Genomic DNA, 72,089 nt, shown 5'->3' on the forward strand with positions numbered 1-72,089 from the left:
CATAACTATTTCTGGTAAATACTTGACTCGACCCGGGATGGTCCATTTGGGTTGCATGGCATCATGCAATTGAATAAACTAAATGAGAGAAATAAAACTTATGGTTATTAATATATTATAAGTTCTAATATATTAATAATATTATTTAATTAGTTTTGATCAAGAATTAATTTAGAATTAATTAAGTGATCAAAAGATAAATAATTAGATATATGGGTGGATTAAGTAAATCTTCCATATCTTATATAGTGGGCTAAGAGGCTCCATGGATTGTCAAGTTGGGTTCCACCCATAGGATGCTCCACGGATGCTCCATGGAGTTAACCCATGGATCAAGAAATGAAGACTCATGGAACATTAGGGTTTACCTAATGCAACACACTATATAAGCAATGTAACTCTCCCTAAAATCGGCTACACTAAGAAAAAAGAGGGCTTGGCCGATTTTGCAAGTGTTAGAGTATTCTCTCAAGTTTATTCTTTGCATTTGGTGTTGTGTGAAGCATTTGAGGCATCACACTTGAGGTGCTAGGCTCACAAGGTTTCACGGAACACTTTCAACATCAAGGTATGTAGTTCTATCTTTTGTACAAAGAAAATTGTACCCCATGTATGCTAGATAGGTTCATAACCTTGGAAAACAACTTTTCATGATTATTAGACAAACATAGATCCAGCGTTAATAGGGTTGCATGTACACTTAGGAAGTGTTAGAATGCTCAAACCCCATCAAGTTCTTGTTAGCTTCTCCATCTTGTTAGTCTCTTTGATTGGTAAGAAATGTGCGGATTAGGTCAATCTATCGACGATGACCCAAATGGTATCAAGTCCACCCATTGTCTTGGGTAACTTGGTTATGAAATCCACAGTAATCTGCTCCCATTTCCACTTTGGTTCCTCCGGTTACTGTAGTAATCCTGAGGTTTTCTGTACTCGACCTTAAACTTTGCGCAAGTAAGATATTTACTCACGAAGGTAGCAATATCTGCTTTCATGTTAGGCGACCAGTATAGTTTCTTAAGATCCAGATACATCTTATCTGAACCTAGGTGGACGGAATATCTAGTGTTGTGCGCTTCAGTCATGACCAGGTCTCTAAAACCATAGTCTTTCGGTGTCCAGATAGGATCCATGAGATATAAGGCTCCGCCACCCTTGATTTCAATGTTTTTATCCATCCCTGTCAGGGATTCAGTCGCCACATTTTCAGGTTTCCAAGATTCTAGTTGAACCTCCTTAATTTGTCTGGAAAGTGCGAATGGATAGTCATAGTCAATGATTTGACTCTCCGACCAGAGTATTCTTTCCGACTTAGGGCGTCAGCTACCACATTGGATTTACCGGGATGATAACGAATTTTGCATTCTTAGTCATTGAATAGATCGATCCACCGATGTTACCTGATATTGAGCTCCTTCAGATCGAATATATGCTGAAGGCTCCTGTCGTCTGTCAAGATAGTTCTCTTTGTACCATACAGATAGTGTCTCCAGATCTTTAGAGAAAATACCACTGCTCCTAAATCAAGATCGTGTATTGCATAGTTGACTTCGTGTGTCTTAAACTGATGGGAGGCATAGGCTGACCTTCCCTCTTTTCATAACAACACAACCAAGCCCTTGGTTAGATGCATCGCAATACACAACAAAATCTTCTATCCCTTATGGGAGGGTTAATATCGGTGCGATGCACAAGGCTTGTTTCAGTGTTTGGAACGCCTTCTGTTGTTTCTCTTCCCGGTCAAAGGCCACGCCTTTCTGGGTTAATGTAGTAAGCGGTTTAGCGATGCTAGAGAATTTCTGTATGAATTTGTGATAGTAGCCTGCGAGACCTATAAATTGACGAATTTTGTAGGTTTCTTCGGCGCTGACCAGTTCTCAATGGCCTTGATTATGGAAGGGTCCAAGAATTCGACTCTTCGAATCCAAAATTTGCACTTAGAGAACTTTGCAAAGAGCTTCTCTGATCATAATGTTTCTAAGACTCATCGTAGGTGTTGACTATGCTCTTCCTTACTTCGAGAGTAGATAAGTATGTCATCAATGAAGACAATGACGAACTGATCCAAGTAAGGACGTCACACCCTATTTATTAGATCCATGAATACAGCTGGTGCGTTGGTTAATCCGAACAACATCACTACAAACTCGTAGTGTCCGGATCTCAGATCTATCTTCGAGAAGTAGTTCTCTCCTTCAAGTTGATCAAGTAAGTCGTCAATGCGGGGTAGAGGACAACGATTCTTGACGCTAAGTTTCTTCAGCTCTCTGTAGTCGATGCACATATGAAACGATCCGTATTTCTTCTTCACGGACAAGAGTGGTGCTCCCCATGGTGAGAAGCTTGGCCTAATGATTCCCTTCCTGAGAAGTTCGTTAAGCTGACTGCAAAGTGGCTGCATCTCTACTGGAGTTAGACGATATGGCGATTTGGCTATTGGGATAGCCCCTGGAACTAAGTCGATTTGGAACTCGACTTGACGATGTGGTGGTAATCCTGGTAGTTCTTCTAGAAAGATGTCAGGAAAGTCGCGTACTTCTGGAATGTTCTAAATGTCTTTCACTTCTTGACTCATATCAACGATGTGTGCAAGGAATGCATGATATTCCTTTCGTAAGCACTTCTAAGCTTGAATACATGAAATTATGTGAAGGTTCGTACTTGATTTGTCGTCGTAGATAAAAAGTGATTTGTTGTTACGGAGGTTAAGATGAACCGCTTTCTCAAAGCAAATGATGTCGGTGTGAAGAAGACTCAACCAATCCATGTCGATTATGACGTCGAAACTTTTAATTGAGACCGGCATGAGGTCGATTTGGAAAGAATGACTATCTACAGTTAAGGTACAACCTATGTATATACAGTTAGTGCTTTGAGTTTTCCCATTTTCCATTTCTACAGTGAATGATTCCTATAGTGCATGTAGTTTTTGTTTAAGTAAGTGAGCAAATTTCTGGTTCACGAAACTCCTCTACAATCCATTATCAAATAGTGTGCAAGCATATGAATTATCGAGGAGAAGCATACCAGTAACTACCGTAGGATCAGCTGCCGCTTCCTTGTCGCCTATCGCCAGGATTCTTCCCACTTTTCCATAATTTGCTGCCTTCGGGCAGTCTCTCTTGAAATGACCAACCTCGCCACAACCGTAGCAAGCCTGACCCACAACAATGCTGGGGACTTGGTTTATTGGCCTCGTCAGAGCCTTGCAGAATTGGGCAGTGTGCCCTTTCCTGTTGCAGTTAGCGCACTACATTTCCCGGCAGGCACCATTATGATGGAAAGTGCATTTGTTGCACTTGGGCAAATTCCCCATATACTACTTCCTTGGTGCAGTAGCAGGAGGTGCAATCGTGGCATGAACAACCACAACTTGCTGCTTCTTGGCAGAGTTCTATGCCAAATTGCCCTTCTTGTTATCCCATAACTTCCGCTTGCTTTCGGCGGATTTGGAGGTTTTGGAGATAGCCAAGGTTGTTGTTGTTGTCGGGGTAGGGATTCCGTGATCGATGAGTCGTTGTGCCAATTGCTTGGCATTATTGAAAGTAGTGGGGTTTGAAGCTAGGACACTCCCCTGAAATGGAGGTACCAGTCCCCAAATGTACCTCTCAATCTTCTTTCCCTCATTGGGATCTATATTGGGACATAGTGCCACCAGATCACTGAATCTGGCAGTGTAAGCCACTATGTTGGAGCCCTTCATGGTCAGACTCCAGAGCTCTTGTTCCAATTTCTGGACCTCGCCCGTCGGGCAATATTCTTTAATCATCAACCTTTTAAGAGCCTCCCAGCCCATAGCATTAGCCACTATTAGAGTTCGTGACTTGAAATGGCTATTCCACCATGTTAGGTTCTATCACCGATGATGAGATTAAACTTACCTTTAATCTATAAAGATCAATTAGATCTTGAACAAGTATATAAACATAAACAATATGAATGCAATAAAAAGAATAAGTCAAGATGGAATCAAACGTGTCGAATGATTAAACAAAATCCTCAGAAGAGCTCGATTATGAACATCAACTGTAGAGGATTGGAAGGTTACAGGAACGATCAAAGAAACCTGTTATCATCTAGATGTATCGCTATTTTCAGATCTCTAAAAACCTTTACCTAATATGCATGCAAGCGGAAACTTATATACAAAACATAAAAGGTTCACGGTTGGACAGGCCCAAACCGGAATACAAAGTAACATAATCTGTCGAGCCCAAAAGACGCAATCTTCAAAATAATTTTCAGCCCAACAATCTCCCCCTTTGCGTCAATTTGGAGCGAGACCTTCATTCTCTTTTCACAGCAGAGGGCTTCTTTACCGTTTCAAAAATCTTCGGTATTAAAGCTAGAATATGATGCCTGAAGGTGATATACCAACGAAGCATGTCAGTGAAGTTCTTCTTGTCTGCTGTTGAGTTCTGTTTGCATCGGTCAATGATATTGATAATATGCTCCAGACAATCTGTAGAAAACAGATGTTTGTCTACCAAAGCAAACAGAAACTTATGCTTGTTGTCTCTGGTGAACATAACCGTCAGATTAGAAGAATCAATTTGCCCTATCTTCATTTTATGAACATCTCCGGTCTTGGAAGTGGGCTTGACGGTCGGTTTCTTGTTCATAACTTTTGCTATTTCCTGATCCATAGTGGCGAGCTCATGGACGTAGGAAGCCAACATTCTTTTAAGATGTTTAAGAATTGGTTCATACTCTCTTTGGTTGGAGAGAAGAATGTTGTATAGCAAAATCCAATCATGCGGATTCAGACTGGGAAGATCTGCCAGAGAAGTAAGATGTTATGTGTTGGCCGTTCCTCTGTTGATTTTGAAATTAACATTCACAAATTTCCCAGCCTGTGTCGGTTTCAGTACCTTGACTTTAATGATTTTCTGAGCACTCCATGTCAAGTACTGCGGTTGACCATATTTCAGATAGAAATCTATTAGCTCTCTGTCAACCTTCAGGTTCGGATGAGGGACATCGACAGTGACATCAAAGCAATGAAATGTGAAAGCTTTGCGCGTGATGGGCATGTTGAACTGCGAGTCTTTTGTATTTTCACACTCAAAGGATGCAGTCGGTTCCAACCAATATATGGAAGGAAACTCAATCGCTTGAGTGATGAGTGTGTCTCTGTCCCAATCTGGGAACAGAGTCTTCTTGGCTTGAATGGCCTCCTCATTCTCCCTGATCTTTCTTTCCCTGGCCTCGGCCTCTCGAGCTATCCTTAGAGTTTCATCAAGCTCTGTCCCTTTTCTTGCGTTGAAGACCTTTAGTGATAGTTTCGTCTGAATCTGATTCACTCTCAACTAGGACTTGTTTCCCAGAACCCGAAGCTACATTAACCTTCGGTTCTGTCTTGGACACACCTTCCTCTCCCCCTTGTCGCGGAAGAACAAGATTCTCCGAGACACCCTTCATTTCACTTAAGATATTAATAGCAAGAAGGAGTTTCTCCTGGAGATGTTGTCTAATAGTGAGAGTTAGGAAGGGATCATGGGTGTCAAGAACATTTGTTAGCATATTCTTGACATCACCAGCGCAACTTTGAAGAACTGCCCGCTGAGTCTGTAGCAAAGTAATTTCCTGTTGTGCCTGGGCCAGTTGGATCTTTTGTAGGTTGATGGTTGCCTGGTGCTTGACAAGATCTTCCTTCAGGGTGCTCTCGGCTGCCAGAGAGGCAAAACGTGAATCCAAAGATTTGAGAAATGAAGTGGATTCAGTTTTGAGGTCAGCGCGCAGAGCCTCAAATTTTGTGGTTTCACCCTGAAGGGTAGCCGAAAAAGAGTCTACGGACGCTTGAAATTTGGATGCACTAGAGTCAGCGTGAGCTTTTAGAGAATCAAGAAAGATCTGAGTTGTATGAACAACCTCGGAAACTTCCTTGGTGGCTTTTGAGCATGAAGCGGCTGAGTTATCTATGGCATCAGTTGAACGATCCAAGGCGTCAGTGTACGTCTTGATCGCAGACTCTATGAAGGCTTTGAGCACAACACCCCCGTAGGCTTTATTGTCAGCCAGCAGACTGTCAAGTTTGGCATGAATTTCCTGAATCTGCAGACTTGAAACAGGGGTATCGGCATCTGTGTCTGTAGGGATCCGGTAGGGGCTATAATAGATAGAGTCGAAGTCTTCATCATCGCCCCCCAAGGTAGCACCGGAGTTGGAGGATGGAGACGGAGATGGGGGAAGGTTGATGACCGGGGTTTCAACCACAGTAGCAGCCCCTGTATCAGATACATTGACCGTTACTGGTGGTTGGGAAGAGGTGATGGTAACAGATTCGGTGATAATGGGCGTGGAGATACAGGATGAAGGTTGAGAAAAAAGATAAGGGAATGTTAGGTTCTGTTGTGGTTAGGGGGATAGATATAGGAACAGAAAGTGTGACCTTCTGTGTGGGTGATTGGGGTGGGGTTGGAATTTTTGGGGAAGTAGGAGGAGTGGGTGATTTGGTAAGTTGGGGAGATGTAGGTGGAGAGGGTGATTTGGGAATCTGAGGAGATACTGGTGAAGATGGTTGTTGAGGAGACTGAACGGGTGTTGGTTCGGTTTGAGGAGCAGCAGCTTCTGTTTCTGATGGTGCATTCGGTTCTGATTCAGAAGAAGGAGACCCTTTGGCTCTTTTAGCCATCTTCTTTACCTTTTTTGATTTTGACTGAGAGGGTGCCTCTACCTCAGATTTGCGTTTGGAGGACCTTCTCTTTCTCTCCTTCTTTGGTGCGGTTTCTATCTTCTCCGCTTTCTCCTTTTTGCTCGCCCTCTTGCCACGGTTGGCAGGTTGATCGAGGGCATCAAGATCAGCACGTTGTTCCTCAGACAGAACCCTAGGAGGCAAGGGTGTTCTGGTGCTGTAGTCAGCCATGATTTTGCTGTGTGGTGTGACGCACCTATACGTGGACTCAGGGATCAGTCCATAGTGAAGAAACTTACTTGGATCGGAGACTATGATCTTCTTGGTGTGGTAAGTGGCAATTGAAGCCGTAAGAGCATCCTTCATTACCGGGATGTCAAGGGAATCCATGGCCCTTCTTGTAATAAGCGTCCAAAACCTACCGCACGATATCTCGGAGTACCTGGCAGTTGTGTTGAGACTCTGAACGACTTGAGCCCAGATTATGGACCCATAATCGAGATTAATGCCGTTGTAAAGACCATACATGATGGTCAGAAACCCTTTGCTTGTGGTGTCAGAACCACCACATCTCTCCGCTAAACCCTTAATTAGAAGGGTAAGCAATCTGTTCCATTGAGACGGAAGACAGGATTTCTTGACTTTGGCAATGGAGGTAAGAACATCCGTATACCCCATCTCATACATCATTGAAAAAAGTTGCACCGTGGAGATGAAGTCCGGTGAGATGACGGAGGAGTCGACGGCAAGCCCTAGAAGAGAGCCAAACCGTGTTTTGGACACCGAGGTTTTCTTGTCGTGAATGGTGAAGAAGATGCGGTCTTTATGTTTGTCGTAGTTGGCCGTGGTGTAGACTTGGGAGAGCAGGGACATGGGAACGGCCTCCACTTGCGTAAGAGTGTGAAAAAAGTAATATTCGTGCATAAGAGTGTGAAAGAAAAAGAAATAAATCAAAGGTGTTTGGGATGTGAGTGTTGTCTAGTAAGAAGACAGAAAGTGGAAGATTCCGGGCAAGAATCGCTTCCTTCAAAGCCAAGAGTGACCTGAAGTGTTTGTGTGGTTTCCCGAGAAATACGATCAGTTGTCTTTTAACAAACAATGAAAGGCATCTTTTGATAATGGCTGAAGGGTAGCTGAACTCAAACCAAGCATCAAGTCTTAACATAAAACTGAGTGTTGGTAGAGTTACCTGTGAGACCGATGAGATCTGTTGAACAGGTGGGTGGGAAGTATTTCGTGACGTGAATGGTATAGACAGAAATCTCAAGGAAAAATTAAACTGGACCTCTTTGGGAAGAAATGTCTTAGGTGGAGACAATTTCATAAAAGATCACACAAAAAGAAAAGAAGATTTCCAAGTAATAGCTTGAGTTTATCACTCACCATCAATTCATTTCAGGTGTTGGATATTGGGTTTCACTTAGAACGTGGTAAACGAATCTAAGATCATAAACACAGATGTTGTGCAACCATAAGCCTCAGTGGTAAAGACCGAAAGCATCAAGGGTTACTTTGGGGAATCGAAGGTAAATGAAGAAGATGAGGAGAGGGATAAGAGACCGAACGTACCATCTGCTACAGAAATGGGACAAAGCAGAGCAACTCATGTTTCAGATGAGTAGAGGAAGGTAGCTCTAGACCGAGTGTGAGAGAATAGCCTGATTGGGAAGAAACGATAGGTGTTGATCGAATCATTAAGGCATGCTCGAGATCATAGAGGCTTGCGACAACATACAGCAGCATGCTTCTAGGGACATCTAACTAGTCTGATAAAGATAAAACATACCTGGGTAAACACTGTAGAAGGAGATGCTTGTATTCACCTGTGCAAAACGTACACCGACTAGAAAGATAAAATGTTTTTTGTAATTTTGGAATTTTCTGAAAAATAAATAAAAACAGAAAGATAAAATGTTTTTGGAATTTTGGAATTTTCTGAAAAATAAATAAAAACAGAAAGATAAAATGTTTTTGTAATTTTGGAATTTTCTAAAAAATAAATAAAAACAGAAAGATAAAATTTGTACAACAAAAAAAAAAATTGGAAGCAAAGATAGACCGATCGATCTGTGTATTTCGGTGATAGTTTCAGAATCGAGAAGAACCGAGCGGTCTATCTTGGTCGGTTCCGAAAATCTTTTAGAGCAGAGAGAGACCGAGCGTGCTGTTTGCTTGAGCGCTTTTAAATTACTGGGACAGAGAGGGACCGAGCGGTCTGGTTGTTTCGGTTCCTTTATTTTACCAGAGCCGAGAGTGACCGAGCGGTCTGGTTGTTTCGGTTCCTTTTTTTTTTTACCAGAGCAGAGAGAGACAGAGCGGTCTGTTTGCTTCGGTTCCTGATTCTTAAATAGAGATTTGAGGATTTGGTACCGACTCTGCAACCATCATACCCAAGCCTTGTAGAATTTTATTAAAGGTCGTTTCAGGAAGAGCTTTGGTGAAGACATCGGCTAGTTGATTAGTGGTTCTTACGAAGTGAACTTCGACGTTTCCATCTTCCACGTGATCTTTGATGAAGTGATACCTCAGTGCTATGTGTTTGGTTTTGGAGTGTTGCACTGGGTTATGACAGATCCTAATTGCACTTTCAGAGTCACAATATAGTGGCATCTTCTTCATATTGAGTCCATAGTCTCGAAGTTGACTTTGGATCCAAATCACTTGTGATGTGCAGGATGCAGCTGCAATGTATTCCGCTTCGGCAGTAGACAACGACACGCACGTTTGTTTCTTGGATTGCCAGCTGACTAACTTCCCGTCAAGAAATTGACAACCACCAGTTGTGCTTTTACGGTCGAGTCCACATCCTCCAAGGTCAGCATCAGAATAGGCTTGTACAAAGAATCCTGAGTTGGATGGATACCATAGACCTAAGGAGGTGGTTTGCTTGAGATAGCGTAAGATGTTGTTTACTGCAAGCATGTGAGGTTCGCGAGGGTTTGCCTGAAATCGAGCACAATAACACACAGAAAATATGATATCAGGTCTGCTAGCAGTTAGATACATCAGTGAGCCAATCATTTGACGATAGAGCGTGATATCGACAGCCGGTTTGTCTAGGGATGGGGTAAGCTTGGTGCCGAATGCCATTGGGACTTTGAATTTTGTGTCTCCCATCATACCAAACTTTGCTAGGAGAGTCTTCGTGTAAGCTTCCTGATTAATAAAGATGCCTTCGGGTCCCTATCTTACGTTTAAACCAAGGAAAAAGTTAATAGGACCCATTGAGCTCATTTCAAACTTAGTCTCCATCAGCTTTCTGAATTCAGCTGTTAAGCTGGGGTTCGTGGAGCCAAAGATGATGTCATCGACATAAATTTGAACTATCATAAGGTGGTTACCTTCCTTTTTGCGAAAGAAGGTTGGGTCAACCGAACCTTGTTTAAATTTATACATCTTTAAAAATTTTGTAAGCGTTTCATACCAGGCTCTCGGAGCTTGCTTGAGGCCGTACACAGCTTTATCCAGAATATAGCAATGATTTGGATGCTTTTCGTTCACGAACCCAGGAGGTTGCTCCACATACACAGTTTCTTCGAGTTCTCCATTGAGAAATGCACACTTGACGTCCATTTGGAAAACCTCAAAGTTCTTGTGAGCAGCATAAGCCAGAAATATTCTAACAGATTCTAGCCTAGCTACTGGAGCGAAAGTCTCTTCATAGTCTATCCCTTCCTCCTGACAGTATCCCTTTACCACCAGATGAGCCTTGTTCCTTATAACATTACCTTCCTTGTCCATTTTGTTCCTAAAAACCCATTTGAGACCAACAACCGAAGCATTTGGAGGAGTTGGAATGAGGCGCCAGACTTTGTTCCTTTCAAATTCGTTCAGTTCGTCTTGCATTGCTTGAACCCAATCAGAGTGATCTAGGGCAGTATTAACTGTCTTTGGTTCAACCTTTGATACGAATGAGTTAAACATACAAAACTCAACCTTTGAAAATAAGGATGTCTGTTTTGCCTTCAGTTGTGATCGGGTCAGAACCTTTTCATAAACATCGCCAACTACTTGAGAGACAGGATGATCTCTGGTCCATTTGATAAGAGGAGGGTAATTTGAATTAAAGGTTGGATCCAGTTCAGCATTGATCATTTCTTCTGGCTCAGATTGGCTATCGTAATCGAGTGTCAGATCATCATGTTCGTCCTCAATTGATGAGCTTTGAGAGGCATGAGGTTCAGGTGTTTCTTGTGGTACTGAGCTTCCAGGCGTTGAGGCATCTTCGGTTGGAGAGGTATCTTCTGTTGGAGAATCATCTTCGGTTGGTGAAAGACCTTCGGTTGGAGTGGTAGAATTTAGTTTCCCCTGGACTTGTGAGCTTGGCTCCCCCTCGACTTGTGAGCTTGGCTCCCCCTCTACTTGAGAGCTTGGCTCCCCCTCGACTTGAGCGTTGTTGGAAGGCGAGTCATTAGTGATTGATCCTTCTTCATGCATTCTTCTTGCAGCATCTTCGACAATCTGCTTCATAGGATCAACTTTGTTGTCTGCTGCACCTGCTTCGGAGAGTGAAGCTTTCTCTGGTTCGTCAAAGAGCTCCAGAAATGTCTCGTATAAATTGGCGACCGAAACTGTGACCTTGTTAGTTAGAGGAAAGATTTCCCCTGCAGTGTCTTCTTTGGCCTATAGCTTCTTGACATAGGTATCGTCAAAGGTCACATAGTATGTTTCTTCAATCTTTCTCGAACACTTGTTTAGGACCCTGTACGCCTTGGATGTGAGAGAGTAACCCAGAAAAATTCCCTCGTTGGCTTTGACATCAAACTTGTTGCGGTGTTCTTTAGAATTAAAGATGAAACACCTCGAGCCGAACACATGGAAAAATTTCACATTGGGCTTTCTGTTGTTCAGTATCTCATATGGAGTGAGCTTGAACCTCTTGTTGAGATAGGACCTGTTCTGTGTAAAACAAGCAGCCGAAATAGCGTCAGCCCAAAAATAAAGAGGTAAGGAAGCGAAACTTAGCATGGTTCGGGCAGCTTCACACAAAGATCGGTTTCGTCTTTCAACTATTCCGTTCTGTTGCGGTGTGTAGGGAGCTGAGAAATTGTGACTTATTCCCTTTTCTGCAAGAAACTCTTCAAACTCCCTGTTCTTGAATTCGAGACCATTGTCGCTTCTGATGTTGCGAACAACCTTCTTGAGCTGTACTTCAATTTTTTTGATAAATACTTTCAGCTTTTGAGTCACTTCAGATTTGAGCTTTAGAAAGAACACCCATGTAAATCGTGAAAAGTCATCAACAATAACAAGAATATACTTGCTACCACCAATGCTTTCGATAGATGAAGGACCACACAAATCGATATGAAGTAATTCGAGTGATTCAACAACTTTTGTGTTGATTATAGATGGGTGACTGTGACGACTCTGCTTCCACATTTCGCATGCAGCACACAAATGATCTCTGTCATACTTGAGCAATGGAAGACCCCTAACATGGCCTCCAGTGACAAGTCGGTTGATATCTTTAAAATTGAGATGAGATAATCTTCGGTGCCACAACCAGCTTTCGTCGGATTGAGCTTTTGACAACAAGCATATAGCTGGGTTTCCTTTGATGGGTTTAAGGTTTAAGGGAAACATTTCACCCTTTCGCTCTGACTTGAGAATCACTTTCTTTGTCTTTTTCTCTATGATTTCAAAACCTTCATTATCGAACGAGACTTTGAGACCTGTACCTCAACAAGCTGAGATACACTAATGAGGTTGTGTTGGAGTCCTTCCACATAAGCCACCTTCCTTATAGTAAAATCCTCATTTGTTATCATCCCGTATCCCTTTATGGTGCCGAAAGAATTATTTCCAAATTTGACGTTGCCACCATTTGCAAGAGATCTGTATTCCCTAAGCTCATCTTTCCTCCCCGTCATGTGACGTGAGCAGCCACTATCGATGTACCATTCTTCGTCGAACTGCTCATCACTTATAACCTGCAAAAATTAGGCAGATTTAGGAGCCCAAAGTTTCTTGGGTCCATGTGAGCTTTGCATGGGAACGGGAACAGTAAGAGAGACGTCAACAAGATAAGTTCGTTTTATAAGAGTTGTTTCATCTTTCCTTTTAATGGTAAAAACTTTTATTTTGTTAGGATTGGGTGTGTTCGGTTTAGACTCTGGTTTGGATTCATTGACCTTCTGCTTTCCCTTTTGTTCAGCTGACGAATGAGATTTTTGAGAAAAAGAGGAATCGGTGGAAGTAGAAGAATTAAAAGAACGAGAAGAATTAGAATGAGAGGGTTTGGATTTAGAGGATTTCCTGGCTGGAGACTCTAGGTGACCCTTTTGCTTTTGATCGTTGGAGGGACCATTCTTAGAGTCTTGGTCTCTTTTGACTTCAGAACCGAACCTTTGCGTTCAGTTGGAGCTGTCCTTGGAACCGAACCTTTGGTTTCAGTTGAAGTCTTTTTCAGAACCGAACCTTAGCCTTCGGTTGATATTTTCTCGTGACCCGAACCTTGGCTTTCAGTTGTGGTGACTTTCAGGATTTCCTATAAGATTGTTTTCATACTTCAGATTCTTGTCTTGGTGTGAGAAATATGCATTCTGGGAATGCCAGAATTGTTTCCTTTCAGAAAGGTTCTTCCTGTATCTTTGGTTCCTTTCTCTCTTCCTATTCCTCATCTGCTTAGGTTGATGATGAACATTCGCTTTCGTTTTCGGTGTCTCCTTGGCTGGTTTCTTTTGAACTGTAGGAGTTTTATTTTGAGCCGAAGGAGCAGAGGGAATGTCTTCCTTTACCGAACGATCATCCTTCCGAGGAATATCTTTTGTACCACTGGTATTTGGCTCATCGAAATTGTCCGGCTTATTCAAGGGTTTAGGTATGTATCTTCCTTTGCTCTTCCAGGAGGTTCTTTCAGATAAACCAATAGTTTCGTTTGCATTATCTATTGGAGCTTCCCATAAGTACTCATCACAGCCATCAGCATTGTCTTCGTTTACAATAGCTGTGAGTTCAGCTGTTTGATGTTCGGTAACTCCAGTCACCTTGTATACTTGATTCGGAGTGGTCCTGACCTTTTGATACACAACCGCTTTCTCAACTAATAATGGGGACTTTTGATGGGACAACCGAGCGAACTCCACTGAATTTTCAAAAATAAGATTCTTGTGGTTTTCAGATTCGGTTTTAATAAATTCTGAGCAGTCAACCGTGTCCTCTACAGAAATTTCACTCATGTTTTCGTCCTCATTAAGCTCAGATGCATTTTCAACATCAATTTTGTTTTCTGAGCTTACGTTGGCGTTTAAAGAGTCAAATTTTTGCATGGTTTCGGTTCTCAGTTTAAGTCTGTCATTTTCATCCAAAAGATTTTTAAGCATGTCCTTGTGGTCTTTGGATTTAATGAAGGACTCAATTTTGTCCAGTCCATACATATAGGTCGGATTGACATCATCAGACGATATCACACTCTCACAATTGTAGGCTTCGGCATCGATTTCATCCTCCTTAAACTCTAGGAAGGGCAAAATCATGCGATGGATCTTTTGGCCTATTTCACAATCCAAGTGAAGCTGAGTAATATTAGAGTACAAACGTTTAGCAATTAAACAAAAAACATTCCGCTGTTTTAACAATTTTAAATTGTCTCTTTGCAAATAAATGTTTTCGTCTTTAACTTTAACTAATTCTGACTCCTTTAACTCGATCCACATTCTCCGCTCCTCACTATTCGATGCCACCCTACTCAATTGATCAGTTAGGTTAGAATTGGTGACTCGAGTTTGAGTTAAGCTACTATCTAGATGAGAAATTCTTGTATTAACGTTTTTTAGTTCTTTCTCATATGAGGATGATGGCACTTTGCATGAAATAAAGACAGATTGTACCTTCTTTATCAGCTCATCGAGCTCATTGAATTGTTGGCTGAGAGGTTTGGCCATAAAGCACATGTCCTCCTTTACCTTCGGTCCATCGCTTCCTCCATCGGTGTTGTATCCCTGCATTTGAGATACATCAGTTACCATGAAGCATCTTCCTCCACTTCTTTCCTCCTTAGCCATATAAGCCTTTCCATGGGTAGGCTTCCTCACTTCCTCGTCTTCTGAGTCGGTAGACCAAACTTCCGTGCTACCGAACTCGTCATCATTAACAGAACCCTGCACAATGAGAGCATTAATAGAAGGGTTAGCGTTAGACTTCTTCTTTCTCAACTCGTCCATTCTTTTCTGCAACACAGCTTCCTCATCATTTCCATCATCCTTTTCAGCCATCTTCTTAAGAACACAGTCCTTAGCATAGTGGTTTTTCCCACCACAGTAGAAACAACTTACTCCGGAATCGCCATCCACCTTCGGTTCCTTCTTGTGCTCCTCAGCCTTCGGTTCATTGTTCACCTTTTCAGAGCTGTAACTTCCCTGCCAGTTTCGGTTTTTGTTGCTGGGGAATCTCTTCTTTATGAACCTCTTGGGATTGGACACCATCATGGCATAATCCTCAGACGTGAGATCATATTCCTCCAAGTTGAGATCTTCATCTTCCATCACAACTTTACTTTTAGATAGGAGGGCCAATGAACCAAGACTAGTAACGACATTCTTTTCTTGCACCACAATCTTCTCTTGGGACTTAAGAATACCCACCAGTTTCGCCAAAGAGTATGATTTAAACTGCTCAGGAGCTTTGACTGTGGAAACTACAGCTCTCCATTCAGACCTCAATCCGTTCAAGAAAGTAACCTTCTGTTCGATAAGCTTCCATTCAATATCGTGTTTAATCATCTTGCTGAGAAGATGATTAAAACGATCAAACGTCTGGGTCACCGTTTCTTCGGCTCCTTGCCTGAATTCTCCAAACTCAGATAAAAGCAAAGTTTGAATAGAATGTTCAAGATCCTCGTCTATAGAATACAGTTCACAAATTCTATCCGAAACTTCCTTTGCCGTTGTGCATGAGCTAACCAACCTGAATGTGTCGGACTGAAGGGCGAATCTGATCAACCTTAGTGCCTTGATATTGCACTGGAATTTATCCTTTTCATCTTGTGCAATATCCTTCACGTCCTTTAGCAGATCATTGTACTCCTTTTGTGTCTTGATGATTCTGGACGATGCAGAATGAGAAAACGGTCCATTGGTGATGGCTTCCCATATGAGATACCCATTATCCTCCGATCCAATCACGTAGTCTTCAAAGTGATGCGCCCATACTTCATAGTCATGGGTGTATAAGATTGGAATCTTTGTCGTCGAACCGATGCTGTTGGAAATATTAATGAGGTTTGATTGCGTCGCGTCCATTATGATCGTAAAACCTATTCAAAGATCAGACTTGTAATAAAGCAGATTAGGGCAAAACAATAAATATCAAGATACGTCAATAAAGAGATGACGACTCAATATATATTGATAATTGCGGAAAAACCCTAATGGAAATCTTTTTCACAGAAAAGATGTGTATCGATTACACAGCCTCCTGCTCTGATACCAATTGATGAGATTAAACTTACCTTTAATCTATAAAGATCGATTAGATCTTGAAGAAGTATATAAACATAAACAATATGAATGCAATAAAAAGAATAAGTCAAGATGGAATCAAACGTGTCGAATGATTAAACAAAATCCTCAGAAGAGCTCGATTATGAACATCAACTGTAGAGGGTTGGAAGGTTACAGGAACGATCAAAGAAACCTGTTATCGTCTAGATGTATCGCTATTTTCAGATCTCTAAAAACCTTTACCTAATATGCATGCAATCGGAAACTTATATACAAAACATAAAAGGTTCACGGTTGGACAGGCCCAAACCGGAATACAAAGTAACATAATCTGTCGATCCCAAAAGATGCAATCTTCAAAATAATTTTCAGCCCAACAACCGAAGGTGCATGCAGCAAATTTGTCTTTGCTTCCTTCATTACAAAAACATATCCCAAAGATTAATTCTATCTTTTCAAACCATTGCACTAGGGAAATGATTCCACCAATTCCATTAAAGACTCGGGGTTTACAGTTGGTGAAGTCTTTATAAGATCACTCCCGTGAGCGCACAACAACATCACTATGAGTGGAATGAACGATTGTTCCACCTGCACTAGTACCTTGGTTGATAGTGTATTGAGCCATGGTCGTCACAACAACCACAACCACAACACCATTAAGAGCTATCATATCGAATTGTCGAGGAGGTGGTGTTTGAGTTGGAATAATCAGAGCATTACGCCTTGATGACTTACGAGGAAGCATCTTTCAACTATAAGTTTAAAAGATGAGTACAATGATAAGAATTCAATATTGAAGTTAATGAATGAATCCCATGAACTAAATCGCCATAGTTCAACAACTAAATGAGAGTTTAAGTTCCATAGATTTCTAGAATTAGAAGAATGAAAGTATTTGAACAAAGATTTCCACAGAATATTAGTTGATTGCCAATATCATTGATATTAAGGATGTATTAAGTTTGGGAAAAATTGACCTAACAATAGGTCTTACATCATATCAGAAGTAGTAAAATTTTGACAGCAACAGAGTCTAGTTATAGTATTTGAAAGACTGGAATATTTGTACAGGAAAAGTGCTTCATAGAGAACAAATAAGAAAGCTATTCCTTAAACCAAAAACAAAAGACGAGCCAAACATCTTCTATCGGCGATGGGTACGCCTTCGGAGAACCCTTAGTTCTGCTAGTTGATGCACTACGTCTTGAAGATGTTACTCATGTGCCCTTTGATGTACTCGAAGTTCTATAACTTCTGCTCAGGATGTAGCTAGTTGCTGCTGTAGAGACCTATTGGCTCTCATAGTCCCTTCCATAGCCTCTTCGAGATGGCGAATGCGGACTATGTTAACGCCCGAAATGGCGTCAACTTCCATAACTCCGTCGATGGCTTACAGACCTTGCTCATCATTTCAAGCAATCCTGCAGACCATAATGGGTAGGACTCGGCCAGTTGAGCCTCCCTCGTCAAGATTGTAAAAGCTTCAGTCTGTGTTGAAGGGTAGAGGTTGACCCTGTTCATGACTTCATCGGTTCAAGTTTGTCGCCCACAAGGGTGTGGGACCTTGAAATGTTGGTCGGGGGTTGAGTTTTGGGAGTTGAGCCCCTTGAGGTAGGTTGTTGACTTCAGGTTCGGAGTCAGAACCTATAGAGAAGTCTTCTGGGAAGTCGTCCTCCAAAGGGATTGGATGATTCTCTTCTGGCTCTACGTCGAGCCCTCCTCCATTTCCTTGGTTAGGAAAGTTTATGTCTCCGAGGATATGGAATCCAACCATGTTATCTACGCGAGAAATAGGGGTAAAAGAAATAGTTATTAGACGCACTAAATAAGATAATTATAAGATGGTCCTTATTAGTTACTTCAACATTTGCGTAATGCATACCAGTCATATGTAACCAAAACAGGATGGACCTTCGAATAAGTGCTCCTAACTCTAGGTCCACAAGCAAACAACGAATATGAAGTAAAGCAAAGATCACAGATTCTAAGTCTACGACACCCTAGTTACATATAACAGTAGCGTATCCACTCAGCAACTATTGACATACTAATAAAGACTTGTTTACTTTGCACATAAGTAATTTTAGTAACACAAAATACTCCTGTAGTATTTTAAGTTTATGTTATACACTAATGTTTTCTTTGTAGTAGTGTTACTAAGTTTTAGGCATGTCGCAACACCACTATCACTCCCGAAGACATGTTCACCATATCTCAAACGAATATAGTTGATCAGGCTATATTGATCCGAGATATGATTACATAACTGCTAAAGTTTGACTGTAATATCCAACATCTAATTACTTTTATTATGTTCTAGTATGATATTGTTGTGTAGTAGGTATGTGATTATGTATACTTTTAGTTAAGTATTTTAGTAATTAAAAAGTATAAAATCTTGGTCAGAGTATTTTAATACCGATGTGTTTATAGTTTGTATATCTTTTATGGGTTGATATACTCGATTCACTATAAACAATGCTCTGATACCAATCTGTCACACCCTAAAACCGGAACGACATAAATATTCAAGATCGGAGGCCGTCATGTACAATATCATAACAATGCAAAGTAGGAAACAAGCAACAACATCATCGATTGCATTAATAGTATAATTTAATACAAGTGAGTTACTTGAAAGTATTAAGACACCAAAATGAATAATCAAAATAAAATACAAGTCGTTAACATGCTCCGTCTTATCAAAACCTGGTCGACTGTACCTGTCTACTGATGACAAGAGAATACAAGTTATTTTGAAAGTGTAGATCAGCATTTAAGCTAGTGATTTCATAAGTATTTAGTGTTAATGTTTGTATAAGTTTACTTAAAGTGTTCGTAAATGTTTATATATGTTTGAAAACTCTTAGAAAATCCTATATTTTCAACCAGTATAAAAGTAGTCTTCTACCAAGACTCGACTGTTTCTTACGTTTGTTTCTTTGTAAAAGTGAATGTTTTTCCCAAATATGACTATCATTACCAAAATATAGTTTTACATTACCCTTTATGTGAGAAGATCACAATTTTAATGCAATGGGAAACTGTGTGTGTGTAGTATAGTATTATATGTAGTAAACGTTGTAGTAATAACTACCTTAAACCAAAAAGGCTTATATAAGGTAAAATGTGATGAGGTTGTTAACATACTAAACCGACTATAACACGACAATGAAAGACAACAGAAGAAATGATCATTTAGCGCTCATAGACTTACAAGTCCCGTTGTAGCTAACATCAAAGTGTAGCATAGTGAATCCAGTATAGATCTATACGCTCTCCCTCCAGGAGATTCTGGTTACAAAACGTGACACGACAAAATGGTTGTTGTGTCATGAAGTAGTATCTCACATTATGTTATCTTAAAGCTTGTTATAGTATACTTGATATAGTAATAGTATTATATGTATAGTATTCTCTGTATAGTATTCTCTGTCTAGTATTCTCTATTATAGTATTCTGTGTCTAGTATTCTCTATTATAGTATTCTCTATTATAGTATTCTGTGTCTAGTATTCTCAGTTATAGTATTCTCAGTTATGGTATTCTTTGTTATAGTATTCTATGTTATAGTATTCTCTTTCTAGTATTCTCTATTATAGTGATAGTGCTCTCCCAAACTATACCTATTATAGTTTACTAGGGATTTCTATAGTTGAATGAATGATTGTATACCTTTGCTATCCAAAGGTACTGAACTGATTTATAGTACTCTTATATCTACATACGTATACATAATATATAACTAATATTTAGACAACATTCCGACAAACCACCAAATACCCTAAGTCCACAACCAAACAATTAACAGGAAGTAAGGCGAGTTATCTGTCCTAAGTCCATTAAACATTACTTATATAACTATACATATATATACACGCTTTTGACAATATATAAGTTTAAAAGAAGATTTGTTAATACATTTGAAGAGTTTAACAATAAATATTAATGACTTGATGTTAGTTTTTAAAAAGATTTAAAAAAGTTTGTTTGATAATACAATTTAAAGTACAAGAAATCCTTTGTTTTAAACACAGTTATAAATCATATGTGATTGATTATATAACTAAGATGTTTTCTACTTGTATTCCCCCCGCCCCAATAAAAGTATTTAAAATCATTTAAAAGATAAGTTAAGGGGCATGAACTCACCTGTAGTGAGTAACTCGAATGTAAGATCGATAAGGATGAAAAGTGTCAAGTGAAGGCTTGAGCACACACTGATCCTATTTAACATATAATGAAACATATGTGTAACTAATTAGTGTTTAAAACATCTAATCATGAGATGGAACAACCTTAAGGACTAGAAAACATTTGTAATGAAGTGTTACACCACATAGGGTTGCATATAAGGAGTGTAGGGCCTCATATAGGAGTTTACGACCCAAATGGTAAGACTCCCATGAGTTCACGACCCATGGATTTATGACCATATGAGTTTAAGGCCATAAACTCATGGTATTTTGTACCAAAGTGTGTGTTAAGGTCTAATGGTCTTCCAAGAAGTGTTCTAGTTCACAAGCTTAGCTCCTAGAAGACTTTAAGGTCAATATGGGACAATTTTAAGGGTTTACGGCCAAGGGAGATGGTCTTGGCCATAAACTCCCTTTTTTCTTGTCAAATGGATGTTTTCTAAGTGTTCTTCATGTATTTCAAGTATACAACAAGCTAAGGAGAGAGTACTTACGATATAGAAGCTTGAAAGGGTGTTTAAGGTCCAAAAACACTAGTGTGTGCTCTTGGTGTTCTTGGTGTTTCTTGAAGATCTAACCAAAATCGATGATTTCATGGATGAAATCGAAGGGATGTACTAGTTAAAACATTGCATCAACTAATTAAATGGAAAGAATTCTTACATTTTTGGAAGATTAAGATGAAGATCTTAAGATAATTGAGAGAGAAATAGGGTTCTTAGACTTGGAATGAAAGAGAAATGAGGAAAAGTGATGAAATCTCATACATATAGCATGAGTTTACAGCCCACGTGAGTTTACGACTGTAAACGCATGGTGGTCTGGCTGTAAACTCCATATGATGGGGTTTAAACCTTGATCAAGGCATAATAGGCTCAAGCAGATACTTTCTAAAACCCGATCCTTGAATGTACTTTGCTTAGAACCCTCAAACATACTCTAAATAGTGCTAAATGATAGCAGAAACAAGTCTGACTTTGATTGACTTGAATTGTTGTACAAGATAGAAATTTCAGGTTGTCACAAAATTTTGTCCTGAAATTCAAGAATAAAGATACAAATCATGGACTCGGAAAAAGATGAGGATGGTTCTTTCGTAGCTCTTAGAAGCCTTCGTCCTAAAGTTCATGATATGACTAATACCTAATCCATATATAGGCTAAGTGTATCCACCCCTATCCTCTATGCTTGAACTTGACTTGCTGCGCGAGTGGTGCTTCCAAAATAGTCTGTTGAGGGTGTTTAAGGAAGCTTACGGGTGAATACCATACTTCTCGAATGACTACTTTCGGGATTTGAGCGAGATGAAATTTCGAGGTTCGCATCTAGTTTGTCGTTATGAGTGACGTGATTTTTCTTATTCGATCGGTTTAAAGCAAAGGGTCTCCTCAGTGACACATGGGTTTGGTATAAGCGGGATAACCTTGTAGGATGGCATGTTAAGTTAGCTTGGGAGGAGTGTTTCATTATGGCATCAATGTATCTGTGTGTAAACATTCTTAGTGCTTTCCGTGTTGACCTTGTTATTACTACTGCGAATTTTTTGTATTGTATTAAGTGTACTAACCGAGAAATTGTTCTTAGTGAATGATACTTGATATTCTAGTCCCTATGCAGTCCCTCTATAATCGATTGGTGCTTACAAGTCATATATAATTATGATGAATAAGACGGTTGACTGAGTGACTCTTCCCTAAACCCACAACCAGACAAGGAACAGGAAATAAGGCGAAATCACGCACTCTAAGTCTATTGGTCCTTAATTATATATGGCCCTACTATTTACACCAAACCATTATAGCTTACCAGAAAGAGTATTTAGTTCTACATAAACTATGTGCTTTGGTTAGATGAGGAAGAAAATATTATAGTTAGAATTTAGTTGTGAGAGAATTTCCTTGGATAAATGTAGGTTTAAGGAGAGATTCGAGTTGGAAGACGTACCGCGGTTCTCAGGTGGTTCCGGGGTAGACTCTCTTGCAATGATCATTAGCACTCTTCCTTCGTTACCAGGGTTCTTGACCAATGGACAATCTCTCTTGTAATGTCTCGTTTCACCACATTCGTGGCAGGTCCGTCTCACCTCTTCAAATGGGACCTGAGAGACTCGTCGTGCCGGTGCCCTACAGAAGCGGATGGTATGTCCCCTTCTGAGGCAATTCTTTCAATACAACTTTAGACACCTTCCGACATGATGGAATTTTCACTTATTACATTTAGGGAGGGTTCCAGCGTAACGGCTATCTGGTGTAGATGTGTTTAGTGTTGTAGAAGCATAGGTTGCACCTGTCTGTTGTTCCTCGAAGGGTTCTTGTTTTGAATGTCTCCTCTTTCTACTCTCGGGTCTTTGATTATCATCACCTCCTTTGGTTGACCCAAGAACAGGATCCATTATGCCTTGGCGGATCCCATAGTCCACCAAAGTTTGAGGAAGGCGTTTGGCACTGTCAAATGTAAGAGGTTTTGCTGCCAATACATTTCCTTGGATTAGAGAAGTCATTCCCCAAATGTATCTCTCTACATTCTTGCTCTCCGGGGTAACCATTCCTAGGCATATCGCAACTAAGTCATTGAATCTGTCGGTGTAAACTTCTATGTCTGAGCCTACTATGGTAAGATTCCACAGCTCATGCTCTACTTTCTGTACTTTGCCCCTCAGGCAGTACTCTTCCAGCATCATCACTTTTTATTTTTCCCATCCCATTGCATTTGCTATTGAAAGAGTCAGTGACATGACAAGGGGGTTCCACCATGTAAGGGCTCCGTCAGAGAAGGTGTAGGCAACAAACTTCATTTTGCTTCTTTTGGAGCACGTACATAACTCAAAAATCGACCTGGTCTTTTTGAACCACTGCATCAGGGCGATGAATCCCCCACTTCCATCGAAGGATTTGGGTCCACAAATATAACGACCCAAATTTTTTTTGTTCAAAAATCCCATTTTTTAATTAAACACCTTTCAAAACATTTGAAAATAAACAACATTCGATCATATCGTTTCTTAAATCATGTTATGCGTCTGAAAACCAATACATGGAATCAACCATAGTGTCAGAGTACAAATCCCAGAACAATCTCATAATGCGGAAAACAAGGGGTGTGTATGATGTGCCGCTACCGTGACAACTCCTTCCCCGTCGCTGAAGAGGTACCTAAAACCAAAACTCTAAACTATAATCACGAAGCTTAGTGAGTTCCCCCATAATACCACATACCATACAATCATATAATGAACAGCTAAGAGATACGGGTCTCGCCCACACTCATGGAGATACGGGCCACGCCCAAACTCCGCTAACTAGGCGATAAGGGCCTTGCCCACACTCCGCTATCTAGGAGATACAGGCCTCGCCCACACCCTGCTATCTGGGAGATATGGGCCTTGCTCACACTCCGCCATCTGGGAGATACGGGCATCGCCCACATTCCGCTATGTGGGAGATACAGGCCTCGCCCACACTCCGCTACTAAACCATAACATACAAGTATCACAAAGACAACAAGTATAAACAATTCTACCAAACTAGCATATATCATCATCAAACTCAACTATGAGATACGGGCTCTGCCCACACTCCGATACTATCATATCATCTATACGGTCCGGCCTTGGTGCCTTAGACCCGTTCCTACTGGTAGCAAACTCACCTTGAAAAGTAGCTACCAAAAGCCTGAATGTTGGACGTCTTACTGTTGCACCGGAAATCCTTCGGCTACAAATCCATAAACATAGATTAGCCACTCATAAATACCCTCAAATGAAATGGCTAAGCTACCCCTGGTCCAAGGTCAACTCCTTGGTCAAAGTCAACTTCCAGTTGACTGGACTCGCCGAGTCATGGCACGGACTCGTCGAGTCCGTCTCATACTAACCTAGTCCTGAACGCCAAGTCCCTCTTCTCACTCACTGAGTCACCCATAACTCACTACTTAGGACTATAGAACCAACTCGTGATCCGAATTGCCGAGTCCAAGAACAACTTGTCGAGTTCCAGGAAATATTCATATGACTCGCCGAGTTGTTCATCCAACTCGCCGAGTCTAAGGCCACCTTCATAGAACTCGCCGAGTTCCACCTTGGGACTCGCCGAGTCCTTATGACCCATCTCCCATACAGAACAAATCTGAGACATGCAACGCTTCCAACCCATAGATCCATGTTCCTTGATCATGCTTATCACGTAAAGTTGCAAACTTTACGTGCATGCATGGCCCTATAAGCTCAAAAAGGCAAAACCAAGCTCTTAATGAGGACATACACTCAATGAGGACATACACTCAATGGGGACCTCAATCACTTCAACCACGGAAACTTTATACTTCTAATACGCCCATAAGGTCCAAATCTGGAGTCCTTTCAGAACATAGAGCATTAACACATGGAGCTTGAGGTTTTAGGGCTTGAAAACTACTAATTTGGGACAAAAAAGGGATCTAATGAACTAGTGATCAAGGTAAGAACTTTTCTACCTAAATGGAAGCTTCTCATAGTGTAGATTATGGATCTATCTCTCCTCCTTGCACACTTCAACCTCTTCCTTCTTCTTCTAAGCTCCAAACCTGCTTCACAAAGACAAAAACACTCTCAAGAACAATATGGGGGCTAGGGTTTCGCTCTACAGCTCTCTGGAAGTGTTATGGACAAAGGAGGCCAAGTTAGAGCGTTTAAATAGGGTGCAAACACCCAGATTAAGGTTTTTGTCCAAGTAGGGTCTACTCGCCGATTCCGGGGACTAACTCGTCGAGTACAAAGTTCAGTCCCCGTGCCTTATACCACTCCTACTCGGCGAGTTGGCCTATCAACTCGCCGAGTCCAAGGCAAAATGCATTATTTTAAAAATGTTAATTGCGAGGAGTACGTACCCAGAACCAGGTGCTACAAATCTCTGGTTCTACAAATCTCCCCCACTTATCTTAGACTTCATCCTCGAAGTCTGCTGCTCGTTCCTGAAACAGCTTGGGGTAGTGCTCCATCATCTCTTCCATCGGCTCCCAAGTCCACTCCGATCCCTTCCGGTGCTACCATTGCACCTTCACGAGTTCCACCCTTTTGTTCCTCAGATCCTTCGACTTCCTATCGAGGATTTCCATAGTCCGCTCAATGTAATTCAGGCTGTCATCGACCTGAATATCCTCCAAAGGCACCACTGCCGAGTCGTCCACCAAACACTTCCACAACTGAGAGACGTGGAAAGTGTTGTGGATCTGGCTGAGTTCGGCTGGCAGGTCCAACCTATACGCCATCGCACCCACCCGGGCTACAACCCTGAATGGCCCGATGAACCTTGGGCCTAAATTTCCTCGCTTTCTGAATCGGATGACACGTTTCCATGGAGACACCTTCAGAAGAACCATATCCCCGACTTGGAATTCCAAGTCTGAACGGCGCTTGTCGGCATAACTTTTCTTCCGACTCTGAGCAGTCTGAAGCCTGCTCCGGACCTACTAAATCTTCTCTGTCATTTGGAGCACCACTTCGGTGCTTCCCATGACCTTCTGGCCAACCTCTCGCCAAAATATCGGGGTCCTGTATCTCCATCCATACAACATCTCGAAGGGAGGACGTTCAACACTCACGTGGTAGCTGTTGTTGCATGAGAACTCAACTAAAGGAAGATAGGTATCCTAACTACCACCGAAATCTAGCATGCATTCCTACAACATATCCACAAGAGTCAGGATGGTCCGCTCACTCTGACCATTTGCCTGCAGGTGGAAGGCAGTGCTAAAATGTAGACGAGTGCCTAACTCATCATGAAACTTTTTTGCAAAACTTGGAAGTAAAATGCACATCTCTGTCTGAAATCACTGATAGTGGCACCCCGTGTCGCGCCACTATCTCCCTTATATAGATATCGGCCAACTTCTCGGCCGAGATGCTCTCCTGAATTGGGATAAAATGGGCACTCTTGGTCAATCGATCCACGATGACCCATATAGAATCCACTCCTCATGCGGTCCTGGTAAGCTTCATGATAAAATCCATCATAATATCCTCCCACTTCTAAAACGGGATTTCCAACGGCTGCATCTGATGCTCGGCCTTGACCTTCCTAGAGGTCAAGCACTGCTCGATGAACCAAGCCACATCCCACTTCATGCAGGGCCACCAATAGTCCAGACGAAGATCCCTAAACATCTTCGTCGCCCGGGGATGAATGGAGAACCGGGATTTATGCGCCTCCTCATTCAGAACCTGACGCACGCCACCAAGATAAGGGACCCACACCCTACGGTGAAGAGTCAACAACCCTCGGCTATCATAGTCGAAGGAGGAAACCTGCCCCACAATCCGCTCACTCTTCCGATGCTCCTCTTTCATAGCCTCCTGTTGAGTCTCCCGAATCCGCTCCAATAACGAAGTCACTACTGTCATCCGTAGACCGATATCTCGGATCGGCGCTGCCTTACGAAAAAGTGTGTCGGCCACTACATTGGCCTTCCCTGGGTGATAAAGGATCTCACAATCGTAATCCTTTACCACATCCAACCACCGCCGCTGCCTCATGTTTAGATTCGGCTGATCCATGAGGTACCTCAAACTCTTACGGTCCGTGTACATGGTACAGCGAACCCCATAGAGGTAATGACGCCAAATCTCGAGGGGGAACACAACCGCCCCTAGCTCCAAGTCATGTGTCAGGTAATTCGCCTCATGAGGCTTCAACTGCCTCGACGCGTATGCGATGACATGCTCTCTCTACATCAATACCTTTCCCAATACTTAGATGGACGCATCACAGTACACAACAAAATCCTCTATGCCCTCTGGCAGGGCTAAGATTGGTGCCTCGCACAGTCTCTGTCTCAGTGTCTCGAACGCTACCTACTGATCAGGCCCCCAACGGAAGACGACGACCTTCCTTGTTAGCCTGCTAAATGGTACGACTATCTTGGAGAAATCATGGATGAATCTACGATAATAGCCTGTTAATCCCAGGAAACTCCGAATCTCGGATGGAGACTTCGGCACCTCCCATCTCATCACGGCCTCCACCTTGGCTAGATCTACTGAAATCCCATCCTGGTTGACTAGGTGCCCCAGAAATTGCACCGCACGCAACCAGAACTAACACTTGGAGAACTTGGCATACAAGCTCTCCCTCCTCAAAGTCTCTAGCACCTCTCGTAGGTGCTCATCGTGCTCCTCCTGCATCTTGGAGTAAACCAAGGTATCATCGATGAAAACTATCACAAACCGATCCAGCATCGGTCTGCACACGCGGTTCATGAGGTCCATGAACACGGCAGGAGCGTTGGTGAGCTAAACGGCATCACCACGAACTCATAATGGCCATAGCGCATCCGAAACACGGTCTTCTGCATATCCCCCTCTCTGACCCTCTTCTGATGGTAACCTGAACGCAAATGGATCTTGGAGAACCAAGATGCTCCCTTTAACTGGTCAAAGAGATCATCAATCCTCGGTAGTGGGTAACGGTTCTACACTGTTAGCTTGTTCAGCTCCCGATAGTCTATAGACATTCGATGTGACCCATCCTTCTTCTTCACAAACAAAATCGGGGCTCCCCAGGGTGAACTGCTCGGCCTGATAAATCCCTTATCTAGAAGCTCCTGCAACTGCGTAGATAACTCCCGCATCTCGGGAGGAGCCAACCGATAGGGTGCCTTGGCTATGGCAACCGCACCAGGGACTAGGTCGATCCTAAACTCCACCAGACGCTCCAAAGGTATCCCAGGAAACTTCTCGGGGAATACATCCGCGAACTCTCGTACTACAGGCACCTCGTCCACTGTCTCTCTACCCGCCTCCCGGGAATCCGTAACGTACGCGACATAACCTGCGCAACCCTGCTGGAGCTAGCGCCTTGCCTTCGCCATCGAACATAAGGTTGGCCCTCGCTGTGGTCTCTCACCCTGAATCACCAACTCTCCCCCACTTAGGGCTCTGATTCACACTAGCTGCTGCGCGTAGTCTATCACTGCTCCATTGGGGCTCAGCCAATCCATACCAATAATGACCTTGTTTCCCGCAATAGAATGGGAACCAGGTCAACCAGATACCGCTCCTCAAACAATCTCAATACACAATCCCGGAAAACCTCTGATACTCGAACCGATCGATCGTCAGCAATCTCCACCTCTAAAGGGCAATCCAACCTACCCAAAGACTCAGGAAACTTCTTGCTAAGCGCAAGGGAAACAAATGATCGGGTAGCCCCCGAATCGAACAACACCTGAACTGGGATACCGTTCACATGGAACGATCCTAAGCAAAGCACATACACATAACATATCAACATTACAACAGCATAACATAAAAGCATAAATAAAGAATCATACCAGTCACCACATCGGGTGCAGCGCGCGCCTCCTCGGTAGTCAACTGAAAGGCCCGGCTCCTCACCATTGGAGCTTCTGACTTGCCCTGTCGGCCATCTGTGATCCTCAGAGTCGCTGGAGTCGGCGCCTTCATAGGCGCTGATGCTGCTATCAACTGAGGGCAATTGGCCCTCTTGTGGTCCCTCTGGCTGCAATGGAAACACAGCAACTCAGATGTCTGAACAACCGACGCACGGGTAGTACAATCCCTGCTAAAGTGTCCCGTCTTGACACACTTGTAGCAGCCCAACGATCCCAATCTGCATGCTCCCTCGTGTGACCTGCCGTATTTCCTGCAGCGGCCCGGTCCTCCTTGGCCTTTCGGCCTACCATCTGATCCCTTGGGCTTCTTCCCCGAAGCCCCGGCCACCTACCGCACCTCTGCCTTCCTCTTCTGGATATGCTCCAGATCAATGTCCCTCTCCCTTGCCCTGGGAATCATGGACTCCAGGGTAGGGCAAGCTGAAAAGCCAACATGCTCTCGGATGTCAGCGCGGAGCATGTCATGGTTGCGGGTCCTCCTTATATCCTCATCTCCAGCATACTGGGGCACCATCAATGCCCTCTCCTGGAACTTGGCGGTGATCTCCGCCATAGTCTCCGTAGTCTGTCTCATGTTTAAGAACTCCCTGGCCAGCTATTGAAGCTCAACAACCAGTGCAAACTCTGCCCTGAACCTGGTCACAAAGTCCGACCAGGTCATAGCCCCAACAGTCAAGGCTCCCAACGAGTCATCGACGGACTCCCACCAATCTCTAGCTCTGTCTCTCAAACACCTTGCTGCGTATCTCACCTTCGACCCCTCGGAGCAGAAGATAGTCAGCTGTACGGACTTGATGTCCACAATCCATCGTTTGGCAGCAATGGGGTCCTTCACCCCATGGAAATCCGGCGCACCACTGCCCCTGAAATCCTTAAAGGACAGTGTGCGAGATCCTGACAGGCCAGATGTGATGTCACTCCTGAACGCCCTGAGCCGGTCCTCTATCAGCTCGACTATCCCTTCCTTGATCGACCTAAAAATGATGGGGTCGACTCAAGGATGCCTTTGGTGATTTCTTACACGATGAACTCGCGTAGCCTCTCATCTACTAGCTCGGAACTTGATCCCAAACCCGATCCCTCTCCATAACTACCACCAGCTAGCCTCTGACGTTGTACCACCATTCTGCAATAGACACGGCAACCATTAGTGATACTGATACTTCAAAAGGAATCACATATATTTCAAGTTCCCTGGTCTTGTCTTGTCCTTCCTTATTTCGGGTACGGATCCTCTACTTTCAGTAGACGGGCTGATACTACCTTCCACATTTATCCGTACCTTCTTCAAGGATTGCCTCGACTCCACCAGATCCCTTTCACTACTGCTGATCACTGATATACTCATCCTAGGCTTGCCCTAGGGAAACCTCTGACTCCACCCTACCCAGTCCCTACAACGGTTAGACTCAAACAAGAGTTGAGCAATAGGGCCAAATTCAGCACTCTAAGTTTATTCAACCCTGGTCACATGTGACGTGATGTATTCACCTAATGGCTAACTCCCATCATTCAGAGCCCCATAAAGAACAAAGCAAGCAACATTTAGACAAAAGGGAACAACCTCAACCAATTCCATCCTCATAGAGAGAAACGGGTCTAGCATACAGTGCTAAACTCATACTGTCAAATATAACCTAAACAGGCTATCCTACTGCTATCTACTCAATACTAGCATGCAATTGTCATAACATGAAGCACATAAAGCAGGCACGTAAGGCATCACTCCTAGATCCTTAGTCCTATTCTAGCATGTTGTTCTACTGAAATTGTTAAAGATAACATAAACTTGTATGGGTATTTTGGGGAATACTTGCTTGAGCTCGGCCGGTCGCGCACATCACACACTTCGTTCTTTCATAAAACTCTTTACTTAAACCTTTCGGAAACTTTTTTTTTAAAACCCATTAATCCCGTGACATGAGTTCAGACATTCCCAAGGGTGTGTCTGAATCCCTCAAACCAAGGCTCTGATACCAACTTGTAACGACCCAATTTTTTTTTGTCCAAAAATCCCATTTTTAATTAAACACCTTGCAAAACATTTGAAAATAAACAACATTCGATCATATCGTTTCTTAAATCATGTTACGTGTCTGAAAACCAATACATCGAATCAACTATAGTGTCAGAGTACAAATTCCAGAACAATCTCATAATGCGGAAAATAAGGGCTGTGTATGATGTGCCGCTACCGTGCCAGCTCCTTCCCCTTCGCCGAAGAGGTACCTTAAACCAAAACTCTAAACTGTATGCACAAAGCTTAGTGAGTTCCCCCATAATACCACATACCATACAATCGTATAATGAACAGCTAAGATATACGGGCCTCTCCCACACTCATGGAGATTCGGGCGTCACCCATACTCCACTAACTAGGAGATACGGGCCTCGCCCACACTCCGCTATCTAGGGGATATGGGCGTCGCCCACACTCTGCTATCTGGGAGATACGGGCCTCATGCACACTCCGCTATCTGGAAGATACAGGCGTCGCCCAGAATCCGCTACTAAACCATAACATAGAAGTATCACACAGACAACAAGTATAAACAATTCTACCATACTAGCATATATCATCATCAAACTCAACTATGAGATACGGGCTCTGCCCACACTCCGAGACTATCATATCGTTTATACGGCCGGCCTTGGTGCCTTAAACCCGCTCCTACTGGTAGGAAACTCACCTCGAAAATTAGCTACCAAAAGTCTGACTGTCGGACATCTGACTGCTGCACCGGAAATCCTTCGGCTACAAATCCATAAACATAGATTAGCCACTCATAAATACCCTCAGATGAAATGGCTGACCTACCCCTGGTCCAAGGTCAACTCCTTGGTCAAAGTCAACTTCCAGTTGACTGGACTCGCCGAGTCATGGCACAGACTCGCCGAGTCCTTCTCCTACTAACCTGGTCCTATATGCCAAGTCCCTCTTCTCACTCACTGAGTCACCCTTAACTCACTACTTGGGACTATAGAACCGACTAGCGATCCGACTCACCGAGTGCAAGAACAACTGTGACATCCCCAAAATCTCGGCCAGAAAAGACCGATTTTCATTTATGCTTTTAAAATAAATTCAGAGTAAATCCTTTTGATTTGAAAGAGTTGCGGAATTTGTTCCCAAAAACAAAACATGATAAAACAATGTTTACCAAAGCATTTCATAAAAGAGATGTATTTTTCATTATATAATCAACACTCGGGGTGTCATGTTCCGATATAGACCAATAAGCATAAACGATTACATTACAAGTCATTCGAAAAATATTTACATATACAGACTTGTAAACAAAACAACTTGATGGTTCATCCATCTTACGCTCTTGCACCACTTCCTATAATACAAGTAAAACTGAGTGGGTCAAGCTTGGGAGCCTGGTGAGCATATAGGGTTTTCAACCCACAATAAATAATTAAATTAATTATTATCAACCAACAATAACCCAGTTACCTATTCCCGTTATTCTCACTTTACGTCCCTAAAATAACTAACACAAGGGACCTAATCTAAGAATATTTTCATCGGGGTGATAACACATGCTGCGGGGGTTCCGCAGCCTTATAAGTCAAATAAGGCAACCATGAGGGGGATGGAATACAACGAATGAACACCCAAGTTCATTAACACCTACCGGATATGAGCCTGCTAGCGTTCCACTGATTATCTAGAAAAGTCCGTGGTCGTCATCTAAATTCCGCTAGATGACTAGATCAAAACAACAACGAGGCCTCTCATCTGTTTATTACACACCAACTATCTACCCAAGTTCTACCCAACATATTAGTAGATAAAAACATACATTTTTATACATATTTTCAAAACCTATATAGCATGCTTGATCAAAATATTTTCCATATAACAGATGAGGCACACACACATAACATGTATTTCCTATAGAAATAATCATATCCGTAAGATAGAAGAAAGTGAATATACATTCACACACATAACAACAAAATATACACATAACACGTATCTCGTATAAAATACTTCATAGTTATACGTTTAGGAGAAAGTAACAACGCATTCACACGTATAAACGACAATAAACTTAATACACTCAAACCATACTTGTATTATTATTGCGTTTATGAAAGGTAGTATACACTCACTTGATCAGAAGATGATCGGACAGCACTACGACTTGCAGAAGTAGTAATCCACAACAGATCTGGAAGATCTCCACAAAAATCGAACTTCTCGCGGGCAGAGCTTCGGCTCGGAAACCGCACTTCTTGGGATCTTCGGGATCTCGGGACTCGCTTCGGGACTCGGGAATATTACCAGGGCTTCGGGATGGCTTCGGGGGTAAAAACGCAGAGCTTCGGCACAAAAACGAGAGGAAATTAGCAATTAAACCCGGACCGCTCGCATCCTATTTATAGGAGGCTGGAACCCCCTCGTATGCGGGGCGTACAGGCTCCGAAATGCGTCATTGCATGCGTCATCTGAAGTGTCGACACTCTGGCTGTACGCGGGGCGTACCTCGGATTAGATTTGTGACTTGCCTTCAGATAATACCGAAATTAAATAATTAAATTTAATTATTAATTATTTAATAAACTTCGAAAATTCATATCTTCTTCATACGAACTCCGTTTTTGATGTTCTTTATATCCACGTGAAGGTGAGACTACGCTCTACAACTTTCGTTTAGACTCCGTCGGCTAATTTTGAATTTTTTTTATTATTTATTTTTAATAGGCCGGGACAGAAAATTTCGTTATAAATTCATAACTTCTTCGTTTAACGTCCGTTCTCACCTAACTTTTTATCGCTTTGATACTAACAACGACATCTTCGATTCTCGTTTAGATCACTAAGGCTAAATATCGTTCTAACGTAAATTTCACTTTTTACGTCATTCAACGTTGCCGGTTTTGTCGCGAAACTTCGACAGGTCATAACTTCCTCGTTATAACTCGGATTTCGGCATTCTTTATATCTTCGGAAACCTTGTTTCAACTACTACAACTTTATCTAAAGATATCAAGTTTATTTTATACTTAAATTTTGACGCTTATTTTTATTCTTAATTAATCAAACCACATAATTAAGCAATTAAGCACAAAACACATAATACTCAAATAATACACATCTATTATTTTAAAACGGGTTACAAAGGTTAACCTAGACTATCACATTGCTAAAAATGGCAAGCCTGGAAACACAGGCGTTACAATTCTTTCCACCTTAGAATGATTCCGTCCCCGAAATCACACATCAACAAACAAATGCGGATAGCGACTCAACATGTCACTATCTGTCTCCCAGGTGAGATTCGGCCCATTCGTGTGTTTCCATCGGATAAGCACTAACTCAACCATCTTGCGTCGCAACTTCTTAGTCTTTCGGTCAACAATTGTCTCTGGTTCTTCAATTAACCTTTTGTTCTCATCGATTCTCAACTCTTAAAGTGGAATCATGTCGGGAACTTCCCCAGTGAACTTCCGTAAATAACACACATGAAAAGTGTTATGAATTCCATTCAGTTCTTCTGGTAGTTCGAGCTTGTAAGCTTGGTTCCCAATCCTCTGAAGAACTTTAAACGGTCCAATAAACCTTGGACTCAACTTTCCCCTTTTACCAAATCTTATAAGTCCCTTCCACGGCGAGACTTTAAGCAAAACCGAATCCCCAACTTCAAAAGTCATCGGTCTTCGCTTTTTGCCGGCATAGCTCTTTTGACGATCCTGAGCCGCTAACATTCTTTCCCTAATTATTTTCAACTATTCAGCAGTTTGATGAACCATCTTCGGTCCCATAAACTGCTTTTCTCCAGCCTCAAGCCAACAACACGGCGTACAACACTTTTTTCCATACAAAGCTTGGTAAGGTGCCATCTTAATGCTCGAGTGAAAACTATTGTTATAGGAAAATTCTACCAAAGGTAAATGTTCATTCCAGTTACCTAGGAATTCCAAGGTACATGCTCTCAGCATATCTTCAAGTGTTTGTATCGTTCTTTCACTCTGACCATCAGTCTGCGGATGGTAAGCTGTACTTAAACATAACTTGGTACCCATTTCCTCTTGTAGACATTTCCAAAACCTTGAGGGGAAACGACTATCACAATCCGACACAATTGTTAGCGGAACACCGTGAAGTCTTACAATTTCCTTCACATAAGAATTCGTAAGCTTTTCCATAGACCATTTCTCCCTGGCTACTATGAAATGCGCACTCTTAGTGAATCGATCGACGACCACCCAAATCATGTCGTGACCATTCTTCGTTCTAGGTAGTTTAGTGACAAAATCCATAGCAATGTCTTCCCACTTACCCATAGGCACAGGTAAAGGTTCTAAACTCCCATACAATTTCTGATGTTGTGTTTTGACTCTCGCACAAGTCACACACTCGGCCACATACTTTGCAACATCAAGCTTCATCGTCGGCCACCAGTAGTAGGGTTTCAGGTCCCTATACATTTTAGTGCTACCGGGATGAATCGAGTACATGGTCTTGTGAGCTTCTTCCATCAGAAGATCTCTGACTCCTCCTACCTTAGGTATCCAAATCCGATCTTGGAACACCTTCAATCCATGACCGTTTGTACCAAACACCAACGTTTTGCCCAAACGTTCCTCCTTTCGGTCATTCTTTTCAGAAGCTTCGTTTTGAGCTTTCTTTATACTTTCCAAAATAGTCGAGACAACTTCAATTCTCAACGCTCTTGGCATTTTCCTTTCAAGATTGACGTTCCGACTGAGAGCATCAGCAACAACATTAGCTTTACCGGGATGGTAAAGTATCTCACAGTCGTAGTCCTTGAGTAATTCCAGCCAGCATCGTTGCCTCATATTCAATTCCTTCTGATTAAAGAGATATTGGAGACTCTTATGATCAGTGAAAAGTTTGCACTTCCTGCCATAGAGGTAATGCCTCCATATTTTCAGAGCGAAAACTACCGCTGCCAACTCCAAATCATGAGTCGGGTAATTCTTTTCATGCTCATTCAGCTGTCGAGACGCATATGCTATCACCTTTTCTCTTTGGGTTAAAACACAACCCAATCCAACACCAGACGCATCGCTATAAACAGCGAAGTCTTCAACTCCATCGGGTAGGGAAAGTATCGGTGCCTCGCATAGCTTCTTCTTTAGCTTCTCGAATGATTCTTTATGCTTCTCACTCCAAGCATAAGTAGCTCCTTTGTGGGTCAAAGTTGTCAATGGAGTAGCAATCAAAGAAAAGCCTTGGATAAACCTTCGGTAATATCTAGCTAATCCCAAAAAGCTTCGGATCTCCGTGCGACTTTTCAGTTGTTCCCACTTCATCACAACTTCAATCTTCATTGGATCAACCATTATCCCTTCTTGGTTAACCACGTGACCCAAGAATTGGACTTCACGAATCCAAAAATCACATTTTGAGAACTTTGCATAAAGCTTCTCCTTCTTCAAAACTTCTAACACTTCTCGCAAGTGTCTGCCATGCTCCTCCTGGCTTTTCGAGTAAATTAGAATGTCGTATATGAACACTATCACAGATTTATCAAGGAACAGATTACAAACTCTATTCATTAAATCCATGAATGTTGCCGGAGCATTGGTTAGTCCAAACGACATAACCAAGAACTCGTAGTGTCCATATCTAGTTCTGAACGTAGTCTTCTCTATATCCTGCTCTCTTACTTTCAGCTGATGATATCCCAACCTCAAGTCGATCTTTGAGAAATAACTTGAACCTTGTAGCTGATCGAATAGGTCATCAACCCTCGGCAACGGATATCTATTCTTTATTGTTGCCTTATTCAGCTCTCGGTAATCAATGCACATTCTCATGCTTCCATCTTTCTTCTTCACGAATAACACCGGAGCTCCCCAGGGTGATGAACTAGGTCTAATGAAACCTTTGTCCAACAACTCCTGAAGTTGCATCATTAGCTCCTTTATCTTTGTCGGTGCTAATCGATAAGGTGCTTTTGCTATTGGCGTGGTTCCTGGTCACAAGTCTATTCTAAACTCTACTTGTCTATCAGGTGGTAATCCAGGGACATCTTCGGGAAATACTTCCGGATAATCAAACACCACTGGAATGCTCTGCATCACCTTCTTTTCTTTCTTAGGATCAATCACAAATGCTAAATATGATGTACATCCCTTAGTCAAACACTTTCTGGCTTTCATTAGAGAAATGATCACAGAATTCACTTGCCGTTTGTCCCCATACACCATAAACGAATATTTTTCAGGCGGGTTTACTTTAACCATCTTTTTCTTGCATAAAATTTCGGCATCATTGGCGCTAAGCCAATCCATTCCCAAGACGATGTCGAAACCATTAAGTTCGATAGGCAATAATTCCTCGCGGAACTTATTCCCATTCAAGTCGATTGAGATGTTTTTCATGCGATGGCTAACAGGTACAAACTTGCCACTAGCAACTTCGACTAATAAAGCATTATCTAGTCTATCAACAGGCAAAGCTAGTTTTCTACCAAATTCATGCGATATAAAGGAGTAGTTGGCTCCAGAATCAAATAAAATTTGGGCAGGCAACTTGTTAACGAGAAAGGTACCTGAAGCGACATCAGCTTCATCCTTAGCAGCTTCCAGTGTCATCTGGAATGCTCTCGCCTTCGGCTTTGGTGGAATGTTTAGCTGCCTCCTTCTTCTTCGGACAGTCTTTCAAAATGTGTCCCTCTTCATTACAACCAAAACACATCCTTTTGTTGTTCGGACATTCATTGGCAAAATGTCCAACCTTTCCACACTTGTAGCAAGTTACATCCTCGCTACATTTCCCGAAGTGCTTTTTCTTACACTTATCACACCACTTCGCTTCCCCTCCTTTTCCCCCACCAAACCTTTTCGAATCAGATTTCGAAAATTTGTTATTCTTACCGGAATCAGATGTTCCCTCAAACTTCCTCTTCTCACCAACCTCAACCTTGTTGGTGGTTCTCCCCTTTATCATGTTCTCAACAGACTTGGCAGCCCAGATAGCTGCCTCTAATGTATGTGCCTGACGTACTGGCACCTCGTACTCCCATGGAAGTCCCTTCGCATATCGATCCACCTTAGTTAGCTCGTTTGGAACGATACGCAAGGCAAACTCCATCTTATCGGTGAAGTTATTGGTGTATTCATCAACTGACATGCTGCCCTTAGTCAATGTCAGGAACTTGTTCTCCAACTCCAATAGATTTTGAGCCGAGCAGAACTTGCGTTTGAACTGCACCAGGAATTCTGCCCAAGACAATTGCAGTGCCTCATTAGGGCTTAAAGTCTTCCCTAGAGTGTTCCACCAACGAACGGCTCCACCTCGGAACTGTCGCACTACATAGATAGTTTGCAACTTACCTCTGCAGCCACAAGTCATGAAGGCTAACTCCATTTCGGAGATCCAATCCATCACTCCTATCGGATCCTCCTTTCCATTGAAGGTCAATGGTTTGCAAGTTAGAAAGTCCTTGTACTTGCATCCCATTCCATCATTCCTTCCATCACGGTTGTATTGTCTAACTATCGGTGGGTTGGCTTGACCAACAGACCCACTAAAGTTTCCACCTTCCAAGTGCCCTTCATTTAATTCAGGCTCTTCCACACAAATTGACAGTTCTTCACGATTTTGTTGAAGCAACCGTCTAGTTTCATCCGTTTGACGATCCAACATCGTCTGAATCATCAATTGTACACCGGCCATTGTTATCGGCTTAAGTGCTGCTACTATGACAGGTCTTTGCTCAATCACTGGTGGTTGATTCCTGTTTTCATCAGCATTTCCAACTCCACTTCTTGTTCTCACCATTTTTTGATCTACACACCGAATAAGGTGAAATTAGATCCTTATTCACGATAGATATTCAAATCATCCTTATCACTCCGAAACATTTACATGCTAGTTCTAATATCGTAGACGTGCGCTTAGAATCCTACACACATAAGGTTTCTAGATCCGGTCGGCAACAGACCATAGATCCGAACAAATAATATCATATATAGCAACATATAACATTTAGCACATAAAAGCATTTTAGGCAACTTTCCTAAAATAAACTAGTGCTCGTGTCTAAAATATAACAGACACACATCTCAAAATTTCACTTAGCATTCTAATATTAAGTCTAGAAATCCTAAAAATTCCTAGTTCGCTTAAACTAAGGCTCTGATACCAACTGTGACATCCCCAAAATCTCGGCCAGAAAAGACTGATTTTCATTTATTCTTTTAAAATAAATTCAGAGTAAATCCTTTTGATTTGAAAGAGTTGCGGAATTTGTTCCCAAAAACAAAACATGATAAAACAATGTTTACCAAAGTATTTCATAAAAGAGATGTATTTTTCATTATATAATCAAAACTCGGGGTCTCATGTTCCAATATTGACCAACAAGCATAAACGATAACATTACAAGTCATTCAACAAATATTTACATATACAGACTTGTAAACAAAACAACTTGATGGTTCATCCATCTTACGCCCTTGCGCCACTTCCTGTAATACAAATAAAACTGAGTGGGTCAGGCTTGGGAGCCTGGTGAGCATATAGGGTTTTCAACCCACAATAAATAATTAAATTAATTATTATCAACCAACAATAACCCAGTTACCCATTCCCGTTATTCTCACTTTACGTCCCTAAAATAACTAACACAAGGGACCTAATCTAAGAATATTTTCATCGGGGTGACAATATATGCTGTGGGGGTTCCTCAACAATATACGTCAAAGAAGGCAACCATGAGGGGGATGGAATACAGCGAATGAACACCCAAGTTCATTAACACCTACAGGTTATGAGCCTGCTAGCGTTCCACCGGACTATCTAGAAAAGTTCGTGGTCGTCATCTAAATTCCGCTAGATGACTGGATCAAAACAACAACGAGCCCTCTCATCTGTTTATTACACACCAACTATCTACCCATGTTCTACCCAACATATTAGTAGATAAAAACATACATTTTTATACATATTTTCAAAACCTGTATAGCATGCTTGATCAAAATATTTTCCATATAATAGACGAGGCACACACACATAACACGTATTTCCTTTAGAAATAATCATATCTGTAAGATAGAAGAAAGTGAATATACATTCACACACATAACAACAAAATATACACATAACACGTATCTCGTATAAAATACTTCATAGTTATACGTTTAGGAGAAAGTAACAACGCATTCACACGTATAAACGACAATAAACTTAATACACTCAAACCATACTTGTATTATTATTGCGTTTATGAAAGGTAGTATACACTCACTTGATCAGAAGATGATCGGGCAGCACTACGACGTGCAGAAGTAGTAATCCACAGCAGATCTGGAAGATCTCCACAAAAATCGAACTTCTCGCGGGCAGAGCTTCGGCTCGGAAACCGCACTTCTTGGTATCTTCGGGATCTCGGGACTCGCTTCGGGACTCGGGAATATTACCGGGGCTTTGGGATGGCTTCAGGGGTAAAAACGCAGAGTTTCGGCACAAAAACGAGAGGAAATTAGCAATTAAACCCGGACCCCTCGCATCCTATTTATAGGAGGCTAGAACCCCCTCGTACACGGGGCGTACAGGCTCTAAAATGCGTCACTGCATGCATCATCCGAAGTGTCGACACTCTGGTTGTACGCGGGGCGTACCTCGGATCAGATTTGTGAATTGCATTCGGATAATACCGAAATTAAATAATTAAATTTAATTATTAATTATTTAATAAACTTCGAAAATTCATATCTTCTTCATACAAACTCCGTTTTAGACGTTCTTTATATCCACGCGAAGGTGAGACTACGCTCTACAACTTTCATTTAGACTCCATCGGCTAATTTTGAATTTATTTTTATTATTTATTTTTAATAGGCCGGGACAGAAAATTTCATTATAAATTCATAAGTTCTTCATTTGACGTCCGTTCTCGCCTAACTTTTTATCGCTTTGACACTAACAACGAGATCTTCGATTCTCGTTTAGATCACTAAGGCTAAATATCGCTCTAATGTAAAGTTCACTTTTTACGTCATTCAGCGTTGTCGGTTTTGTCACGAAACTTCGACAGGTCATAACTTCCTCGTTATAACTCGGATTTCGGCATTCGTTATATCTTCGGAAACCTTGTTTCAATTACTACAACTTTATCTAAAGATATCAAGTTTATTTTATACTTAAATTTTGATGCTTATTTTTATTCTTAATTAATCAAACCACATAATTAAGCAATTAAGCACAAAACACATAATACTCAAATAATACACTTCTATTATTTCAAAACGGGTTACAAAGGTTAACCTAGACTATCACATTGCTAAAAATGGCAAGCCTGGAAACACAGGCGTTACAACAACTCACCGCGTTTGAAGAACTCGTCGAGTTCCAGGCAATATTCATATGACTCGCCGAGTTGTTCATCCAACTCGCCGATTCTAAGGCCACCTTCATAGAGCTCGTCGAGTTCCACCTTGGGACTCGCCAAGTCCCTATGACCCATCTCCCATACAGACCAAATCTGAGACATGCAACGCTTCCAAACCATAGATCTATGTTCCTTGAGCATGCTTATCACGTAAAGTTGCAAACCTTACGTGCATGCATGGCCCTATAAGCTCAAAAAAACAAAACCAAGCTCTTAATGAGGTCATACAATCAATGGGGACCTCAATCACTTCAACCACAAAAACTTTATACTTCTAATACGCCCTAAGGTCCAAATCTGGTGTCCTTTCAGAACATAGAGCATTAACACATGGAGCTTGAGGTTTTAGGGCTTGAAAACAACTAATTTGGGACAAAAAGGGGATCTAATGAACTAGTGATCAAGGTAAGAACTTTTCTACCTGAATGGAAATTTCTCACTATGTAGATTCTAAATCTATCTCCCCTCCTTGCACACTTCAACCTCTTCCTTCTTCTTCTAAGCTCAAAACCTTCTTCACAAAGCCAAAAACACTCTCAAGAACAATATGGGGGCTAGGGTTTCGCTCTACAACCCTCTGGAAGTGTTAGGGACAAAGGAGGCCAAGTTAGAGCATTTAAATAAGGTGCAAACACCCGGATTAGGGTTTTTGCCCAAGTAGGGTCTACTCGCCGAGTCCGGGGACCGACTCACCAAGTCCAAATTTCAGTCCCCGCACCTTATCCCACACCTACTCAGCGAGTTGGCCCATCAACTCGCCGAGTCCAAGGCAAAATGCATTATTTTAAAAATGTAAATTGCAAGGAGTATGTACCGGGAACCAGTTGCTACAACAAATCATGAAGTCTTTGTATGAGCACTCCCTTGTGTGTCTATAGTTAAAGTTGTTGGTATGGTTACTCGATCCACCGGTGCCAGTTGCATTGATTTGAGCCATGACAGTTGTCACTGCGGCTGTTATTGCTGCCTGAAAGACAACCGGGTCATACTGAGGAGGTGGTGGCGGTGGTGCATTGTTCTTGTTTTTGTTCGACTTCTTCGGTGGCATCTTGTTGCCAACAGGTTTAAAAGACAAAACGAGGGTAAGTCCTTAGTGGTTACAAATCGAGCGCATTCTAAATCAAAATTTTCTTAGTTCTAATTGTTTCGTGTTCTGATGTTCGAAGTAATTCATAACAAAGGTCTATGCAACATACACTTATGAATTTGATAGTGACCATGATCTGAATGAAGTTATGGAATCTGCTTTACTGTTACTTAGTTGATATGATAAAGACGATAAATCTAACACACAGTGTGAGAAGTGTAATCACTAAGTCACTAGATCATATTAGTTAGTTAATTATTTGTATGACATATATGGTGCTCTACCACCTTGCGCGCCTCAGGAGGGGTTTTTGTTTTAGTTATGATGGTCCTGAATTTGGCTGTGAGGGTTTGTTGTTACTAGGCTTTCTTATGGTTTTCCTATTCACTGTGCATCATGCTTTGGGTTTTACCACAAATCTCCATCACTTCCTGATGGAATACTTTCATCCTCGTATGATTTCTCCAAGGAGTCCTCTTTATGAATCCTCTATGGTTCCTCTGTGATTCCTCTGTTAGTGATTGTAATGGAGTAGCTATGTCTATCTAGTTTGTTTGCGTGAGAAAGAGAATGTCTACAGAATCTTATGAGATTAATTAAATCATTTCTTCTGTAGTTATTGATGATCCAAAATTGGTCCTCCTATAGTTAAGCAGTGCATGTAAGTTGTATATGTGACAACCGTCAATATTCGAGTCGATTCTAGATTTGACTAGACTTAGTTGCACATATAGGCACTACACATAGTAGACTTAGTAACTAGAAGCTAAGTTATAACCTACTAGAAACTTGGAAACAATTTGAATCGATGGATAGTGCACTTAGATTTCATATTGATATGTGAATTCTACATCTTCTGAGATGTAGTGACTATCCATATTTGGGCTACTCTTTGAGTAGAACAACATTTCATGAAACATATACACACATCATGCACTTGACCTAGTAGTAGATATTAGGTCAAAGTCTCATAGAAACTTAAGTCAAAGTTAAAGACTAGGACTAGTATACTTGATTCCTCAATTTCGCTTGAATCTCGGAATCATTACATAGAATGCCAATAAACCGATAAAAATAAATTACAACCATTATTTATAACTATAAAAGAGTTATAATAACATAAGATAATTTAAAGTCTCAAATATTCTATTTATTTTGATATCCAAAGATTTACAAAATCTCAAGACCCTAAAAGCCATAAAAACTCATATTTATAAACTTTAACCATAAAAATTCTATAAAAATAATTATGAAACTTATAATATGATCTTATAATAATTAAAATTATGAAAATGCATTTAAGGAAAATAAAATTTAAGTCATTAACAATTATTACCCTAAATTTAGAAGTCAAAAATCAAGGTTTCATGAGCAAAAACTTGGTGAGGGTGTATATTTTATAAAAAGTTTGATATTTTTATAAAAGAATTGAATTTTTTTATCAAATTAAAAGAGACAGAGGGCATTTTACACTCAAAACCGTCCACCCTCTTCCCAAGATACTTCCCCTCTTCCCAAAACACATAATCACTCCTCTCTCACACTCAATATCCTTCACTTCTCTCTCTATCTCTCTACACTCTCTCTCACACTCCACTATTTACCACACTCAAACTCTCTCTTTCCCTCTCTAAAACCACGAAATTATCCAGCCAAGAAAATCTCTTAACCTTCAAATCTTCATCTTCTAGGGTTGTTCTTCATGGTAATCACGAAAATCCTTTAATCTCCTTCACTTTTCTTTCTAGTTTTAAAGGTTTTTCTTGCATTTCCTTGTTCTTCTACACCATTCTCTTATAAAATTTGTGTGAATGTTCATTCACTTCAGTTTTGATGATGATGGTGGTAGATTTTCACCAAAAACATCTTGCATGTTACAAAATGGTGAAGATCCATGACCTAAACCTAAGTCAAAACCATGGAAATGCACTTTTCTACACGTTTTGGTGGAAAATCACTACATGCATCCAAAGTTTTCTTTTAAAAAAAAATGTTAAACATTTCAAACTCATGAATGAACTTGAAACAAACATGCATGTGATTATCTTCAAGCTTAGAAGCTAGACCATGAAAGTATGTTGTTAAAAGCTTTCAAATATGCTCATGAAGGATTTATTTCCAAATAAATATCTAAAACTCCTTTTCTGACCAAATCCGATTTTTCCTAGGTTCCCCTCAACACGATAAGATGATCTGTAAATTCCCAAAGAATAATTCATTTTTCTCGAATTATTATAATTAATGCAATAAAATAGAGCAATAAATCATATAAAATACTTTCTGAGGTCTATAAATCCTAGGTAAATTTGTGGATGACCCCTATGCTAAATAATAACCCTACATTAAATTTTATCGGTTTTTGTTACTGTTTAATATGGTTTTGAATTTTCTTTTTGTTTGGATCCAATAAACCATAAAAGCACATTAGAGAATCTTAAAATGATATATAACAATTTTCGCAGTTGCTACCAGAGGTATAAAACTCAGAAAAATATTTTCAAAATTTGATATCATACATTCCTATTTTTCCCCAATTTTTGTATTTATAATGGCCTAAAACTATAAAAAACAATTCCGCTCATCCAAAATTCATGAAAATTTACCAGAACACCTTGTAGTATATGAGAAGGTGACATAAAAATTTTGATGATTTTTCTCTTCTGTATACTATTTTTCTCCTATTTTCTAAGATTAAATACACTTAAATACACAAAATCGGATTTCAGTATATAAAAACCACACTTGGTATTTTTCCCAGATTATTTGCTCTATAAATGAAGTGTACAAAATTTTTTGTAATTTACGTTAACCGCTTAATAATTATTATTCAATTAATGATTACTTAAGAGGATTAAACAAGAAAAAATAGCAACACTAATTAAAAAGTATCCTTTATATTTTTCACAGCTTCTACATGTATAATAAAAGTGTTAAAAAAAACTAATGGGAAATTTTGGAAACTGTTTTCTATTTATTTCAATTTTTATTATAATAAATGCACAAAAATCATAAAAATTGATTAAACAGTTTAGAAACCCGTTTTTATATTTTTCACAGATTAAGTATGTGTAATAACACTTGTAAAAAAAATTGGTGAATTTTTGAAACTGTTACCTATTTATTTCTATTTTTATAGAATAAATAAACAAAAATTAGAAAAATTATATTAAACTTTTTGAAAACACATATTAATATTTTTCTAGATTATGTACACTTTAAATAGTTACACAAAAATTATAAGATTTTTTCATAATAATTTACTATTTTTCCCATGATTTTATGATTATTCATGGAAGTAAATAGTGAAAATAGTTAGACAAATCAAAAATTCAAGAAAATTTATCTTAAGATCTTTGACATCAATTAAAAATGAAATGCAAAGTTTGGGAAAGTTTAGAACTAAATTGATTTAGTTTTGAATATTTAATCATTGGAACACCTCTAAAATGTTAAATATTAACATTTCAATAATGGAAATTTTCCACTTAAATTGTTATATAACAATTGATTCTTTGAAACTTAATTTCCACAGAAAAATGTTTGTAACTTATCAATATTAAATTTTGACACAATATTGGCATAATTCTATTATAGTAGTACGTATACTAGTGTTAGATTTCGATTAGAGACTCATTAGTGTGTAACATCGTTGTAGAAAATGATAGTGGTATGAGTGGAGCGTAGTTCAAGGTACCATTTGCATCATCTCAATGTAGATTGTGAGTATTCACGACTCCCCTTATTTTCAGTTTTTAAAAGTTTTGGGGTGGAAAAGCATGTCCTAAACTATGTATGTTCGTTGTATTTATTTTGACTCGTATGAAACTTGGTTGCTATATTTCCTATGTATGTGTATGTTACTTTAATTCATGAGGACTGTATTGCGGTTAAGTCCCTGGAATCTCTAGAAACAACTCCTTAACTCTTTTAAGCCTATGGTTATTATGGATAACACTATTAGGAGGTAGACAACTCCTCACTCGCACGATTCGCTTGAGTGCATTTTACCATTTTATACACTATGTTTGCGATACACATAGTAGTCAATAGGGCACGATTCGGTTATTAGGCTTGGGTTGTGAACTCATGAATGGAAACTTGATGCACATACTATTCTTTATGCACATATGAAACTTGTATTCCCATGTTAGCAACGAAACTTGAATACTTATTTTAGCAACGAAACTTGTTACTTATTGTAGCAATAAACTTGTTTATTAATTATAGTAATGAACTTTGTTTCTCATTACAACAATTAACTTTTATTACTAAAAACTTATTTACATGTTTTAGCAATGAAATTTTTTGCTCCTTGTAGCAACAAAATTGATTGCTCATTTTAGCAATGAAACTTGTTTACTCGTTTGAGTAACGAACTTTATCTTCCATGAGAATATGAATGTTGCATCTTATTCGGGCAACATACTTTATCTCTCATGATGACAAAGAACTTTGGTTTTACAAACTTATTTACTCCTTTTAACAAGATACTTTTATTATTGGAAACTTATATCAAAACTTTGATTTCAATTCATGAACCAATATTATTTTGTTAAACTTGTGAGTACTCACCAACTATTTTTATAGTTGATGCTCGTTTTACATGCTTTTTCAGGAATCATCGAGTAAGTGGCACTTAGGGAAACTTCACTTTTAGGAGCATTCGCATGTGTTGTATTTCAATTTTCATTGTAATTTCTTTTAAAAGTTGTTCAAACCCATTGTAAATTTGTAATGATTTTTAATACTATGGTTGGTGTTGTCTTTTAACTTTTGCTGTGAAACCCTTTATACTGCCACACCCCGTGTTTCCGCTTTAGCGGGGTGTAACAGTATATAACCAACATCAAATAGACCTTCAAATAGATGTACCTACTCTAAAACCACAACCAAACAAGGAATAGGTTGTATTGCGGAGATCACCAATTCTAAGTCTATAAGATCCTAATCATATATAACCCTGGAAGCATGCACTTCACAAATATAGACCTGCCAGTAAGGGTCATTTAGTTTTCATATAAGTTTGTTATAGTACCTAAATTACTCCTATAGTATTTTATCTTTAAGTTTTGTTCTAAGGATACTTTTGTATATGGAGTTAGGTAAGTTTTAGACTCGCTGCAACACCACTATCACTTCCAAACACATGTTGGTCATATCTCAAATAAATGTAGTTGATCAGGTTATATTTATTCCAGATATGATTACATAACTGCTTAGGTTTGACTGTAGTGTCCAACAACTAAATACTTTTGTTTGTTTTGTTCTTACTTGTTCTTATTGTAATACTTGTTCTTAGTATGTATGCTTATTAGTATACTTATCGTAAAATACTTATATTTTAAAAGTATACTTTTAGTCAGAGCACTCTGGCCCCATTGTATTTATAGTTGTATATCTTTTACTGGTTGTTCTACTGAGTTCACTATAAATAATGCTCTGATATCAATTTGTCACACCCCCAAACCGAAACGGCGGAAAAGTTCGGGGTTGGAGGATATCATGTGTAGTATCCCACAATTTAATAATAGTAATCAAAGCAACCACAACCATTGTATTAATAGTATAAGGTTTACATTACATTTGAATCATACACGATTGACTCCAAAAGTAAATAACAAGTAAAGACTCGAAGCTACTATGCTCCATCTTCTTGAACCCGGTGCATGTACCTGTCTACTAATGTCCTGAGAATACAAGTAGGTTTTCAAAGAGTATCAACATAAAGTTGGTAAGTTCATAAGCTTTTTGTTTTGGAAAAATTGTTCTTTGTCCTTTTGAAAATGGGTCATCTTTCTCCAGAAAATGCTATATTCTCTGATGTAGTTAAGTAAAAATGATTCTTACAAGTTCTTACTCTGAGTACTTAGGGGCTGTTTGTTTTTTGTGTGAAGATCTGCGCAACTACTTTTGTCTGCACCACGCAGACAACGCACAGATATATGCCCTCGTAGATTGCTTGTTTTTTGGAAGTGCGCAGATCAGAAAACGGCTACGCGAGGTCTTCCTGGTGCAGACATGGGCCACTGTCTTCAAAGGTCATTAGACCTCATTTTAATCTAAACCAAAAAAAAACATGGGCCACTGTGCAATTTATTTTTTATTTCTTTTTTTTTGTTAAAAATACATTTTTAATGTTTATGAAATGAAATTAAGTTTAAAAATTCAATTATTTTAACAGCCCGCAGACGTTAAAAACAAACAGTCTTCTTATTGCAGACTGCAGACATTTAGTCCACCTCTTCTGCTGCAGAGGCTTATAGATGTGGTCCGCAGGCTGCAAACATTTTGACTTCAAAAAAACAAATAGCACCTTAGTGTATACCAATTATATACAATCCAGATCGAACAAACAGTCGATTGTGTGGTTTTGCCCAAACCCACAACCAAACAAGGAACAAGAAAAGAGGTGGAGGCCACACGTTCCGCTGGTTGTCGGATCCTCATGTACATAATCCTGAAGTATTCACTAGGTACTTACAAAGCTAACTGTATTGGTCCTTTGATATCGGTTGAAAGTGTTCCTCAAGAAAATCCAATATTTTCTGATGAAAAGTATGATTATTCCGATTCTTTCTATAACTTCTTGGTCCATACTAGTTACGTATAAACCAATATCGAATAGACGGTTAAATGTGTGGATCTGCCCTAAACCCACAACCAAACAAGGAACAGGGAATGAGACGGAAACCACACATTCCACAGTTTACGGATATTCTTCATACGTAACCCGGATGCATAAACTAAGGAATTATAGAATTAATAATAAATATTCGTTAATTGAATAATTAACTACTTTTTGTAAGTACTGATGTTTACCCTAGAAAATACCATATTTTCCCTAAGTGTACATTATTGAATTATTTGTTCCCATTCGTAGAATATAAGTATCTACCATACTTATGTTGTTTAAGTATTGTTCTGTTTGAAAAACCTTTATATGAAAACCTTTACATGAATACCATTGTATAGTAGTCTTATTACATAAATAAAACTAGTTGAATGCATGTTGTATAGTTTACTGAAAGTGTTGTTAATACCCTCCTGTGATCACCTAGTACATACGATTTATAGAAATCTAGATCGAACAGACAGTCGATTGGGTGATTCCACCCTAAGCCCACAACCAAACAAGGAACAGGAAATGAGTTAGAGATCACACATCCCACTGCATGTCGGATGTTAATGTCATATTACCCTAATGTACATACTAAGTTATCACATAGTTACTAACCTTGTTGATTGTTTGTTGGGTATATAATTACGTGAACGAGTCGTTGTTTCACCTGTGGATTCTTATAACCATACTATGGACGATCAACATTAAGGCGTACTCGGACATCGTGAAAAATGATGTTTGTCACCCTAGGTTGATTGTAGTTAATAGTCAGGGTGAGAGATTGTCACTCCTGTATATATCTATACACAAACTCACGCTCTCCCTCCAAGAGACTCTGGTTACAAGGCGACTCACATTGTAGTTCCCTCAACGAATTCACTATTAATACTATGAAAATCCATGTTGTTATTAACATGAAATCTTATAAAATAATATTTTTATTTTATAATTCACAGTTTTGTTTCCTTTGTTCTGAAAACTGTATTTGCAACGTTTATATCTTAACATGTTTATAAAGCTATCCACAAATCAAGTAGTAACTATGTTCATCATGTTTAGTAAGTTCTATGTTCAGTATCTACTAATGATAGGAAAATATAACAAATCAAATTATATTTTTCAACACAAGATTTCTTGTGCTTTTACTTGTATTCCCCCTGAAAACATTAAAAACTCGGAAAATATAGGGGTATGAACTCACCTCCAGTGAATGGTTTGAACGAAAGATCGATATGAGGTGTTGAGTGTCTAGTGAAGTCTCAAACACAATTAGATCCTATTTATGATGTAATAACACGTATAGGAGTCAAATTAGGGTATGTCACTATTATACATGATGGGAAACCAATCTAGGTACTTGGAAATACTTGAACAAAGTATCAAAAGCACATGTGATTGAGTGAGAGAGGTGTACAGCCATCTTACGGGTGTGTACAGCCATGGGTGTGCGGCCCATGAGTGTACGGCCACACACTCATGAAGAGGTGTGCTTTTGAGCTGTTTCCAAGGTTCTATCTAGTATCCAAGAAGTGTTCTAGGTCGCATGCTTAGTGGTATTACATGTTTGAGGCTAAAAATGATCATCAAAGTGGGTGTACGGCCCTAAGGGTGTGTGTGCGTCCGTACAAAGGGATGTGCGGCCATACAGAGGGGTGTGCGGCCATACACTCTTCATTTACATGTCCAAATTGTCGATTTTTGGTGCATCAATGCTAAGATCATGTCCAACTAGAGATAGGGGCCAAACTTCACACTTTGGAGAGCCTTTAAGGTGTGTACGGCCAACCTTATGATGGTGTTCGACCGTACACCTTCAAAGGGATGAAGAACTATGTTGAAACATGAAAAAGCAAGAGGTCCTTCAAGTATAACGAGCTAGGGGATGAATTACTTATTTTTTTGAAGCCTTTGGAGGGTTCTTGGATGAAGATTCTAGAGAGAGAAAGTAGTAGTGTGCAGCGAAAAGAAGAAAAGAATGAAAGAAGGGGGTCTCCTCGTATATATATAGAGGTGGGTGACCCACCACCCCGAGTATGCTGTCATGGGGTGGGTGTGCGGCCGCACACCTATGTGTACGACCGTACACTCCTCCTAAGAGGGTGTATGGCCCGATTTTGCTACTTTACGGCTTCATAGGTCATCCCTAATTTCAACCTTGGTTGTACTTAAGCTTAGAACAGTTAAATGAATCCTTAAATGATGCTAAAATGTGATGGAATCGAGTTTAACGTTGATAGAATTGACCAGTAGTACAAGATAGAAGTTTCGGGTTGTCACAAAACTAAGTAATAGTTCAAACTAGAAACCTTTCACATAGGTATTCTATCAGTAGTGCTTTAATAATAATAATAATAATAATTTTATTTGTAGGTCTTAAGGAGACCTTATTAAAGTATATGTCCCTATGTTATCGTTGTAATTCTTTTTAAGAAGAATACTTAGTTCGCAATAACTTATAGCTCTGAAACCAATCTATCACACCCCGACTGGCGTTGGAAACGTCGGCCAAAACGATGATAGGATGTTGGTTCATGTATATAGATTGAACTTGAATTTATGCATACCTTTATAACATCAGTATAACTTCTATTTATGAATTTATTATATAGTGATTTATCTTTTTAATTATGCTTCTCGACAGACTACTAGTCACCTCTTTTGCCATAGTTGTAAAATCATCTATTTCCATTAGTTTCCTTGGAATACATGTTTGAAAGGTCAACATCATGTTGGTGAGTTCACATGTTTTGTAAAACTTGAAAAGTTTAGTAGAAATTTTTATGTCAATGTTTACTGTATTCCTAAACTTGTGCTAGTGGGTTTGTGGATGACAAACTATTTTCAAAGGGCTATCATAGTAGTAGTTTGGATAGTTAAGAATCTATATTTGATATTTTGGATCTTTATTTATGAATAGGAAAATATATATTATGATTTCATATTCTCTTGTGTCTTAGTTTTTGTTACATTCGTTAGGATCATGTATAGTTTGTCTCTTATAGTCACTAGCTAGAGAATTACCATCCTAGTATTCTTTTACTGTTTTACTTTACTTGTGCTACTACTTCTTTTGAGACGTACCTTACAAACTAGTAGTTTAAGTTTAACATGTTACGATGACTTTCCATATTCGAGCTATGACTGTGTACAGTAATCCCCGAAACGACGACGCTTCATCGGATGTCGAATATAGTTTAGAAAGATATGTCTTATTTGACTTGTCGTTGGGTTGTAGCTAGAAATCACAGGTGAGAGTTTCAATCCCGTATACATCTATACATATCTTTCCTGTCCACTTAAGATTTAGCGATTATAGGTTGGGGCTAGCTAAAGTTTATTTATATAGAATATGAATTGTTTCTCATCTAACACTTGTTTGTGTGTAACCTCCACTTGTAAATCATGATATATATATATATATATATATATATATATATATATATATATATATATATATATATAAGTTATAATATTCAGTTTAACTGGGTGTTTGAGTGTTGTAACCACTAGGTATAAAGTTATCCAAAGGGTGACTATAGGTTGGCTAGTGTAACAGCCACGTAGAATGTTTCCCTAAATGCTTTATAAGCAAAATGACTGGGTATGTATAATTTTTGAGTATTTAACTAGGCCTAACATCCAAGCATAATATTATACATAAAAGTTGGGCAGGGTAACTACCATACATAATATTATCCTAATATCCTAAGCATAATTAGATAACTAGTGGTATACAATTAGTAATAATTATGAAAATAATTGTAATGTGACATATACCCTCCTCACTTGGTAAAAGATTTGAAAATTGTAAATTGGGACCGTTGAACTCACCCTTGTAGCAAGAACCATTAATGTAGGGTAGACTCAAAGGTCCTGAACTCAAGGATTGCTTTGATGGTCGCTTAGATGGTATCAACACGAGAATCCAAAGAGTGAGAGAGAGAGAGAGAGAGAGAGAGAGAATGGTGATTTTGAAAGTGTGGGAAATGATCCACCGAAGCTTGCTATTTACAAGGGAATTTTTGAGAGCACGTCGTGTAGCGCAGGACATGCAAGTTGCGCATGAACCACCCATGAGATGGCATGTGTCCTCCCTTTCATGGTGCCACATCATTTGTATCTTGTTCGATAGGGGTGTTAGTAAACACGTCGCACATTGCGTGTGGGTCCAAGCGTGGGAAATTTTTGAACTTTGAAAATCATTATCTCTCGAATGCAGACTCAGATTTATATCCATATAGGTCTTGACATGCAATACAACTTTCCTTTTGATAGTTTTGGATAACTCTAACTTATGCTTTTAGCTAATATCTAATAACCATGATGATTTTATAAAATTCATAACTCTCTCGTGTAGATCCTGATTTAATGTTCTTTGCTTCAAAATTCCTACTTTATGAAGTACTAAATTTCTCCTCTTGGTGACTTCTGCTAAAGGTCAACCATTCTAGTTGTAGTTTTTGACGTTGTAACTTTTTGTGTGCGGTAGATTTTTGTTTACTATAAAAATCATATCTCTTTGATGCAAAGTCAGATTTTCACGAAGTTTATACTTTTTGAATTGCTGTAATGTGTTTGTTTAAAAATGTTAACATGCTTATAAGATGACACAATTTTTCATGCACTTCTATTTTGAGCCTATTAGTCGACATAATTAAGGACAAAATAGACTATATGCATTTATATGTTGAGTGTTTAGAGTGGTCCAATTACTTGTTATTGACAGTGTTAGCTTCTAGTGGAGATTGGCAACATATTTTCTAGGTTGTCACAAAATATGGATATTTTAACAAAGGCACATAGTGTCGTTCTCTTGAGTTTGATGGATGAAATATTGAGGTAGATCATTGAAGGCTTGGGTACATTGTTACATGGGCAGAGTGAGAGGACAATTAGGCGTAAGATGATATGTTTAGGGCTTTTTTTACTTTACTTTGGTGACAGTTAGGATTCGTATATACTGTTGATATAGTTCTTTATGGAAGGAAGTGTAGGACCCATATTTGTTAGGAGAGCTCATTCAGATGGCTATGGGGAGCATTGGTTTCATGTTGAATATTACTAAGATTGCTCAACAAGTACATGGGAGGAAGTGTAGGACCCAAATTTGTTAGGAGAGATTCGTCATAGGGCTATAGGGAGCATTGGTTTCGTACTTAATATTACTAAGATTTTTCAGGTTGGGGACCTCGTGATTATGAATGAGTCTTCAGACTTTCCATAATTAGTAGAAGATTTATGCATATCATTGTTGGTCTAATCTTGAGTTTCAGGTTAGGGACCTCGTGCTTATGAATGAGTCCCCTTCGAAAGGTGTCATCCTGTTCCATAAGCGAGGAAACGTTGGCCCTAAGAATATTACACCCTTTAAGGTTATTGTGCATATAGGCTAGCTCTCCTACCGATTGGAACTACCTAAAAAGTTCACCCAGATCCACGAACTTTCTGAATTTATGAGTTGAGAAAGCACTTAGCTGATGAATCTCTAGTGGTTATGTTAGATGACATTCAAGTAAATGAGAATTCAAATTATAGAGAGGCTAGTTGTGATCTTCGATAGGATGACAAAGAACTTATGCAACAAGGTGGTAAGTTTAATGAAGGTGCAGTGGAAGCACCATAAAGGTTCTAAACAAACATGGGAACTTGACGAGGAGATGTGTGGGCACTACCACGAGTTGTTTGCAACAACCAATTTTGAGGAATTAGTAAAGGAGAGTTGTAACACCTTATTATCGATAACTGGTATGTATCTCATTTTAATTTTAATTTTTCAGTTTTAAGAATGGACCTGAAGTGTGGGTCGATTGATTTGGTCGCGACGCACTAGATTAATGAAGGAACGAAGCACTTTCTATAATGTGCAATGCACCCTTTCTAATCAGTGATCCCTAATTCTCAACCTTTGGTCCGATTTAAAGGCACTAACTCCACGGGATTTTGTGCCATTCTCAGCCTCTACCCACTAAAAACGAAATCCTAGCCTCTTGACCCTCCCCCTACTTGTAAGAGGTTTGAGTGTGTTGAAGATTCTTGATCCTTTGGTGTGATCATTGAAGATTATGTGTGAATCTTTTGTGCAAAGGAGTATCTCCAATGTAGATTCAACATCTCTACTCATTCCAGAACCATTGCAAAGTATTTGCACCTTTTTGGTTCTTTAATTCACATATCTTGATTTTATGTCCTTTTTGACAATTACAAGGAATGTTCTTTGCGTTTGAGCAACTCCAAAACCACAAGATGACATTTTGTTGATCTCTTGAGCTAACATCCTAGAAACATATTTGTGCATGGGCTTTATTTAAGTCGTGCCCAAGTTCTTGGTCATTTTGGATCATTATTTAGTTAGGGTTTAAATTTTAGCAAATGGGAGCCTTGGTTATGGGTAAAGTTGGAAACTTTATCCATTAATACAATGATAATTTTCATATTTGAGATTTACAACCACTAACTTTAAGGATTAAGTGCTAAACAGAAGGATGTTGTCAAGCAAGTAAGCACATAACACTGATTAAGGGTTGTGACATGCCTTGTGAAGGATTTTGAGTATATGTTGTCGTGTAGTGGGCATGTCGTGCCTAGTCTTTGTCACGACGCGCTTCCATTGACTTTAACCATTGATTTTTTTGACTAAGTTTTACTTTTGGTCAAGGTTTTGAGGAATTAATTGTCGACTGAGGATTGACCTCTTTTGAATTTAGGTAGTTCGTGCTAGTTGATCCGCTGAGGACTCGTGTGAGTGTGTATGATTAAGATCTTTCGATTCAGGTGAGTGTTCTCACTATATTACTTATATGGGTTTTGGATCTATTGTGTGTAGCATGCTTTTTTGATATTACAATACGCTCGTATTCTTAGCTAGACTAGTAGGATTTTGCTTATTGCTTGAATGTTTATATGCTTATTTCGGATGATGACGATATTAGTGTCGTGTCATGAGTCTACACGCCTGTTTGGATGATGGCAATACTAGTGTCGTGCAGTGAGCATACAAGTTTGAGGGACGATGGCGAAAGCCAACAGGCATGCTCTGATATGTTTAAGTGTCACAATGATGTATGTGATATTTTTAGAATCTCACTAACCTTTATGCTTACGTTTTAAAGTTAAATGTTTGTTCATGTTGTTCTTCTAATCATGAAAAGTATCAAATGCGACTGTATTGCATCTGTATCGTTGATGTTTTGTGATTTTAGTCTTTCACTATTTATTATGATTTTGATATATTTTTTTCATTGATCGACTTCGTAGATTTTAAAACAATTTGGTATCCTATCTTTCTAGAAAATATATGTTTATTTATGTCTAAGAAAGAATAATATTGTTTAAAATTTTAGACATCACACATTGACATCATCGCTAGCACCACTGACTCAAGATCTAGTTGTCATCATCGTAGTTGTGCCTCGGGCAAATGTAATAACGTCATAGCCACCGCGGATGCCATTAGTTCTTGATCGTCATGTCTCCAAGTCTACTATCTATCTCTTGATCTTCATCTACGTTAGTTTAATTGTCCAATAGTCTTCTACCATTAAACTAGAGTCTCCTCCAATTAAAACTACAAGAAGATGTTAGTGTAGGAATAGGATTCAGACCGATGCACCTTAGAGTTTAGGTATTATATTTATATATTCCACTGAAATTCTTATTTTAATTTTATGAAATAAAAAGGCTATAATATTTGCATATATGTATAATTCGGATTAAATAAGATTTTAAAATTTGGTTCTAAAGATAAGAAGTAATCATAGTCTTTAGAAAAAAATTAGTGGGCGGATGAAATGAAATGTTACGCAATTTAAAGCTGTTACAGACTGATTAACTCCCTATAAATAATATTCGTCAAATTATTTTGATTAATGACATTGTTTATTTCATAACTTATGAATAAAAAATTATATTTTTCATTTTATTTATATCACCTACTTTTACTATATTATAATCCTATATGGAGATTCTCCGTCCATAATATTTTAATAGAGAAACAGCGACAAAAAAGAAGATCCCACATGGACCCTAACCAAAGTGCCTATATTTTAACCTAACATGACGGCATGAGCAAAAGTTAATCCAACTGAGGAAAAAAAAAAAAAAAAAACTCGTCTGGATTGAAATGCAAATATTTCTATATTTCATTTAGAAATAAAAATATAATAGGAAGTCTATGAATAAATCTTGGTCCTTCGCTAACAAAACTAGTTATATATATATATATATATATATATATATATATATATATATATATATATATATATATATATATATATATATATATATATATATATATATATATATATATATATATATATAGTGTTAGGTTCATTTTGAGATCACCTATATTTTATGAAACCGTGAAACGCATTTTTTTTTTTTTAGTTAATTCATGTTCCAAAAATAATATTTAAAAAAAGATTTTTTTTTTATTTTTCCATTTATTTTGCGTTTTAAAATTATTTTTAGAATATGTACAGTGTAATATTATATTTAGAATATTTCACGTATTTTTCAAAAAAAATAGAATTTTTTTTTACTTTTTTTTTATTTTTTTTAGTTAATTCAAGTTTCGAAAATAATATTTAAAAAAGGAATTTTTAGATTTTTCCATTTATTTTGCATTTTAAAATTATTTTTTAGAATATGTCAGTGTAATATTTTATTTAGAATATTTCACGTATTTTAAAAAAAAAACGGAATTTTTTTTATTTATTTTTTATTTTTTATATATATATTTTTTTATTTATTTTTAGTTAATTCATGTTCCGAAAATAATATTTAAAAGAAGAATTTTTGGATTTTTCCATTTATTTTGCATTTTAAAATTATTTTTAGATTTGATCCCACGGTCTCACAAAATTAGAATGGTTTCAATATTTTATATATATATATATATATATATATATATATATATATATATATATATATATATATATATATATAAAATAAAATATGAAAAATATTGAAATATTAAAATTAAAATGTTTCTTTTATCTTTTAAAGTATATAGATGATTTAATTCATTAATACAACTCAATAAGCATTCTGACAAAATGAGAATAATAATAAAAAGTATATAATAACCTTATAGATGATTTAATTACTAAAAATATGTAATAATGATACTAGTTATGTAAAATTGAAGGTATTTATATTATCAAACAACATATTTTCTGTGTCATTCTCACATAATATCATTGTCTACACGTTCACACAATAGATGTGAAGTCACATTTGAACCTAGCTCTTCCCCTCTCTCTCTCTTTCTCTCTCTCTGTATATATATATATATATATATATATATATATATATATATATATATATATATATATATATATATATAGTTAGGTTCATTTAAGATTATTTAATTTTGTGAGACCGTGAGATCATTTTTTTCTAATGAAATATTCTAATGTTATTGTACGTTTAAATATATTTTTCTAAGCCAAAATAATTTTAACATATTTTAGGTTGAAATATTTTAAAACATATAATATTAAAATAAATTGCATATTATATATTTACGAACAATACAATACTAGAATATTTTTATTAAAAAAAGTTGGTATCACGGTCTCACAAAAATATGGTCGTCTAAAAAGAACTCTTTTATATATATATATATATATATATATATATATATATATATATATATATAAACAAAAGATCAAATGAGAACCACTAAACGTTAAGAACCGTAAGAACCTTTTTTTTATAATGAGATCTACACACACTACATACGCAAATAGTTATTTTCTCTCTTATCTCAAACTTAAAGAACACACAAACACTACCACCAGTTAGCCACCAACACCACCATTGACTGTCACCGCCTCCTACCACCATCGAACCGCCGCCGCGTACTACCACTGAAGAACTACCGCCATCGGATCCACTATGAGAACATGGATCTGATTGCGCAGGGACAAGGCTTCAAAACTCAAACCTTCAGTTAATGCTTAAGATCAATGTCTGCTTCTTATTAAGTGTTTCAGTCAAGTCTGGTAAGACTACTCGAGACTGAAGAGGAAGATTAACAAAGTACTTTAAGTATTAAATATGGAACTATGAGTATAATGAAAGTAAAGACAATAAAGGAATACAAAGAATATGAGAGAAAGGTGAAAGTGAAGTAAATGTGAATATAGCTATCTTTGGAGCAACAAAAATGACTTATATTCTTATCATTAAACACTCCTTATATAGGAAAAGGAGATACAACGTAATACCAAGATGTATACAAAGGACTGGATAAAAGTATAACTCTTGACACACTGATTATCCATTTTGACAAAAAGACATAGTCCTATGTCAAGTTACATTAAACAAAACGCCAAGAATAATTAATGTAGATGGATTTACTATCTTGGAACATCTTTTCACTTCTCACCACAAAACTTCATTTCTAACTTCAATCGCCATATCGGGCATCAACTCCATTTCACACTAATAAGCACTCCCGACCACAACTCCATTTCGTACTAGAGACTGATTTCGGATCTTCTTATTGAATGACTGTTAGAGGTTCACTTTCAGGTACTAACAATTTCCCCTAAGTGAACTTAACAATCCAGTCTTCTAGCTCGATTCTTCATTGATGAAGACATACGCCCGATACAACCAATCTCTGACCTCGATGTACCACTGCAGCTGACTTATGAACTTGGCTTTTACATGTTCTGGTGCCTTGGACTTTGATGCGCGACCGATAAACTTCTGAAGCGCCTTGGTGGGAATTAGATGTTTGTCGAGGACTCGGAAAAAGTCATTGTTTTTTTTCTTTGAAGATAGAAAAATCCTAGGACTAGTTCGTCAATTGGTCCTTCTACCAATATCTCTGTTTCTAGCAGCTTGAAATCAATCTTGGCCAAATACTTCTCGGTTCTGAACATATGGGCCAATTCAGAATCGCAACGAAAAACTTCAGTAACATAATCTTTGAGAAAGCTCATGGTAGCATGATAAGCTCCCATGCTAAGATCATCGTCTTGGTGTGTTCTGAAATATGCGGCAATGGTCAGGATGTCATTTGGATTGAGTGATGGAATGTCGACATCAGTGATTGTCTTTTGTGTTGGTTTGTTACGGAAGACGTGGTATCGGAACATCACCCAATTCAGCTTGAATTTTGTTAAGATTTTCCTTCCAAACCCAGAAATCTTGGTGATCCTTTTCCTAGACCATACTTCTTTTTGAGGAAGTGCGTTCTTCGATAAATGGTCTTCAATCATTCACGTTCTGTTCTGATGATCATTTGTGGATCATTTTCCGGGTGAAGTGGAGCAAACTTTATATAGAACTTGTTGTATGGAGAGAGAGGCAGATCGATTTGGTCCAAGTCTTGGTAAGGAAGATCATAGTAGATGAAAGGCACTATGTCCAGATCATGATGATCCCTTCGCGACAAAGAGGAGAAAGCCCTAGCATCATATTAGGATTTTCTTTGATGGCTTGAATCTGGATGGTTTCCTCAAGAGCTTGGTTTATCTATTCTTTGGACCAGCCATTTCTCTCTTTTAATGGAGGTGTGGGGTAGGGAAGTTTCGAGATGGGCTTCTTTCCCTTGTCTTGCTACTTATTAAGGAGGGAGAGAATGTGTTGCATGTTTTCATAAACAACAAATTTTGGAGGAGAAGAAGGCAGGGGATCTTTCGGAATATCATCCGACTTCCAAAGAGGAGAGCTTTCATCAATAGGAGCAACCTTTGGTGAAGGAATCAGAGGCAGCATTGATGTGGTGGCTCGGAAGGCATCAGCGACGAGTTTGGATTTAGCCATGGCTTCTTCTCGGCATCTTTGAAGTACTTCGGCCAGAGTTGATGGCCATGAGATAGCTGACCAAATCCTTTTCTCTTCCCAGAGAGCACCTTTGCCGGAAACATTTTCAGGGCTCGATGGCATTAGTAACATACTTATCTTTATCACCATATTCATCATCATTATCATCATGATCATTACCACCTGAAAAACCTGAAAGAATTTGTATAGAATCATCACAATTTTCATCTTGGAATCTGAACTCCGAGACAGGCTTCTAGAGTTGAGTTCTCCGACTAGGTCCTTCTCCCCCTCTTACAATGGAGGATCCTGCAACCGGTGCAAGCAACGAAGATACCTTAAGTTCCGAGAATTCTTCGAAAACCTTCTTGAAGCTTGTGTTAATTTTTAAAGTCAAGGCATCATAGGCATCAGCCATTGGAGCCTGAGCTTTGAGGTGATCGAAGAGGTTGCCAAGGACTGAGAGAATCTCGTCAAATTTGTGGTTCAGAACAATGATGATGTTCCAAGATGCTCTTAAAAGCTTGATAAGGACTTGTTGCATGATCAGGTTCATTTCATCTTTCTTCCGAATCTCCTTCTCTAACCTATGAGTCTGTTTCTCATGGCGTACATGAGTTTGTTTGATGAGTTTATTGGTGGCACCAATTAAATCATCATGTACATTGAGCATTTTGATGATGGTGTCAAGATAGTGATCGAGAGAGGCATCATACTTCTGTTCAACCTCCTCAATAGTGTACTTGAGTCGAAGGGAGATGAGCTGATCAAGTTGGGCTTCCCTATCGGCAACACTGGATCCGTACTTGTTCGTTTCGAACAAGGACTTGAGAATTGCTTCAAGTTTAGAATCCAGTCCGAAAACCTTTTCATCAAGCTTTGCATTGAGTCCGGCCACATAAGTTTCTATTGCATCAACCTTCTGCATGGTGTCAGTGGCATTATCTCGAAGTTCCAAGAGGCAAAAGGATTAACGTAATTGCCAGCGGATGATCCTGTGTCTGAGGTGGAAGTTCGGGACTTGTTTTTTTCATCTCATTGATTCACTGGCGGTTCGGAAGTGTCAGGTTGGGTTATATTTGCACTAGATTGCTTGGGAGTAGATTCTGTTTCAGCTCCTGGATGCGTTTGTTGAGCTTGGCCTTCAGTGTTGATTTCTTCATCAATCAGTTCGGAAAAGGATGATGAGTGTCCGAAATAAAGATCTGGCCTTGATGAGGATGGCTTTGATGAAAGAAAAATAACGTGAACTCAGGAGGAGCAACAATCGAAGCACCTTCATCATCAAACATGACTTCATCTGAATGTTCTTCATATGGATCAGAGTGTAGACCATCATTATGTTGAGTCTTGAAAGTATTGTCAGATATGATGTTGTTGGATTAGTGTCTAAGCTCGTAACTATATTTGGTATGTACATGACCCGGTTGTGCATGGTCCTTTTGGGTTACCTTCACCAAAGCAACTTGATAGGATGATTTATGGAGAAAGAGGATTAATTGTGATTCATTAATATATTATATGAATAACATATTAAAGTAGAAATCATATTGTTTAATTAATATTAGTCAAAAATTAATTGATACTTAGTTTTGTGACTAAAAGACAATAACTAAACTTAGGAGACTGGAATTGTAATTATAAGATAATTGCAATTGGCCTATGGATCACCTTGGAACATAGGTTGGACGAATTCTATGGGAAGCCCATAAGGAATTAGTCAAAGGGGTGTTCTAAAGGGAGTCCACGGGTTGCTTGGATTCTAAGCAGTCAAATTAGGGTTTCCTTGTTTGATAACCCTAATAGCCTCACTATATAAAGACCCTATGGCCCCAAAACGTGGCTAACCCTTTTGTAAGAACCCTAGGACGTTTCTGATGCTCCTCCTCCTTCTTATAAATCATTCTCTTGCTCTTGGTGTTTGTGAGCCATTAGAGGTGTGACACTTGTGACACTAAGCTTCTTGAAGATCAAAGAATTATTGTAACAATTGTGAGGTAAGATCTAAACCCTAATTCATATGTTGATTTGATTATTGTATACTAGATCTAGGGTTTATGGCTTTGGATGATTATTGCATGTTCATTAGACAAACTAGATCCAAAGCTCTAGGGTTTGCATGTACACCATAGGAATAATGTAGTGCTTAAAACCCATCAGTGGTATCAGACGTGATTGGTTTTTGTTTTATGTGATGCAATGCTTGTTTATCTGCTGAAAATCGAGTTTCCGGCCTCTACTCGACCTGACTTGGCGAGTCCAGGTAGTGACTCGGTGAGTCCGGGAGTCAGGCAGAGGATATTTCGGGATTCATTGCTGTTTTGCTGAAGGATAGTTGCTAAAATCGTTTTCTTATGATAAAATCCGAATTTTATTCTTTCTATGTGATTATCCTTACCAAAACAAAAGACAATTTCAAATTGTTTGAATAATAATTTCCTTATATGATAAAAGTTGATTATTTAAATTATTTGGTAAATTATGTTGTAAATAATCTTGATTAGGTCAAATTTAGATATTGATTAAATTAATTGTTTAATTTAAAATTATTTACTATTTGATCCTTTTTGTTTTTAAAAGTTTCAAAACTTGCCCTCAAGTTTTGGAATTTAAATTTTTTGATTAAAAAGTTTTATTTTGAAATATTAAAATTCTAAACCTAATGATTTGAAATGTTTCAAAACTTTCTATCAAATTTTGGAATTTAAATTTTAATTAAAATTTTAATTTTAAAATGTTAAATTCTAAAACCATAATTTTTGAAAATGTTCAAATTGCACCCTTATGGTTTTGTTAAATTAATTAAGTGTATAATTAAAAGAGAGTTAATAAATTCATAATGATATGTTTTACATTTAATTATATTAAAAATGTAATTTTTTAAAGTTGACCACATTGTATTTAAAATTATAAAATATACCATTATACTATATATAATATTAAAAGTCTAATATTATATATGTATAAGTTAAACTGCTAGTCTTACCGTTAGTAGGCCTCATTCACGAAGCGGATCTATAAGGGGGGTATAAGGTTATGGCCTATAAAATGGCTGTTTAATGGGTGTCCATTCTCACCCATTGCTTCCTTGATTGGTGAATGGTTGTTAGCCGAACGGGTATGATAGGGAAAACCCTTTCCTCATTAAAAGTATAATGAATGTTAAAGTAACTAAATGTTTTACAAAAAAAATCCCAATCTTAGTTACTTTAGGAAAAAGTGAATTGATGCCATTCCATGAAATTACACTTTGTACCCTTGCTAAAGACGTTAGTGGAGCGTGTGTGGTTAACCGACACACTAAATGGGTTCTAAGAAAAGGTAGCAAAGGGTGACTCGATGTTTATCTTAGTTCGGTGGAGCGTGTGTGGTTAACCGGCACATCGAATAGATGATTGTAACATCCGGGGCACCAGAATAAGTTTGCATGGTTATTCACACCTTGTTTTGTGATCCTTAGCATCCCAGTCACAAATCGAGGGGCATATCGAGATTTAAACATGGCATTGAAAAGTTCAATGAATATCAAAGGATTTATGAGTTTTCAATACATTTAAAACTTAATCTCTCTTTGTTTTTTCATGGTGGAAAATTAGTGAATCGTCATTCACTTACCTTCAAATGTTCTGTAATTTCGGGTACAACATCCCTCTCCCATGTTGTAGAGTATTGTGTTGGGTCCTAGCCTTAATATCTTATTTGGGTGTTTTATTAAGGACTCAATCAATTAGCTAACTTGAATTTTCTCTCGTTTTGTGATTGTCAAAGTATGACAACTATGGTCTTCCCAAATCACATGGAACAAGATTTCCACATGAAGATGATATTCCACGATTCAATCGAGGAACACGAGATCATGCTTCACTTCCTCCACCTTCTCCTATTGTTCTCCTAACCCACAAGTTCAAACGCTTGAAAAGTTCAAGCTCACTCAAGCCCTTTTGGCTCGTAAACATGAAGAAGGAAAGTCAGTGTGTGCACATGTATTAGAGATGAAGTCACACATTGATAGGTTAAGAATGTTGGGAATCGTTGTCTGTGAGAAGCTGGCTGTTGACTGGGTTCTTTAGTCGCTTCTTGTCTCATATAGTGAGTTCTTAAGAGAGTACTATATGATAGACCACGATGTGACCCTCCATCGATCTCACCTATTTGCTTGTTGCCGTTGAATCAGAAATGATTTGGCGCACTGGAGAAGCAAAGTTGTTTGGTGGATCTGCCTTCCAAACATCTATAGGCAAAGGCAATGGCAACGAAAGGCATTCCATGGTCAAAAAGTTTGATCATAAGAGAAAGGCAAAGTCTGAAGTAGTTTCGTGCACTGTTCCAAAAAGAGTTAATTTGCTTTTATTGCGAAGAGAAGGGGCATTGGAGATGAAGCTGCCCTGTCTACCTGAGAGATCTAAGAGATGGGGGAGTCAAGATGTTTGGCTTTGCTTAAGGTAAAATCCATTAACTAACTCTATAAGTTCCTATTTTTGATTCTTAATACATTATGTGATAAGATTACATTTTTGATGTTTTGTAGAATCGAAGAAAACAAAGGAAGGTTAAAGCAAGAAGTGAGCTGAGTCTGATCGCGAAGAAATGGATTTTGATCGCATGATTCAAAGATCGGATTAGGATAAATTGCTAAGAAATGTAATAGCATAGTTTTTCAATTGAGTTGCATTGTAAGGACAAAATTTTTCCGCAATAAAATAAATTTTGATTTTGTCTTATTTATTTATCCTTGCAATGACATGTATTAAAAATTGATGTTTGTGTATTTCTATTATTACCCATGTTGAAATGGATGTGATTCTTAGTTATGTTATTTATGGTAGTGTCATAATTTTCTAAGTAAAGAAAGATTCCCATCACCCAAGTTTCAATTGGACAGAAACTTGGAATCATACAACTTGTATTGTGTAATGTATGTAAATCTTGGTACTTAGGTAATTAAGACTAATTCCTTATTCACATAAGTATGTGACTCAAGTGAAGGACTAAAGGAACTAGTACACAATGTTGTGCACTAGTCAAGTTCACCATAAATAACAATAACACTATTCATCATGATTAAATAAAAGTCTAGTAAATGTGGTTATACTTACAAGATTAAGTGCAATTATGAATCATTGAAAGGTTTCAATGAATGGTAGAACGAATAAGTAGAATCAATGAAGGAAGAAAGATAAAAAGTTTCTTCAATCTAAGAAGAATGGAGAGTGATTTTGTATCGTGTTTTATGATCATCTTGGTTATCGTAGGAACCATATTACAGTTCATCCACTAAGGACACCTTAGTGCACTAGTTTGGCTAAGAAGAGGAATCGGGAATTGTTGTAGTGGTTAGGTAGTGCACTAAGAGGAATCGGGAATTGTCATACTCCAAGATTGTGACTTGAGTGACATAATCTTAAGTAGGAATGTTCTTACACTTGCACATTTTGGTAAGTTTGTGATGTCTTGAATAAGACAAAGACCAACTAGTACCAAACTGCGTGCACGTTTTGTCTTGATATAAACAAACACTAACTCTTGGATATTTGTTTTGTTAAGAAATGTCTCTTGATAAGAGAATCTAATATGTCAAGAGGTCAGTGGGAGTCTAAAAATATTGAAAAGTTTCAAGAACAAATCAAGAAGTAAACCTATTAAAAACTAGCACACGATTTGTGGTTTATAAGCTATTGTGTTGATAAAATTTTATTTCTATGCCATTCTAGTAAATTTACTTATGCATATGAGTTCTACAAGTTCTCAATTGACTGCATAAGGGCAAACACCTTTTTCAATGAAAGTACATTGACTGGCATAGGTGAGCTGCTAGATAACTTGGAAGCAATGGTAGGACCCTTGATGGAAAGAAATTAAGAATAAACAAGTTCTGTCCGTAAGAGTTTGAATTCATCACAAACATTATCTTATGATTATGCTTATGATAAATTTCCATGGATAGGAACACATGCACCATAAAATCTAAGTGTCATAAGGTTTCTCTCCTTCATGAAAATGATTATGAGGAAACGCTTTCACTAAGAGAGATTTTAAGGAGATAGTGATTATGTAAATTGCATTCTCAAATTCGATTATGATTACGACATCCCTCTTCATAGTTGGAATTGCGAGATTTGGCAATTAGGTTGAACATTTGGGACTTAGTAATATATGTTCTAAATTAGTTTAGACGTACATGTGAGTTGTCTAAGGAAAGGTGTGTGAGTTTGAGAAGCTTAGATAAAGGCTTATCGAAGCACGTCATATTGGAAATATGAACTTTGGAAGTCAATAAGTATTGTCTTCTCGAAGTCCAACTATTTTCTAAATACGTGTCAAAGCTAGTGGGAATATAAATGTTATGCTGGAATGGATATAATAATCACGTTAGTGGGAGCATGATTATTATTTAAGTATTGCGAGTTGTCAATATTAATTATAGAAAAACAAAATTTTCAATTTGCAAAGTTGCAAGGCTTGAAAAGTTGTTTTTGCTATAATTAAGGCAGAGAATGTTAAAATTTGTTTCCAATGTAAAAGCTTAGATCGAGAAATTTTAATTGAATTTAGTCAAGGGCACATTTATTACTTGCATTCTCAAAGTTCGATTATGATTACGCCATCCCTCTTCATAATTCGAATTTTGAGAACATGGCAAATAGGAATATTATGACAATATTATGCAAAGAAACTGGTAAAGTATCACGTTTTCATTATGAATCGTATCCCATACGCTTCGAGTATAGGATCAATTGCATATGTTGTAATATTCAACCGTTCTAAAATTTTCCAAATGCCTAGGGCATTAAAAGGGAAAAAGGGAATAGAACCGGATTTGACTAAAATAATTAAACAACTGTCAAGGATAATCTAAAGTTCGCTAAGGATTGGTCGCTTGTGGGCAGTTGGAAGTATAGTAACAAATGGACCATAAATGGCATTATTATGATTAGATATGATTATATTAATAATGAGTTGTCGTACGGAAAATATGGAAACGTTTCCATATTGGGAGTTGGATATCGAGAATCTATGTCTAGATTAGAAACTTTTATGCAAGCAGAATGTTTAAAGAAATGTACTTTGAATGTGAGACTTCACATCCATGGAATTGTATTGTAACAATCTCCAATAGAGCACTTTGTAATTTCTGTTGGGTTATGAGCATTCTAACACTCCTAAGTGTACATGCAACCCTAAATACCTTGGATCTATGTTTTCTCTATTATACATGCAAATATGAATATCCAAGGTATTATCCTAATCTAGCATACAAAATAATGGATATAACAAGATAGAATACATACCTCTTTGATAGTGCTTGTCTTCATGAAGCTTGAGTGCCTAGTGCCCCAAGTGTGACACCTCAAATGGTTCACACAACACCATAAGCACTTGGAATAACTTAGAGAGAAATTAGAACACTTCATGAAATCGTGTAGCCCTCATACATACACACATAGTGTTAGTCACGATTTCTTGAGCCATGGGTTTCTTTTATATGGTGGCTATTACGGTTACACCATGTAACTCATGACTTTACCCATTCCTTATGCTCCATGGATTTTAACCTCCATGGAGTATCCATGGGTCACCCCATGGACTTAGTCCAACATAAGGAATCTTGGATCACAAGCCCACATATATAAGAATGAATGATTTACACAATCAACCCATATATTTAATTAGTCTTCTTTTGATCACTTAATTAATTCTAGATTAATTCTTGATCAATACTAATTAAATAATCTCATTATTCTTATTATTAATATACTAGAACTTATAATATATTAATAACTGTAAGTGTCTTATTTCTCTCATTATAGTCTATCCAAGTGCATGATGCCATGCAACTCAAATGGACCATGCCGGGTCGGGTAAAGTCTTACCAATTATAGTTATGGACTTAGACATTAATCCAATAGTCTCCCACTTGGATAAGTCTAAAACTATTATTGCGTATGACTTCAGGAACCAACTGGCAATCGTAGCTCTCAAAAGCTTCTGTCGAACTCTGACCTTGTAGATGAACTCTGATCTTGTCAATGACTTGTCCATTAGATAAGGGATCATATATTCCTCCATTCTAGATATCATATGGACTGAGACATGGATTATAATCATTCTCTCTGTCCATTAGTTGTTTCCCGATTTCCGATTTATGACGACTGACTAATTGAACAAATCAAATCAGTCCTGGCCCGGCCGAGCACTTCCATTTGTCATCATCAAATCATCGAGGGGCCCACAGATATCGCTTTCATCCCGAAGGTAAAAGGAATGGATAAACTTCGACTCATATGGCTTGTTCTACTACTTGTTGAATCATACACAAAGACACGTTTTATAACATCGAGTTACCAATGCGTTTCGTGTAATCAATGTACTATCAACTCATAGTAACAACTCATACCTCTAGGTTTGAAGAATATAAGATATTATCGTCTCATGATCACTCGTGATAAAATCCATGAAGTGATTCCAATGAGCGCGGGTTGAATCCAATACTCAGAACTTATGAGCACTCATGAGTGTTGTAGCCCTTTGTCCAACATCTTAGACCTCTACAAGCCAACCCATGACAGTCTTAATTCATATCTACTTTCAACATATGACCGACTGTGGATGGTTTGAATAACTTAGTCATTCCAGAAGAATAACCTAGTTTATTCGGGAAGTCAAAACATGCAAAGTGAAACACAATAATAATTGAATCCAATATGGTCTCAGAACTTATGAATATAAATAAAACACTTTTTATTTATCACCATATGATTACACACTATTTATTGTATATTGTTTCAGCTATCAACATTATTCTTGAATTTAAAACAATAGTTGTCCCATGCTCCAAGCATGTACACTATGTTTTCTAAACACTAGTCATGCCATACACCAAGTATGCATACTATGTTTGTCTATGATCTTTACTTTGTGAACTAGATCAATTGAACATAATCTTCAATGATTCTCTTTTCACACTCCCAAATCCTTATGCATCGGTCCTCTTGTAATGATTATGCACAAAGTCAGAAAGACTTAACAACAATCATTACAGAGCATTCCAAAGGAGATCAAGTCCTTGGAACCATCCTTCTTGCATTAAGTTTCCTTAATCTTACACAGATTGAAAATTCTAACTTTGAAACATTTCCAGATTCCATTTCGACTATCACTTCTGAACAAGAGTTGCCTCCTTACAGATTATGTCAATATGGTCCTTCTAGAATTATCACTATACTTCCAATTGTCCTTGAGAAACCAGTCTTTGGTAAACCTTAGATTGTCCTCGACAATTGTTTAATCCTTTTAGTCATATCCAGTTCTAAACCTTTTCCCTTCTTAATGCCCCAGGCATTTGGAAATTTTTTAGAAAGGATGAATATAGCACATGTAATCGATCCTATATCCGAAGCATATGGGACACGATTCATGATGTCTCACATAAAGACTAAACCAGTCTTTTGCTATAACATTTCCATTTCAATTTGCCAAGTTCTCATAATTCAGATTATGAAAAGGGATGCCGTAATCATAATCGAATTTAAGAACGCAAATAATGGACCCATATACAGAATTTCCTTATGTTGAGCCATTCCAACATGAAATTCATATATATCCTTGACTAAATGATTAAAACCTCACGATCTAAGCTTATAGATTTGAGATGAAGTATAATCTCCTCTCCCTTAATTATAGCAAAACAACTTTTTCCCAATTGAAACCTTTTGTTTTCTATAATTAACATTGCTAGCTTGCAATACTTATCGTAATTATCATGCTCCCACTAACATGATGATTATTAGCATAACACTTATGCTCCCACTAGCTTTGACATATACTCAGAAAGCTCGACTTCTAGAAATCAATACTTTATTGACTTTCTTACCAAAGTTCAGATTTCTGATACTAGATTGTTTTGATAAGACTTTATCAAAAACATACACCTTCCCTTAGATAGATCATGGGTGTGTCAAAACAATTTTAAGAACTATGAAAAGGGATGCTGTAATCATAGTCTTGATCGTTTTGACCTTTACCATTTCTCACAAGTCCAAGTTAGTGTGCCGGTAAACCACACACGCTCCACTAACGACTTTGAGAATGCAAATATCACAATTGCTATCTAACTAAAATCTACTTAGTCAAAGTGTTTCCTCACCATCATTTTCATGAATCGGAGAGAAACCTTATGACACTTAGATTTAATGGTGTATGTGTTCTTATCCATGTGAGTTGTCATAACCATAGTCACAAGACAAGGATAATGACAAATCCAAACTCATATGGACTGAACTCAATCTTAATTTCTTGCCACCTGACAGCTCAAGGGCCTACCATTGCTTCCAAGTTGTTGTGCAACCAATTGAGAACTCTAAGAACTCATATGCAAAGCCAACTATAACTGGAATGGGCATAGAATAAGTCAACACGATGGTTATAAACCTCAATTCGTGTGCTAGTGAAGAACTTCAGGTTCTATTCTTGATTAGTTCTTGAGACTTTCAAGACCTTTAATACTCCCACTGTCCTCTTGACCTATAAGACTCCCTTGTCAAACATCCAAGAGATAGTGTGGATTCTAATCCAGACAAACACTTCACACAATTGGCCTTAGTTGGTCTTTGTTTTATCCAAAACATCACAACTTACCAATTTCAAATGTACAAGAGTAGAAAAATTTTACTCTTACATTTGTCAAGTGTTTTAAACCTTCTTTAAGACATGTCACTCAAATTACAATCTTGGAGTATGACTCTAAGACTTGTATTGGAACGAAGTATGACTCATCTTCTTGATTTAACCATTTCAACAATTCAAGATCCCTTCTTCTTAGTCATAAGAATGCACTAAGACTTCCTTAGAGAACTAATTTTGATATGGTTTCTTAATCATTAAGATGATCACAAAACTAATACTAAAGTACTCTCCCATCTTTTCAGATTTGAGAAACTTTTATCCTTCTGCCTAATTTGATTCTTCTTATTCGCTCTGCCGTACGTTGGAACCTTTTCCAATGTCTCAGAGTTACACTTACGCTTGTAAGTATAATCATATTTACTAAGCTTTAGCAAACTATGACGAATAGCCTTATATCTTTTGTGGTGGACTTAATCAGTGCACATGACTATGTACTCGATCCCTTAGTCCATTACTTGACTCACACATCCATGTGAATAAGTAATTAGTCTTAATTTTTTCCAATACTTGAAAAGTTCTCATTCATCATGCTATACAACTTGCATGATTCCAAGTCCCGGTCCAATTGAGACTTGGGTGATGAGAATGTTTCCTTTATTTGATAAATTTAGACATTACCACAAATGAAAGAATCAATTTCATACTTCCACTCTTGCTATTAATGGAATCATATAAGCAACAATTTTTCCTCAAATGCCATTGTAAGGATATTTTAAAATAATCAAAAATTTTCTTTTATTTTAAAACTATGCGGAAAACTTATCCTTACAATCCATATGAAAACTTGTTGCTATCTATTCCTAAGCAATATCTCATAACTCCTAAGAAGTAGCTCAAGAATCCGATCATCAAACTACGCGATAGAAATCCATCTATGCGATCAG

Source organism: Lactuca saligna, chromosome 1, assembly GCF_052625555.1.
Source record: "Lactuca saligna cultivar CGN05327 chromosome 1, ASM5262555v1, whole genome shotgun sequence".
In the NCBI taxonomy this organism is placed as follows: domain Eukaryota; kingdom Viridiplantae; phylum Streptophyta; class Magnoliopsida; order Asterales; family Asteraceae; genus Lactuca; species Lactuca saligna.